This window comes from Sesamum indicum, linkage group LG5, assembly GCF_026168435.1.
Source record: "Sesamum indicum cultivar Baizhima isolate 11 linkage group LG5, ASM2616843v1, whole genome shotgun sequence".
Classification (NCBI taxonomy): domain Eukaryota; kingdom Viridiplantae; phylum Streptophyta; class Magnoliopsida; order Lamiales; family Pedaliaceae; genus Sesamum; species Sesamum indicum.
Window position 1 is genome coordinate 14320194 of NC_142661.1, and position 72089 is coordinate 14392282.

General features: G+C 32.8%; 4 protein-coding genes, 1 long non-coding RNA gene and 1 pseudogene across 28 annotated transcripts; 3 read left to right on the forward strand and 3 right to left on the reverse strand.

Annotated features, from left to right (window-relative positions):
• Positions 1-20119: 20119 nt before the first annotated feature.
• LOC148788162 (uncharacterized) lies at positions 20120-20780 on the reverse strand (annotated as a pseudogene).
• A 4644-nt stretch (positions 20781-25424) lies between these two features.
• LOC148788163 (serine/threonine-protein phosphatase 7 long form homolog) lies at positions 25425-26863 on the forward strand. Its single transcript, XM_088880374.1, has 4 exons — positions 25425-25769; positions 25958-26295; positions 26371-26458; positions 26549-26863. Exons 1-4 carry the CDS (start codon positions 25425-25427, stop codon positions 26861-26863), a joined length of 1086 nt encoding a protein of 361 aa, XP_088736500.1.
• Positions 26864-29188: 2325 nt separating this feature from the next.
• On the reverse strand, positions 29189-32319 carry LOC105162130 (serine/threonine-protein kinase PBL35). Its single transcript, XM_011080087.3, has 6 exons — positions 31998-32319; positions 31098-31423; positions 30878-31013; positions 30337-30470; positions 30139-30262; positions 29189-29834 (listed from the first exon to the last, which is right to left on the reverse strand). Exons 1-6 carry the CDS (start codon positions 32116-32118, stop codon positions 29377-29379), a joined length of 1299 nt encoding a protein of 432 aa, XP_011078389.1. The 5' UTR covers positions 32119-32319; the 3' UTR covers positions 29189-29376.
• Positions 32320-43678: 11359 nt separating this feature from the next.
• Positions 43679-44944, reverse strand: LOC105162129 (calmodulin-like protein 3). Its single transcript, XM_011080086.3, has one exon. It carries the CDS (start codon positions 44830-44832, stop codon positions 44161-44163), a length of 672 nt encoding a protein of 223 aa, XP_011078388.1. The 5' UTR covers positions 44833-44944; the 3' UTR covers positions 43679-44160.
• An 8865-nt stretch (positions 44945-53809) lies between these two features.
• Positions 53810-65524, forward strand: MEF9 (mitochondrial editing factor 9). 24 transcript variants are annotated; one of them, XM_088880551.1, is made up of 11 exons: positions 53811-54234; positions 54822-55112; positions 56589-58723; positions 58933-59038; positions 60776-60871; positions 61068-61459; positions 61545-61609; positions 62012-62408; positions 63009-63196; positions 63343-63504; positions 65189-65524. In XM_088880551.1, exons 2-3 carry the CDS (start codon positions 54965-54967, stop codon positions 58544-58546), a joined length of 2106 nt encoding a protein of 701 aa, XP_088736677.1. In that variant the 5' UTR covers positions 53811-54234; positions 54822-54964; the 3' UTR covers positions 58547-58723; positions 58933-59038; positions 60776-60871; positions 61068-61459; positions 61545-61609; positions 62012-62408; positions 63009-63196; positions 63343-63504; positions 65189-65524. The 24 variants fall into 24 exon arrangements, with proteins under 24 accessions (XP_088736699.1, XP_088736677.1, XP_088736682.1 ...); XM_088880556.1 differs by lacking the exon at positions 65189-65524 and having other exon boundaries at positions 61068-61176; positions 61255-61459; positions 63343-63665; XM_088880557.1 differs by lacking the exon at positions 65189-65524 and having other exon boundaries at positions 61068-61176; positions 61259-61459; positions 63343-63665.
• Positions 65525-69104: 3580 nt separating this feature from the next.
• LOC110012004 (uncharacterized) lies at positions 69105-70254 on the forward strand. The gene is made up of 2 exons (XR_002287146.2): positions 69105-69710; positions 69927-70254. It is a non-coding gene; the product is annotated as an uncharacterized LOC110012004 (long non-coding RNA).
• Positions 70255-72089: the final 1835 nt, after the last annotated feature.

The window sequence follows — 72089 nt, forward strand, 5'->3', positions numbered from 1 at the left end:
GTTTGTTTAGTTCAATAACTAGTGGTAACATAGTATGATTGTGAACAAGTTTTCGGTTATGTTGTGTGGAATGGACAATCTAGCTTAAATAAATTCTCGTAGGAATTTATTGGTTAGAATTGTGCCTTTCTAGTTCTTAATGCTGTCGGTAAATTAAATCTTGATAAAGTTATTAAGGTTGTTACTAATTAGGAGTTTAGTCAAAAGACGTTCCTTGACTATCGACAAGGTAAGAAAATGTGAGGTTGTTAGGTCGTACCAATGACCATAACTAATTTTTCTATCATGAATGGTTGTCATTCTTACATTTATAATCAATCGTGGAATTAAGTATGATCCTGTTTTTAACTGAAATGTTTTTCTCATATTCTATCGCTAAGTGTTTTCTTCTATTTAGTTTTAGATTTAGATTTTAAAACAATCACAATAGAGATCAAGGCTGTCAAATGCTATTTGGATAGGCTTTTTATGATTAAGGATCTAGACACTGCAAAATATTTTTCTTGGGCCTGGAATTGCGAGATTAGACAAAGGCCTTGTCCTTACTCAAACTAAGTACATTAAAGACATAGTTTTAGAAATTGATTGTAATCTTGTTGGAGACAAGTACAAATCTGTTTTCTCAGCTCCTTATCATGTTTCCTTTAAAGACTCGTTAATGTGTTCACTAAACCTCTTCTAGATCCAACTTTTCTTTCTCTTGTTTCCAAGTTGGAATTGGTTAACTTATTCCCAAGTCCCACGTGGAGGGGGTGAAGAAAATCAAGTGGCTAACATTCTTGGTCAATTGCTGAAGGAGAAAGAAGGAGCTCCTGCTACTGTTTTTTACGTTTTATTTACAAAAATGCATTTCTCCTTTTTACGTTTTTATTAGTATGACTAGCATTTTTCTTTTAATGCTTTTTTGACTCGTATATTTCCCACTTAAAGAAGCGTGTTCACACTTTCATGCTCAACACCTGTACCAACATTTTTCTTGGACTTAAGAAGAAGAACAGAGCTCCATGTTGCTATCATGATGATCTCTGATCAATCTCCCTGCACCTGCAGACCCCCGTCCTCTTTGGATCGGAGGCCTTGCTCGATTGAGTTGAGGCATCAAAATCAACAAGTTGCACTACAAAAACATTGAGTCGCTAGATTTAAATGATCACGGCTTAAAAGTAATAGTAGATCAATACTATTAACTACGATTATACAAAATCAAAACAAAAATTTAAATTCTTATCATTATTAAACAATATGTGCCGTGATTTTTAACCATAGCGAAAGCTTTTATCATGGTTTTGGTCATTGCTAATGTTTTGATCACACTTGTAGAAACAATGGCTAATGGTCATTGCGAAGCCGTGGTTGACTTTTATTTGTCGCGATTTTCTTCTTTTGGCTATAGTAATTAACCGTAGCGGAATCTAAATTTTTTTCTAGTGTTGTATGGTTTGGTTTGCACGAACACTACAAGAAATATAACATTTAACCATGACGATTTAATAAAAAGTTGTAGCAAATAGTCATTGACCACAGCCATGCAACAATTTTTTACCATAGTTTTTGCAAGGGTAGTTAAAGCATTTGTTATGGATAAAAGCCATGGCAAATAATTTTTTCATGATGAAAAAACTAATCTTTTGCATCGATTTTATTTAACCATAATTAATAACAGCTACATATCACTATTTTTTGCCGTAGTCATTAATATTATAGACAATAATAATTTTTTTCTTAATGGAATGCAGATATATATGTATATGTCTAGGGTGTTGTTCCTTTGACGTAAATTTGTTGATTTAAACTAAGTATTAAGCTAATTAAGCATGCAACATAAATCTTTTCGCATTCATTCATAAACAATTTTTTTTTTTTAAAAAAAATAATAATAATAGCAGTAGAAGTTGATAATTATTAAGGCAAGTGAGAGTTGGGCACGCGAACAAATCATGACCTGCACATTTTGTTAGAGACAAACAAAAGAAAAAAGGAATTTGATTTGAGGGTCACTTTTGGAATTCCAAAAATAGTCTTTGGGTTTCCAAAAATCATTAAAAAGAAAAGGTAGAGCAATCCAAGATGTGCTGTCGCCCCATGCCCACTACTCACCCCTTCTTTGCCGCCGCTGTCTCTGCTTATTTGCCTCTCCTCAGTTTCACACACACACATTCACACTTCCTCTGCGTATTTTTGTGTGCGCAAATTAAGGTAGAGAGAAGATTGTACAGCTTAATGGCTCTAGTTTTGGGAACTATACATTAATTTGTAGACAATCTCAATGCTGACATTCTGCATTTCTGTTTCCAATACAGTCATCTTTCTTTAGCATTTTTGCAGACTTACGGATTCAGTTTCGTTTACAGGGATAACTTCATTTTGGGAGGGAGTATAGTTTTCAGAGGTACTTCAGTTTACATGGGGAAACCATATGATAATTTTAGTTCGGGAAAAAGTATTATTTTAGTTTGCTAAATGTGCCTAATTTTAATTTTAGTCCGATAATTATGTTCATTTTTATTTAGATCCAGTAACTTACGAAATTACTTACATTTAGTCCTCTGACAGATTTTCGGACAATTTTATCCCTATGCAACTTCTGAAAGGCAGTTTTAGTCCATATGACTCATAGGGGTAAAATTGTCCAAAAATCTGTCAGATGACTAAAAGTAAGCAATTTCGTAAGTTATTGGACCTAAACAAAAATGGACATAGTTATCGGACTAAAATTAAAATTAGGCATACTTAACGGACTAAAATAATACTTTTTCCTTTTAGTTCTGTATAAATTTATTTTGATAATTTTAAAAATTTTACATATACTTTTTTGGCTATTTTAACATTTAGATCATTTTTATTCGTGATGTGCGTAATTTTTTAAATTATTATATAAATTACTATAATTGAATCGTAGAAGATCAAAATTGCTACCCTCGAACTTGTAGGACTAAAGTTGTATTTATTTTGTTTTTGGTTTATATGTCCACAACTCTATTCTGAACTCATATTGAGTAATTAGAAATTTATGAAATTGAAGAATGAAGACAAAAATACAATTAGATTTTATTATTTCTGTTATTGCATTTAATAAATTAATGGAACAATTACATTCCCCCACTTTCCTGAGATTTGGTGCAATGATATGTGGATTTTCTGTGGTTAGAAACTTACATCTTATAATATTTTTCAAGTTTGATGTCGTCTAATAAATAGATCCATCTTGGTCAAAATTTACTTAATTGGTTGATATTAATAAAAATAAAAGTGAATAAAAATTGATGTTTTTACCCTAAATTGACTTATTACGGTCTTATTATATGTTAAATAATTTTTTTTTTAATTAAACTACCATTATAACAGTGAAACTATAGCTCATCAAATGCATCAATGTGTGAAAATGTATAACGGTAATTTGATCATAAAGGATTTATTTGACAAACAATAAATTAGTAATAAGTCAATTGGGGTAAATAAAGATTTATATTCTATCTTTTTTTGTTAATATTAGCAAATTCGGTAATTTTTTACAAATAGAGGAACTTATTTAAGAAAAAATCTTATACATGTGTTCAAATTAAATGCAATAAAAGATACAATATAATTAATTTGTAATAGAAAATTCAGTTCCAAATGAAATATGTTATACATAAGTGGACTTGGCAAGATAATTATTAGCTAGTTTGTTAATTATAAAGGTTGGAATATTGCTAAAACGATTTATTTGTAGCGTTTTTAATTCACAAACAGTGAAATAAAACTAAGTCGCTAATTAAAACTGAATTTATCTATGCATGTCATATTTGAAATGTAGTATAAGATATTGCAGAGGAAATGATAACACGTGTATACATAAAATTTGTAGTTTATACACACTGATCGATCGTGTGTACAATATTTACTTATAATAATAGAAAAATTAGATGGTTAATAAGTTAGATGTGTATGAATAAAAAAATATTAATAAGTTAATTAATAAAGAAATATGCTTATTTGTGGAAGAAATAAATATAGTTAGTGGTGTTTTAGACAATATACATTTTGTCCACTATGACAGTTACCTATTGATAAATTTAAGGGTAATTACGACTACTTTTTTTTAGATTTGGCATAATTATAAATATTTTTTCATTGTTTGAAAAATTATAAATATCCCTATAATTTTAACATCCGTCTAACAACGAGCGTATTTCGTTAGGTTTTCATCTAATTTTTGTGGTGACTGACCAGAATGCCCTTTGAATTATAAATTATAATTTTTTTTAAAAAAATATTTTTATGAACTAATGTTCCCTATAGATATTTATTTTGCCCACCCTCAGTTTTTTATATACTTTTTTAAATATTTTTTTATTTTAAGAAAATCAATAAGGGTAAAATAGTAATGCCCACTTCACCGTTTACGAATTACATAATTATTTTTCATTTGAGGGGGTATTTAAAATTTTTCAAACAATATAAAAGTATTTGTAATTATGTCAAATCTCAGTTATAACTTACCCTAAATTTAATATAAGTTTACCCTATCACTATATTAATTTTATACTCAAAGTAAATGGGGTTAAGGTCTCTGACAAAATCACTCCTCTTTAAAGAAATAATATTTATATATAAAGCTTTCTCCATTTTTATTTCTTCTCTCTCCTTTCATATTTTTGTTTTCCTTCTCTGATCTCACATCACTCATTATTTAAGTTTTTGCATATTCTATTTTTTTCTAAGCTATATAATTATTTTACATAAATTTTCTTTTGGAATATCACAATCCAACAAATATATAAATATCAGAACATATATACTTAATCATATATACAAAATTCAATAAATATCCTTAACAATTACTACAAAAAAAAAAAAAAAAATTGGTTACTTTCTACATTAATTAATCACTGTTGTTCAAAGATCGTAGTAAAATTAAGAATGCTATCTATCACGTTCAGACAAAAATCGACGCAAAACTTAAATTTTAATCTCGGATAATCAACATTTACTGTAGTTTTACTTAAGGCTAAAGCATTTGCCACAATCTTATGTCGTAACAAATATTTTAGCTTTGCTTGAGAAACAACGAACAATACCCTTTTGTGCAATCGTATTAATTCGTATCTGTCATAATTTTTTACTTTGAACTATACTAAAAATCTGTATTTCTTCTAATGAATATATATTTTAAAAATTAAACACACACATGCACTGTGCACAGCAACTTATAATTACTATATATATATATATATATATAAATAGTTAGATTAATATTAAAAAGACATGTAACTAAATTATGAAGCCAAAGTGGATATATATATATATATGTTAGATGTGAGTTGTATGAATATATATGTGGCGAGTGGGTTAATGATGTGTCTAGTGCATGATAGACAGAAGACCTGCAAATGAGCCAATACGACAATTTCATTCCCTGACTGGTTTGATAATGTTGGAAGCATGGGTTTAAAAGGTTGTACTAAAATAATGAAGACAAAAGTACATTAGAAAAAGGGGTTTGTTTGGGATGAAGAATATCTGCTGATATGGTCTGAGGTGAGGTGCATCAGCAGCATGCGCAAAAGAAGGAAGAATTAAAGTGTTTGTTCTATTTTTTTATTTTTTTTTTTTAATTTTTTGGTGCATTTGAGTAGAAACTAAGCATGAGAACCCTAAAAGTGAGATTGGTTCCCCTTTGATATCATTGTCCTCACTTTCTTCTCCTTCACATCCCAATGCAAAACCCTACGTGCCCTTATATATATATTCCTCTTTCATTTCCTCTCTCTCCCTATCTCTCTCCCCCTATCTCTCTCTCTCTCTCTATCATCTCATGGTTCTCTCTTTTCTTTTTCTTACCTCAATTTATATTTTCTTGCCTGATTTTTCCATAATTAGTAAGAAATGTTATTTCTTAAATATTCGACATCGGCCATGCATCATGTATGATTATTACAAGTAAATAAACTTTTGACCAGATCATTAATCTGTTCAAATTATATTTTTGTTATTTGAATTTCTATTTTCCTTTTTTTTAAAAAAAAGAATTATTTGCTGAAATATATATATATATTTGAAGATGATGATATGCTAAGTCGACTGAATGCATGAAAGTTATCTTCTTGCACCATAAAAACTGTTTCATTAATTCCCACTTCTCTGCAATGATCAAACACATTTTCTTACCTCATAAATACGTACTATGATTCCATTTGTTCTTCCCACAAGCATCAAATGATGATTGTGTTTTCTTTTATTGTTCAATCTATGAGGCCGTTGTGTCGTTCTTGAGTGGTACGTACGAAGCCTATATATTATACAGTGATCCAATTCTTGAAATTAAGACATGTTCGGTGAGGAGAATTTCAAATTATTGTTTCGTTTTAGTGCATATATTCATCTTCTTCCCTTGTCTAAAAATGGTTAAGCTCTATAACTCATCTTCTCTTTTATGATTTGCGATATCAGTACCTGAGAATTTTTTCAGTAATTTTTTCCTAACAACAACGAACGAGATTGTGATAATCGCCTTCTATTCCAAGCTGTTTAATTCTTTTTTTGTTGAAAATTATTCAATGGTGTAATTTGTATTCACTTCGAAGTTGCCTTGCAGGTAGGTGGAATACTTTGCCAGCATCGTTGTGGCAAGAAAGCGATATTGGTGAGGTTCAATCCGAAGACGGATTTACACGTTTGGAGTTGGTAAAGTACGATCTCAGATTGAGCCGCGCCAATATCACTTTCTATCTCGATCCCCTTATTTAGGTTTTCCACACTCCATTTTTTTTTTAATTTTAAAAAATAAAATTATACATCAACCACAGACATTATCTGTTATATTTCGATCAGAATATACATCTCCCAAATCACAGATAAGGGAAAATGCAATTTTAATCCTTTAACTTAGGGTGGGTGGCATATTTGATCCTACACGAGTTGATTCTCACAATTTAGTTCTGTAATTTTAGAATATTTACAACTTTTTAGTCCTTGTTCCCTGGAATCTCCAATTTAGTTGGATCAAGTCACATGCAATTTTCCATCGAATTAAATCAGGAATTCTAGTAGAAAAGAACTAAAATTGTCAAAATTTTAAGATCACATCACTACATTGTAAAAAGCAACTCATGCAGGACTAGTAATGCCACCTCCTATGTATTACAGCACTAAAATTGCATTTTCCTTGTCCTGATAATCAGAATCCATTTTCAACACTCCCTATATGCAACAAAAGTTTATGTGAATCTAACCCTTTTCCAATTAGTACTGTGATATACACAAATCATTAATTTGTTGTACATGTTCTAGTTATATGCCTTTGTGCTTGTCTTTAAATGTTAGGTTTTGGAGCAGATCTTCAGGGGTTCATGAATACTGTAAGATTTCTTGACACCCTCTCAACTCCATAATCCATCTCTCCTTGGATTTATTTATTTTATACATCCAAAAAATGCTAGTGTAATTGTATATATGTTTAAAGAAAAAATGTTGTATAATTTCTCTAGTATGGAAGTTTGGAATATCAAATTCTCTAATTCTTATAATTGTCTAACTAAACGTATATAGAGACAGATAAATTAATGAACATGTTTGTATAAATAATCTTTATGATTAAAAAATGTTAGACCACCCTATTTATACGAATTTTACATATGCAATTCGAAATAAATGTAACTTATACCAATATGTTTTTATTACACAACTTGGACTTTCAAAGTTCATATAATTTATCAATCAATTTAGGAAAAATAAAAATTTAGTCCTGTAACTTATGGGAGTAGTATTTTTTATCCTGAACGAATTTATTTTAGTAATTTAGTCCTATGACTTTAAAATTTGATAATTTTCGTTCTGTTTCGATCAATTTGACTGAAAAATTGTATGTAACTGGCACATAACCTAATTAAATTACAATTTTAGTTTTATAATTTAGGAGAGGTTGGCATTTTAATTTAGTCCTATAATTTAGGGATGATGTGGTCAAGGTTTTTACAAAGGGATAAAATTGAGAATTTTACCTATGTCACAATTGCACACCAGTTGAAATGCGGTTTTCGAAAGGTCCTTTTATAAGAAAAATAGTCACAATCAATGAATAGTGCTTACCTTAGAAAATTAATATTTTGGTAGTTATAGTAATGTTGGAAGTTATATGGTATGGTGGGTTGCGGGCAAAATCGTGTTTTGGTACCATTAAAAAAGGTCAGTTTTGTTTTTGGTACCACAAATTTTACAAGTTCGGCTTTTGGTACCATTAAACCAAAAATTGAACATTTTTTGTACCAACTTAACAGTAGAGCCCATGTGCATCTTAACGACCGTTAACCCCACAATATTGGCGGGAAGAGTCACGTGAGGCTGAGAAAAAGGAGGGAAAAATAGTCTTCCAACATTCTTTTGTGTTTTGGTACCATTAAACTTAAAAATAAACTTTTTTGGTCCCATAAAGTCATGTGCGACGGAAAATAAGTAATACAACACATTTCAAAAGAAAAGATAAAATCCATAAACATGAAGCATGCATATTGGTTATAAATACACGATTTGAGCTCATTAAACCTGATTTGACAAAAAATTGACAAAACCCACTTGACAAAAGAGATGTATTGCAATGCACAATTATTCACTAATAACCTGCCAAAAAAACTTCAACCTATACAAAAAGTCTCTACTTTTTTGTCTACATCTTTCTCTTTCCTTTATCCTTAAGTTGTGCCTTCTAAGATGTCATTACACCGCGCAAGTTTGATAAAGTGATATATTTTTTACCATCCTGTATAATGATATCTCCAATAGGACCTGATTCAAGTTAAGGCTGATTAGATATGAAACAGAATTATGATAGCAAGATAAAATTTAATATGGAATTGTTTACCTTGTGTGGGACGAGAAACAAAACCAGGAGGGTGTCCTACCATAGGTGGTGGTGCTCTAATATTGACCCTTGCATGCATGAAACGTGGTGCTGGTACTAATACAGGGACATCAATTTGAACTTGTCCCTGTAATATGAAACAACAACATTAACATCAACACTAGAACAGAAACCACAACAAAGACACCAACACCAACACCAGTATAGAAACATAAACAACAACACCAACACCAACACCAGCATCGAAACATGAACAACAACACCAACACCAACACCAGCATCGAAACATGAACAACAACACTAACACCAACACCACACCAGCATAGAAACATGAACAACAACACTAACACCAACATCAGAATAGCATGAATAACAACATTAATAGTAACTACTTAATTATAAAAACTTAATAGCAACACTAGAATAGAAAAAATAAAACATCATAACTTTATATTAATAGTAAACAAATGAAAATAATGAAAACTTACAGAACCATCAGTTTCAGGTTGACTAACTACTTCAGGTTGGCTTACTGAGGGGCAATCTTCATTCACAATCACCTCATCTTGTTGTACAGGTGCTGTTACATGTTCAGTTGCTACAGCCTGCTCAAACCCATCATCGACTGGAAATTCTTCAGCAAATTTCTTCCACTTACAACCTTTTGTGGTGTGTCCTACTTGATGACAGAATTTGCATATCCTTTTTCCTCTTTGCCTTGGCAATTTGTCAATTATAGTTGCAGGTTTCTTGCCCTTCCGAACCTCGTCGGGTTCCAATCTTCTTGCCCTTGCAGGCCTCCCCTTTTTCCTCCCAAAATTTGGAGGCACAGGTGGAATGTAACCAGCTTTTTCCCACATTTCTAGTCCATCAAGAGGCATGATTGCTGGTGCATATACCTTGCAGAAAGTGTCAACATTATAACACTTGTGCACAAAGTCATCAGGATCCAGAACTTGTGCAGATATTGCACTCATTGCATGGTTGCATGGGATACCTGTCAAATCCCATGATCTACAAGAGCAAGTTTTTTCCTTCAAGTCAACTGTGTATCTTGCACCATCAAAACATTGTACCTCATAATGTATGTCGTCAGACTTCACTGGGATGCAATCAGCGGCTTTTTTCAGATTATTATCCACAATTTTTTTTATCCTTGGGCATAATTTCCTACCTTCCCACAACCTCTCAGCCCTATCCCTAAGTTGTTGCATTCTGGTTATTACATACTCTCTTATCCACTCCAACATTGTCAATATAGGCTTCTCTCTTGCCTCGAGGATACAACTGTTGAAGCACACAAGTTGTTAAGCAGAAAATCACACTTCGGGTACGTACTGAAATGACTCTTTGACCATTGTGAGGCTGGCTTGTCTTGCAACCACTCAAGGCATCTTACATCCAACTCAGCTATGTCTTGCATTGCTCTTTGAAATTGACTGACTGTAGTAGTCTTTGCTGCCTTCCATAAAGCCTTTTTGTACCCCAACCCCTTGAAGCCAGCAGTCTTCATGTTACCATGAAGATGTCTCACGCAAAATCTGTTTTCTACTCCAAGAAGAACCTTTTCAAATGCTAGTAAAATGCCCTTTTGTTTGTCTGAAATGAAGGTGTAGGCATCATCCCTTATAATGTTCAAATCTTCCTTTAATAATGTTAGAAACCATTCCCAATTTTCTTTGTTTTCACTCAGAACTACTGCATATGCAAGTGGGAATTGGTTATTATTCGGGTCAACACCTACTGATGTGAGTAGAACACCACCATGGGGCCCTTTAAATGACAGCTATCAACACCTATGAAAGGCTTACATCCACTCAAGAATCCATTCTTTACTGCTGCAAAACACACATAAAACCTTTTAAATTTTTTCTTTCCTATTGCATCAGCATCTTCTAGGTTCATGATTATTGTTGAGCCTGGATTCTTGTTTTTCAAAGCACCAGCATAATCCCACAGTCTTGCATATTGCTCAGCTCCATCCCCTTGTATTTCTTGTAGACATCTTCTTTTTGTCGCGTATGCTTGTCCCCTAGACACATTGCAGCGTAGCTGTCTGATTACATCTTGTCTGAAACCTTTCGCACTTCTATTGGGATCAGATCTGAATGCCTCCACATACTTTTGTGATAGCCAATTTATCCTCACATTCTTCACATTGAAACTGGACCCACAAATGTGCACATGATTGTACTCCCTGATCTGAAATCCCAATTCATCTCGTATCTTCACTGCATTAATATGCCATGAACACCCGTCGGCCTTACATCTTGCATAAATCCTCTTATTGTCATTTCTTGTTCTCACAAGATTTCTTCTAGTCATAATGGCATGAGAATGAATGGCCTCCCGAAATTCCTTTTTATTACTAAATTGCATTCCCAATGCAAATCTAGGATCAAATTTGTCATCATTACAGAAAAATGGCGCCTTCCCAACAACATCATCATCGCTGTTCTTTTGACTATCAAATTCATCTGGGCTATCACCATCGGTATGATCATCACTGTCAAACCGCATCTCATCTTCAAAGGTATCTTGCAATATACCAGATCATTCTGCATCCTTGTCTACATTCTCATCAAAGCACTCATCATCCTCATCATAATCAACACTTTCATCTCCATCGAACGAGTCATCTTCAAAATCAGCCACCCATTCTTCAGTTTCTCTCATATCTTCGTCATCCCTCTCACCATCCCCACTCTCTTCTATTATCACACCCTTCCCTTTGTCTCTATTATATTGAACAGGTTCTTCTTCAGTCACAGTATTTTTTCCCTTATCACCCTCAGTCACAGTATTTTTTTCTTATCACCCTCAATCACAGTTTTTTTTCCCTTATCACCCTCAGTCATAGTATTTATTCCCTCAGTCGCAATATTCTTACCCTTATCACCCCCATGAATTTCAGCAGCAACAATGGGGCTTCTAACTGCTTCAAGGTATACCCTAATCTCACCCCATGGCCATCTATAAGTTGAAAAAGGTCTGTTTCAAAGCATAATGTTCTAAACTTTTTTAATATATCGATTCTAAAGTATTTTTCCTACCCAAATAGCCCAACTGTTCACAACACTTGTCAAGTACTTGCATTGAAAAAGTGTCCTTATCAACAAAGTCAAACACACTTTCCATACCCCCTCTATACTCAGCTTCAAGATGGAATATCAATTTACCTCCATGATAAATCTGTAAGCTGATAAGAAATTTATATTTACCTGCAAATATAACAAATTGAAATATTTAAACATAAGATGACAAATTCCAAAGAAATACTTGCAAAACTGGAATGACTTGCAAAAACTTGAATGACTTGCAAAACTTACAATACATAGCTAATGAAGTTCCAATTAAACTAGAAAAAGGTTATCAATCATAGGATAGAGACAACAATAACAATTCACAACACTCATTACTGCACTCTGATTCATGATTTACTATTATGCTATAGAATGTAATTCTACAGAGTACATAACAGACAAAAGCATTTGCCATATGATAACTTATGATGGACAATCCAAAACAGCCAATGTTACAATTCTACTTAAGTGTTGATGCTTAAGGTTTATAATAAAGTATGAACTGAATTTCACCCAATTGAGAGCAAGGACATGTTCACATTGGATAACATCTCCAATTATATGCATGCATAAAAACACATAGAGAAAAGCAGAGTACTAAAAAGCATTCTGGGAGTCGTTATAAATTTCATTGGAGAAAAGCAGAGTACTAAAAAGCTTATTATCAGACCAACAGAACACAAGTTCAAGAAAAGATAGTAAACTGCTGAGTAATCTTCAAGGAATCTTTTACAAGATCTAATGCACTAACACTGTCCACTTGCATGTAATGAGCTCCCAAAACCACTAGCCGCAGTTTAAGTTAAATCATAATCATAAAGACATAAAAATTCGAATCAAATATCATGCTTCAGGAAACTGAGATAGATCTAACAAAACTCAAGTAATCAAACACTAACACCAAAATTACGCTTCAAGTAATCAAACACTAAAAAGCTGAGGCACATGAATTGCATAAAGAACTCAACTTTGCTCTGGAACGAGGAGATGTATACAACAAGAACTCAACTTTCACCAAGTACAAGCATTCGGCATAAAGAAATATCATTATAAAGAATTAACTTCAAGAATTTATAAACAATAATACAATTAACGAGAAGCAAAAAAGGCACATTACGTTTTAGACAAAGCATCAACAAGATTAGAAGAAGAAAAAAAACTCACCATAATCTGGTACACCATCTGACACCAATGAATCGGGTCGAAGGATGGGCGTCAACACCATGTCTTCAAATCAACCACGAACACCAGCCTCCTCGCTCTCAGATTCAAATTCTCAATTAAATATTTGGCTTAATTTTCGAATTTATCTTCAATTTTGAGGTTAGAGTTTTCAAAAGGGGGAAAGTTCTTCTTTGGAGGAATGAAAGAGGGTTCTGTACTTTTTTGCCCGTTTTTTTGGTCTTTAGAGGTCAACAAAATTGGCACGTGATTTGAAGGGATTTGACGGCCGTTAAGGCCCATGTGCCATGCACATGGTCTCTACTGTTAAGTTGGTACAAAAAATGTTCAATTTTTGATTTAATGGTACCAAAAGCCGAACTTGCAAAATTTGTGGTACCAAAAACAAAACCGAGCTTTTTTAATGGTACCAAAACACGATTTTGCCCGGTGGGTTGCATTTATTTAATGTGTGCCTCATACATATTAAATTACTTTTTTGCCTTACAAGTTAATATTTTTTACCCATATAAATCAAGAAAAGTTGGCATTTTTGGTCCTGCACGAATTTATTCATAGGACTAAAAATGCCACCCCCAAATTAAGGACTAAAATTATAATTTTTTTCATCAATTTAAAAGGTGTTAATTTTTACAGGACCAAAAATAAGAATTATGTAGCTAATGAGACCAAATGTGAAAAGCCCCTAAATTAGGGGATGAGAACTGTTATTTTCCCGTTTAAAAATATTAGACAATTTATATGTGCAGGTGTAGCAAATGTTAAATATGTGTTACTAATTATATATACTCTAAAATATGTATAAAAAATTTATATTATTATTTTAATTTACAAAAATATTAATTTTATGTATAATATGTATGTTTAAATAAAACACATGCAAATTTTTCCATATGTATAAATATATTTTATGTAAAATATATAACAAGAGTGTTTATTTTCAAATGCGATTTGTAAACCAGAGACAGGCTTATGACAAGAGTGTTTATTTTCAAATGCGATTTGATAGGACTTGGATTCAAACGATAGGTATTCAAGTATAACCAGTGTGTGTGTGTGTGTAAACTTTGGTATGAGGATCAACTGTTTGTTTTGACATATCAGGTAAAGCCAGTTTGCTATCTTCAAAATTTAAAACGAGGTAAAATGGGCATATAAATTGTGAAAAAGATGCAATCTCCTGCATCTTATGATATTCCATAGAACCAAAGAATTTTGAAGACCCTTACCAAGAAGAAGCATATTATTTATTTCAAGGTCATGTATTAAATTGAATCATCTTATAATCTTTTCATTTATGATCCACTTTTATCAAAGTTCAAGATTTATAGATGTGTTAATATATTATTTTCGTGATTCGAAGCATATTGAGGTAGATCCTTTCGTGGCACGAGACATATCGAAGTCCATTAATAACTTTATTACTAATAGAGATCTAAAGGGTTGGTATTCTGCTATCCATGCCACTTCGTTTGATGCTCTTTTGCCTACACCTGCAGTTATATTGATAAGAAATTAGGAAAAATAGCATTTTGGCCTCATAAGCTAGGCATGTTTCACTCGTGGTCCTATTCGTTACGGGATTAGTACTTTTAGTTTCGTAACTTAATTTTTATTATTTTTTCATACATCTCATGAAAATAAAAAATTGGATTTATTTCTTCTTCTTTTTTTCCATTTTAGATTAAATCAGTGAGTAGTCGAATAGAAAAGAAAGACTTATCTTCCTATGAGGACAAACATGATGCTTATTGTCTAGTTTTCTTCAAATGAAATCAAATTAAATAATGATGTCTAAATAGAATTTTTTTTCAATTTAAATTATAAATATATTTAATAAATATTTTTAATGATTCCTTGAAAGTGGAATCTTTGGTACTCCAAAAAGAAGGAAATCGTTTAATATATCCTATTGAGTTACTTGAAGATGCAGATTCAAAAAATTGTTTGTTTATATATTGCTATTTCTTTCTTATATCTAGATATTATTTATGTATGTTGAAGATGTTGTCTTGCTAAGACATTTTAAGAAAAATCGTCCCACATATCATATATAGAAGAAAAAGTCTAGATTACCATGTCTATGGATAGTTGCACCAGTGACAATTTATGATTTCATAATTTAATCAATTCCATACCAATTCCAAATTAATTATAGGAATGTTTTGGTAAAACTTCATTTGAAACGATGTTGTAGAAAGCAACATGCACTTGTAGAACACGGTCCCTTGTGGGTTTTTACATCCACCATTTTTAATTTATCTAGGCATGAGGGTGTTCTTGGCTCGATATTGTTTGTTCTGTTACACTTGAACCTCTCGTTTATTGTTAGGTTGTAAATAGTCCACAATAGAGCTCGAGTATCTGCAGGTTAATGACAATCAATCAATTGGAACAACTTCATAAATGTATCTTTTTTTTCGACAAAGGTAATTTTCATTAAGTAAAAAAGTATAATACAATACAACTTGCTTAATCTAAGCGGTTTTCTCGACAAGCCAAGGAATCCGCTATAAGCGGTAAAGCGCACAAGTGCTAATAGCAGTAGGTAATTCTACACTAAGAATCATCTGCTGCACATCTCAAACCATCAGCGCACCCACAGTGCGTGTATCTCTATGTACCCCATCAAATCGCCTAATGTTGCGCTCACGCCAGATATGGTACACACACGAGGCCAAAAGAGCGCGGTAGGCCGTAGAAACATAATGTTTGCTTCTCCATCTGCAAGCAGCCCATAACACATCAGTAGCCCAAACTCGGTTTGGCCAATCAAATCGAAGTGTGCGTCGAATCACCGTCAAGCAGCCACGCGAATAAGTACAGCGAAAAAAAAGATGATCATGTGTCTCATCAGCACCATCAGAACAAAATACGCGAGAACTATTAATATGAGCCAACCAAGGCTTATCCATAGTAGAGAGTCTACCAAGGATCGCCAGCCATAACACAAAAGTATGTCTAGGGGTTTTGAAGCGGCCCATCAATAGTGAAGACCAACCTACCTTGGGCCCTTCACCCTATTGTGAACGAATCATCATAGCAACTGTTAGTTGTGTATCTCTTGGCCGCCAAAGGATACGATCAGCCCCTCCATGGTTGGGTGGAAGAGAATGCAAGAGCTTTAGGGAGTGAGTGTCGGTGATAGAGGGCCAACACCATTGCCCATCTAAAAGGAAAACTGCAACCTTGTCCGTCTCCATGGTGTTTATAAGTCAAGGGCCCTGCGGAAACTGCTGGATGAGTGGACCAAGATCATGCCAAGGATCGTGCCATAGCGAAAAAGTAGTTCCATCCCCTATGAAATAATGAATAAAAAGCCGGAGAAGTGGCCGTAGCGAAGGAGTTTCCTCCAACCCCAAGAACCCCCTCGCTCAGGGGCCGTCCAGATAGTAACCTTTCTCAGGCGTGTATGATATATCCAATCAACCAAAATAGAAGCTCGTTGCCGTTACCGCGGATAATCTGCCACAATTTGAGTCCCATAAGTGCGCGGTTAAGCGTAGCAATATCTTGAATCCCTTGACCACCTTCATCAATAGGATGACATACGCAATCCCATACCACCTTTGCATACCCTCTAGCAGATGATCCCTTCCATAGGAAGGTGAGGTCATTTTTCTATTTCTCGAATGATGCCTTTAGGTAGAATAAAAGCGGACGCCCAATAGATACTAAAGGCAGTAAGAACAGATTTAATAATCTGTACTCGTCCTGCATAAGATAAAGTTGTGCCCTCCCATCCTTTAATGTGCTGATCCAGTTTTAACAGTAAGGGTCGGCAATTCAAAATAGTGAGTCGTAATGAGTAAGAGGAAGTCCCAAATACTTCATTGGTAGAAGTCCCTCTTGGAAGTGGAGTTGGTCACATAAATGTATCTTTTCAGCTATAGAAATGAAACAAATCCAATTCGAGCAAGTTTCCAGTTCAAAAGCAAAACTTGCTGAAATTGATCAAACTTTTTCGATTCAAAGTGTATTACTGGGGAATCAATTGTCCATAGGAATCTTTGAAAGAAAAAATTAAAAAAAAAAGGTATGTTGTTGCCATTTTGAAAAGATCAAGAAGCACCAAAGAAGTGTCAAAACCCAATAATTTAAAACAAGAATAAAGGACTAAGAACAAGGAAACACTATTTGAATTGTCTCGATAATCCCAATAATTGGATCAGACTAAAGAATCCAAATAGAATTTTAAACTAGACAAACAAAAGGGGTTAAAGACCACCTAATAAATGAAATTGACTAAAAAATTTTCCTTTAAGCTACTTGAGAGTTATCTAACTTGAGTTATGAGTATGAATGGTTTCTTTTTCATTTTCAGGAAAAAAAAGACTGAAATCATAGTCTAATTGATTTTATAGGCCCCATTTATCATTTAATTTATTCGAATTGCATACATAGACAAAACTTCAAATCAAATTATTTTTCTCGAGCCGTACGGTTCTAGGGGCTATTGTTCACCTATAGCACCATATAACATTCGGTCCACTTGATTCACTTTGGAAGACATGATTCTTTATTTTCTAATTCACTTTAATTTACAAAAATGTAGGAGGGATTAGACTGAATTTTTTTTAGGAAGTAGAGAAAACCCCTTTTTTTGCCCTAATTTTCTTTAACCTTTGTTTTTTTTCCCTCAATGGTAGTTATATTTCCCCCAATATTTTTTTAAAGTAAGAAATGGCGGCAATTTTCCACCAACACACAGAATCAAACGCCTTGTGCACGTGGCCATCTCCGTTAAAAAAACTAACAGAAAAGTGGATCGATACCAAAAATGTTAATTTTTGTAAGTTATAGGACAACAAGTGCTAATTCCATAATGAATTGGAACAAAAGTAAAATAGGACTAACTTACGGGATAAAAAATACTATTTCCCCTCACCTAATCAACTAACAACCAGAGGACTTTATTATCTACTCATCATGAACTTTCTCCTCATCAACAATAAAATGAACTTACTCCTTTACCAACTTTGGGCCATTGCATTATTGAAGACAATGCAAATTGGAGCGTTAATCTTCAATAGTGCAACGCCTCAAAGTTGGTAAAGGAGTAAATTCATTTAATTGTTGATGACAAGAAAACTCATGATGGGTAGCTTGTAAAGTTAATCCCTATTATTTTGCTCCAAGAGAAAAAACGAGTTACTTAATATCGGACATGGATTGGTCTTCTAATTGCTGAGAGGAGAGTAAATCACCAAAATTGCGCCTTTTTTATACTGTTTGACTTTCATTGTCAAGAATGACCAAGTATTGTTCACCTAAAAAAGAAGACATGTGAAGTAAATCAAGTTGCAACCTCCTGAAGCACAAATGGTAGATTTAATTCAATTCATGAAGAAAAAGAATAACTCAAATAAATCATAAGATAAACGAAATAAAAAGGGGAGAATTAATCTACTATTGTGCAAATAAATTGTGCTTTGAGAATGACAGGAGGCTATCGTTGGACCATCTACAAAGTTCTTGATAGGCGTCTCACTCAAGAAGAGTCTGATAGAATGCTGGCACAGATTAATGCTTGTGACTGTAGGGGATTTCAGGCCTATTTCCTCCTGCAATGTCCTATATAAGTTAATTACTTGCTCAGGAGTTACTAGTAAGATATAATCCCAGTCACTTGCCACCAAGATGTGTGGTTAAGATTGATATACATAAGGTATATGATTTGATTCAATGGCTATTCATCTTTGCAGTATTGTGCAAGCTCGGGTTCATGATAAGTTTATCAGCTGGATTAGGGAATATATCACCACAATGCGTTTCTCAGTATCTGTGCATGGTCAGCTGCAGGGTTTTTCTTCCTAAGGGGCTAGGATTGAGATATGGAGACTTAATTTCTTCTTATCTGTTTGCCCTTGTTATGGAAGTGCTTCATGCCTACCTTAGGAGGGTTGATTGTTCAGTTTATAACATTTTTATACCACGGGAAATGTGGATATTGGCTTGTTTATGATAGATTTTGTCGATGATGTTCGTCTATTTAGCACAGCTACAACAACATCATTGGTTATAGTTAAATAGGGGTTGGAGAAGTTGGCAATCGGTCGGGATTGCAAATTCATCTAGAAAAAGAGTTAGCTTATTCTATCAAAGAGCACATCAGATTGGGAGGTTGAATTGCATCAATTAATGGTTTGTCAATTAGGAAATCCGCCTATAAAATATTTAGGGGTGTTGTTATGATGTCTACACTTACATTGTCCAACTGTCAACCATTCATACAGAAGCTGAAAACTGAATACAATGTTGGAGCATGCATTATTTGCAATTGAGAATCATCATATTGACTTGGATAATCTGTCAAATTGAATAGGAACCGACATTGATTCTCAAATCAGGGGCGGTGCCCGTGGTTTGTGTCTTGAGTTGAATAATAATTTTCATCTCCTTCAACCTATGTCATGCCATGACTTTGTTGGGCTTCTTTGTGATCATTTCCATCTCCATCATTGTCGTCGTCGTCATCACCATCATCATTATCATCATCTTCAGCAGTTTCGTCATTACTATCATTCTGATTGTTTGAGGAGGGTAAAACATGTTTATCCTTTCCTGAGGATGAAACTTGTGTACTTTTGTCCTTGAACGGGACTTGTTTAGCTTTTTCTTTTGATGAAACATGTTTACCTTTCCCTTTTCATGACTGTTGAACAAACCAACGAGACAAAGGAAGTAAAGTATCATCATCTTCATTGTTCGGTACATTGTCCCTATGCCCTTCTTCATCTAACCAATCTAAATTATTTTCAAGTAGCAACAGCTTTTATCCCTCCCTTGTTCACTCCTCCAATATATCATTGTCATGAAAGATATGATTAAGATCAATTGGACTATAATAGTCATCATCTTTCCTTTGATACATCAAATTTCTGACTCTTAATCGCATATTGTAATGAGCATACACCAACTTATGCAACTTTTTGATTGTCCAACAATTACGCAGTTTAGTATGAATCAATGACCAAGTACTCCAATTTCTTTCACACCTAAATGATGCACATGTTTAACTCAAAACCTTAACTGTTATCTTTCGAAGATTGGGTGCTTCATCATCGTAATTATACCACCATTAAGCTAAAAATATTTATATTTAGAATCTTAGGTGTCACGTAAATTTTTAAACATTGTACATATAGAATAATTTAGAATCATTAATGTTTGGAAGAGGTCGTAGATACTGCTTGTCTCGCAAGTGGAGTTCTGAATTCTCCCAATTTATCAACAAATATACTTATCTACAATTAATAGAAGTATGCACATTCGGTAAGAAGAAAATATTTCCAATATATGCTGAAATATATAACACTTGTTACCTCATTCATTGCATTAGCTTGAATAATTAAATCCGATTTGAGTCTTTTAATCACTTTTTTGACTCCTCGTCTAACCTCCGTCGTTTGAAACACACAAATGTTTGAATATTGAAGAATTGGATTGAAGAAATAACCTAAAAGGAAAACAAAAAATAAATTTAATAAGATTTTACTCATATCATAAAATTAATAAACAAAGCTCAAAGTTACTTAGTGCATGCAAGTTCCATGCAATTGCCAATACCATCTGTCATCAATAATCTCCTAGTATATCTCCCACTTTCTAACACTTGCTCTTATGGCTATTTTTGCTCTATCCACTGCTTTATGGATGATACACAATGTGGACATTTTATCCTAGTCCACGGCCTTTAAGACTCTCACTAAAGGCTCCATAACTGCACAACATTCTCTTGCTTTTTTTCAAAAGCTTTCTATTAGTACTATCTCAAACACTTGGATGGCCTCAATTCTCCATCTTGTTGTGTTGTTGAAAGTCCTCCATTCATCACATGTAGCATTCTCATTTTGTAGTAGCTTAGGTAGACGATAATTAGTAGAGACCTCCCACCATCGCTATACAAAAACAACATTATATAGATTGTGGAGGATCGCTTGATGTGGGTCATGCCAAGTCAATGTCGTGATGGATCCCCTTTGCTGAGCTCAATTAAAAAATTCAATTGGAAAGATGAATAGACAAAAGAAAGTTGCTAATTTACCTTCTACACGAAAGTATTGTGCTGTCGACGGTAATAGCGGATCAAAAGCTTGACAATTTGATTAAACCAACTCCCAGCTAAAGTCATTGCAAAGTTGGTATGACTTTTGTGATTGAAGACAAGAAACTGAGACGAGATAAAATAACAAAGTCCAAGCAACAAACGTCTGAAAGAATTTAATCAATAATAAAATTGCCAGAAGCAAGCGAAAATTTTGAAAGAAAAGCTATGAAAGTCTAAAATTATATGCTATGAAGTATTATCGTGATGAATTGATTGAATTTAAAAAGGAACTAAATCCTCTTGTTAAATTGATATATGCTATAAAAGTTCTATAAAACATTAACACAAACACTTCATGGGCATGACAAAAACTTAAAGAACTAAATATATTCAAGTGATGGAGCATAATAGTTTCTTCCAATGGGGATATAGCATTTTTAGTCTCATAAGTTAGACTCATTTTATTTTTTATCCCATTCAGAATGTCATTAGCACTTTTAATCCCGTAACTTATAAAAATTTGTACTTTTGGTCCTCATCCAGTTTTCTGCTTACAATTTAACGATGTAAACCACGTGCCCAATATGTGGCAGTTAATTATTTTTGGCTGGAGAAAAAAATAGCGTGTTTTCCAACTTAAAACCATTTTTTGGAGGGAAATATAACTATATTTGAGTGAAAAATAAATCTTAAAGGAAATTAGGACAAAGAAAGGGAGATTTATCTCTTCTCTTAGAAAAAAATTAAATATCATCCTTCTCATATTGCTATAAGTTCAAGCCAAGTAAGCAGCACAAAGAATCAAAGAATTAAATACTATCATTCCACTAGTGAATCAAGTATGTCAAATGGAGCATTCATATGCTACTATTTGAAGAAGGGCTGATTTTTTCTTCAACCAAAAATACTTAATGGCCACGTGCATTATACCATTAAATTATAGACAGAAAAGTAGATGGGACCAAAAGCATTAATTTTTATAAGTTACGGGACTAAAAGTGTTATTTCTGTAATGAATGTGACAAAAAATGAAATGAGCCTGTCGTGACCAAAAATGTCATTTCTCCTTCTTATAATTACTTATCTCTATGACGGTTGGTCAACACCGAATTAAGCTTCTTATATAGGTGTTTATTGAGGTGTTTAAGTTCAAGTATAATTGTGATTCTAAATATGATCCAATAAGAACTTAGTTACCAAAAATGCCGAGAATATAATCATTATTTCATCTATCCCAATTATCCAAAAAATATTCTGTTTGTCCAAAGTTTGAGTTTCCGAAGGATTTTGAAACTTCAATGGTTCACAGTATGCAATATTTTTAGAATCAGATCGGAGATTGGACCAATCAAGTTATAAGGCAATAGGTCATTGGTCCGACCGATCTGATCGAATTAAAAAATCAGTTGATCAGAATGTTGCTATATGTCATATATATATATATATATATATATATGCACACACATAATATATCAATACATTATATATCAACTGATACATATAATTTATCATACATTTAAAATTCTATAAAAATGCAACAATTAAAAAATCATTAATAAAGCAACATTAATTAAAAGTCAACAGTAACAAAAAATTATTAATCAAAAGTACCAGCAAGAATAGAGCAACTCCGTCACTGCCAATGTTGCTCTACTTCTTTCAAGTTTCAATATTGTTGTTGAAACTTAAAAACAACAATAGCAATGCAGTTGTTGCTGGTGGAAAGACAGCAGCAACAACATAAAAAGGTATGGTCATGGTCGATTGGAGAATGGAGAAAAGGAAAAAACAATTATATATGATTTTAGAAAAAAGATGAAAAAGAAAGGAAGAAAAAGAGAAAATGAAGAAGAAAATTGAAGGATTGTGCCTATAATGGAGTTGAAGAAGCTTCTTGCTTTGATCCTCTTGTTCTTGGAGATCTGGATTTAATGTTGGATTAAGGAGAAGGATTTCAAGTTCAAGGAAAAAGAAGCATCTGCAAAAGAGAAAACCCTATGTTCCTCTCCTCTCTTACAATTTTTCAATCTAAAATTCCCTTCTTCTTTTTTTCAAAATTTGGGTTGACCAATTATCGAGCAGACCAACTCTGACCGAATTTGGCAGATTTATGATAATGAGTTTATAGCTATGAATCGGTCGGAACTCGTGACTATTCCCGGTCAAATCTACCAGTTTGAACCAATTTTGAAAACATTGATGATTTGTTTCTTTGCACATCAAGGCTTAGGGAAGAAGTGAAAGCTTTGCTCTGCCAAAGGAATTGTATCATGGTCCATCAAATGGACAATAGGGCCAACTTTGTTGTTTAACCAAAAAAAAAAAAAAGATGAGAGGAAAAATGGAACTGATTTCTCTTGAAAATAAAGATTCAACTAAAAATTTATTTGAATCCTGTTACAAGAATCATTTTCACATATTTCCAAAAATATTAATAAAAAAAAAAAAGCTTACCCATTATTCTCAATCCCTTGAATGATGAAATTTAGATTTTATATGAAGCAAATTCATAATTATGGTGGTCCATTCGAATTTTATTCATGTTGGCCACTCATTTACTTCAAAATTATATTTTCAAGTATATATATTTATGAAGCAGTCTCAACATTTATAGAAAAATTAATATTGTACTTAATTGAATGATGACAAATGTTAAATAAGATATTAGTTATCAATTATTATCATGTACTTTTTGGCCATAGCAAAATTTTGCATGGCTTTTGGTCCGTGGAAAATTGTGTTGCTAAACTTTGACTTTTCATATTATGCAACAACTTTTGCAATAATATATTTGTGGCAATTTCATTATAAAATTATTTTTCGTCTGCAACGGAAGTCGTTGCAGCATTACAACGCACTTTTTGCAAAGGCAATCATTGCAAATTTTCAACAAAATATTTTGCTACCATCCACTGCAAAATTATTTTTCGTTTGCAACAATGTTTACAACGGAAGTTATTTTTTTTACGACATCCCATTGCAAATTTTGCAATGAAAATATTTGGTATAATCTATTACAAAATCGTTTTTCATTTGATCCATTGAAAAATTATTTTTCATTTGCAGCAATATTTACAAAGAAAGTCGTTGCAAAATTGCAACGCATTTTTTACGACATCCCATTGCAAATTTTGCAATATATATTGCTACAATCTATTGCAAAATCGTTCTTCGCTTGCAACGATATTTGCAATGAAAGTTGTCGTAAAATTTTCATTTCATTTTCTTATTTAAAATTTTATAATTATGGTTTTACAAGAGTCTTTTTTTCATGATTTTGAAATTTAATATTTAATCATAGAATTATATTTGATATGATAATAATCTATAAAATTCAAGTATGACAATATTTAAGCAAAAAAATACATATAATAAAGATACTTCAATACCATCTTCAAAATAAAAGTGTAAATATTTTAACATATCCATATTTATAAAGAGGGATCATAATTATTTTCACAATCTTCTGGAGGTAGTTGGTCGATTAGATCGAGATGATGAATTGTTGTTATTGGAACTATCTTCTAATGCACATATTTTTTCTTCCAACGTAGTATCAAGTTTAACCTCCATTAACCTCATTAGTCTTTTTAGTCATTTTTTTTGTGCGCTTCATTGCCCGACACATGGTCTTAGTTTCATGAAGCAGCTTGTATACCAACTTTCATCCATCATGCTCCGACACTGGATTGAGAGTATTAGTGTTAGTCAAAATAGAACAAGTGAATGTCCTTGCCTCCGAGCCCATCCCCCAAACTTGGCCTTCTTTGCTCTTTCAATTTTCTCCAATCATAGTTGTTGGTCATTAACCGATTTGCTCAATCATGACTCGGGTAGACCTTGAAAACCGGGGATTTTATTTAAAAAATGCCAAAAAAAAGAAAATTTAGTAAAGTAAAGCCATTTTAAATGTGTTAGTAAAGTAAGCGGTTCTTCACTAAAATATAAAAAAAAAAAGTAGTCAAACCTGCAGCCTGCAATTGCAGGCTGCAGGCTGAGGCACCGCGCTTGGTAAGCGCGGTGCCTCAGTTACATATTCACGGGCACACTTCTACAGTGTGCCCGTGAATATGAACATTTGATTGCAGCTCACACTATTTAAGTGTGAGCTGCAATCCTCCTTCACCATGCATTCTCACATTTGCTCCTTCAACATTTCCTTCAAATTTGCTCGGCAATTCCTCCTTCTTCAACAATTCCTTCTCCTTCATCTTGTTCTTGTTTTTGCACAATTATTACATCTTTGTCTTTAAAAAAATTTAGAGCGAAAATGTCGAATTTTGGCCCTATTGATACCAGTGTTTTATACGGGCAATTAAATCATAGAACAGAAGATGTGTCCGAAAATCCGGATACAACTTTATCAGTACGACGTGGTGATATTGCTTTTTTTCGCGTCCTACAACTAGCACCACGTCATATTCGTGTTTTACAAGTACTCCAAAATATGGGGTTTCTTGGTGTTTTGCAATGTGGGCATGTTGAAATTGACACCCACTTGATCACTGCTTTGGTAGAGAGATGGCGCCCGGAGACACATACTTTCCATTTTTCGGTGGGTGAAGCTACTATAACACGCAAGATATCGCCATCATGTGGGCACTCCCGGTGGAAGGTAATCTTATTACTGGGATAGATACAAGGTGTAGTACCCAACAGTGGCAAAATTATTGTCATCAATGGTTGGGTTTCATGCCCAATGAAGATGCATTTAGATGGTCCAGAATAAAATTGTTAGTGTTATATGAACGTTTATTAGAAAATACAAGTGATGATGATAGCCCGTTTGAGGCTGTCTTACAGGAGGCACGTATATGTGCCATGTGCATTCTTGGTGGAGTGTTGTGTCCTGATGCTACGGGGAACACCGTGTCATTATTATATCTGCGGCATATGGAAAACATACACGAGCAGTATGTATCAAATTGGGGTTCTGCAGTGTTGGCATATCTCTACCGGGAGCTATGTACAGCATCACAACGAGGGAAAAATAATATTGGCGGTGCCATGCAATTATTAAAGATATGGGCATGGTCTCGCATCATAACACTTGCCCCCATTCCCTCGAGTGAATCTTCGACACTGATGCCGACCATTATAGACCCTGACAATGTTCTGCCTAATCCTCCATATGCTGCACGGTATGAATATTTTTATTTATTTATACAGTTATAAATAATTTTGATTTCACTTATTTTTCTTAATTTTGATTTTAGGTGGTCTTATCATATATCCCGTACTCATACGGCACACAACGCTCTTCGTATAATAAGGAATGTTTTGGATCGTATGCAATTTAATGAGGTATATTGTTATGATTTTTTTTTTTACGTTTAGTGTATTTCTGATGCATTTGTTCAAATATATTGACTGGCGCTATATTTTGTATTGTAGTTTATTTGGACTCCGTATGATGATATAACACTCGATCTTGATTCATTGCCCTTTTATGCAACGCGCACACCGTGGCATATACGTTGTCCATTGATCAATTATTCGATCGTGGAGATGCAGCACCCGAAGAGGGTTCTCCGTCAATTTGGCTTTGTGCAAAACATCCCCCCAAACCCATTAATCAGTGAGCGTCATTTACACACAATAGACAGGCGGGGACGTCAAGACATGAATTGGGCTACGTTTCACGCAGACTATATTGCGAAATGGAACGATGTGCAATCACTGAGGGTCACTGACCGTGGTGGCAATTAAAATATAGTTTTTCTGTGTCACCGCGGTTAGGCACCGCGGTGACACAGAAAGTTTATTTTTTTTTTAAAAAAAAAATCAGGCACCGCGGTCAGAGACCGCGGTGCCGCTTACTTTACTAACACATTTAAAATGGCTTTACTTTACTAAATTTTCTTTTTTTTGGCATTTTTTAAATAAAATCCCCTTGAAAACCAATGTTTCGATCATCAGTCAACTTTTTTGAAACTTTTCCCATACAATTAAGAATGATATTATTAGCAAATAACTTGATGACAATTTAAATTATTTACTTTGATTTTATTTTGAATAATATAAACTTACAATTACATTCTCAGCTCGCGGACTAGTCCAACTGCATTCTTTTATTTTCCAATTGCTCAATAAGTGCGGGAGGCAGAGGATTCTTCCTAATAAAGTTTTAAGAAAATAAATATTAAGTTTGTAAGAAAATCAATTATTATCTAAAAAACAAAAGTAAAAATTATATATACCTTACCAACTTTCATTTGTATTTAAAAAAAAAAAAAATCAAAACCACCCTTATAGACAATACATGCAGATGCAATGTTTGTTTAGTTGTTTGTTTCATTAACTTGTGATATAGCTAAAATTTCTCATCAATCCACTCTCTCTCTAGCCCCACACAAACTTCATTAGACATCCAAACAGCTCCCTCGTTGAACTTTCTACATCTACCCATCACCTTCCTGAGTCATTTTTCAATCCTAATATAATCCATGCCACGAAAAATTTTGTGGATAAAACTCTGTGGCAATCAGCTTGTTTTTTTTAGTGAGTGTACTCCAATCCTACCACAAAAAGAGTTCTTGTCCCAAAACAGTATATCAGACTAAACTATTGTTGGGAATTCATCCTCGCAGTGAGTTGACAAAGAAAAAAAATTATTACAGCGGAATACAAATCAATATAACAACGATTACATATAGTTAGAAAAACAACAATGATAAATAATTTTGGCTCAGGGCCAGATCCGATGGGGAAGCCCACAACCGCAAAAGCTGGCAACCCAACCACCAGTTGCTCAAATCCACCAACGAACGACAACCACCAAAGCTAAACCACGGCACCAAGTCACACACGGCCACCAAGGCACCATCGAATCACTCAGGTTTACCTATCTCTTTTATTTTTTCCTCACTTGTTTCTGTGTTCTTTTCTTCCTGAATGTACTGAATAAATAGGGAGAAGCCATTGATGGCGCAAAAAATTGAGAAAGAGGGAAGAATACGAGGAGGATTAATAAATTCAGCCAAGGGAAAAGAATAAGAAGGCGAAGGGTTTGAGTCATTTAAAAATGAAAACCAGATCGGGTTGGTGGGTCGGGTGAGACCTTTCAGGTGGTGGGTTGGGACTGTGGGCCTGGGCTGATTTTCCAACAGTTATATTTAAAATAAAATTTATTGAAAAGCAACCCTTATATATCCCAACATAAATTGGAATATCATAAATTTTATCTCAAATATAAATATTAATTAGGTTATGAGTACACGAATCCAATCCAATATCCTAAAATTTTCAGTTACCCATTAATACGTTAGAGAATAAGTGTTTAACCCACAACAACCTCTCAACAGCTATTGCTGGCCCCCAGAGTGCATGAGGAAGTTTATTCAGGGATTCTTTTAATTCAGCTGAACTTTGAAAAGTGGAGACAGCTGACTCATGTAAGTTGTATGACATATTTGCCTTTTAGTGGGATAGAAGTTGAAATTCTTTTACTGCACGACTCCTTACCTTTCTCTAAAATAGTTGTGGAGAATATATTGAACCCACTTTAGATTCTAGCTTGAATTTGACACTGATAAGAATCTTTAGCAGAAGGAATATGGGCTGAATACTGATTTACAGTTCCACTTAGATTCTGAGTCCCCTTCAAGCTGTGAAGCACAAACAAGAATTCCTATCTGAAAAAGATTTGCATACATTATCCAAATGAATGTTGCACTCAGTTGCTGATATCTGCAGTACAGGAAAAGCAAGCCATCCAGTGATAATTACTATTTTTTGAGTTCATATGTATTTATACACTATTATGTCTGACAATATTATTTGATACAATATTATTATCAGCTATTTCAAGAATTTACTGACAATAAAACTTTTCGCTTGTACTAAATATTTTACAGGTTTTAGAGCATCATGTGATGTATTATTTAGTATAGTCAGATAACACCACAATACACCGTGTCTTATGTAGGAAGAAGCCTACTGATATTATCATCAATATCACGAATTTGAACTACGTACAACAGCAAGAAGATGGAAAGCTTTTGATGCTGCTGTAAGGATCTCAAAGAAAGGATAGGAGTTAACCAGCCATCTTACGTCGTGCTCAGAAATTTTTCACACTAAAAGCATTCAGAAAACTCTTACACCACAAACACCGGCAGCTATTATATATAAACGCAACTTAACATATCTCCGGAGCTGGTATCTTCCAACTGTTATCACTTCAAGAAACGAGCAAGGTTAGAAGAAGGAAACAGCATTCCTTATTTACAATGGCTTTTACTGGATATTAGTGGGGAATCTCTTATACTCTTAGACTGGTTACTGTTGAGTTGATGCATGCCATCTGGTTTCTTCTTGCGCCTGCCTGCTTGAGAAAAACGGCTGTGGTGGTAAGATAGTATGGCGAGGTCATTGAGTTCTTGCAATGGTGTCAGAACTTTCACAACTTCATCCATGGATGGGCGGGATTTAGTATCCCGGCTCAGGCAATTGTGAGCTAATTGAGACACCTTCTGTACACCTTTGATTGAGTAATTCAGTTCCAGGCGAGGGTCGACAAGCTGATAAACCTTTCGCTTGTCGGATAAATATGGACGTGCCCACGTAACAAGATTTTGTTCTCCGCTGGGCCTTTTTTTGTCCATCGACCTTCTGCCGGTTAATATTTCCAAGAGCACAACCCCAAAGCTATAAACATCACTTTTTGAAGTCAAGTGTCCTGAGAGAAAAATAAGCCAATCCCTGTTGATTTGCTCCAATGGATCTTAAAGCTTATTGATAGAAAATGAACAGATTGACATATGACAAAGAACTGTTTGTCTGACTGAAAGAGTTCATGTATTGTAGCAGCAAGTTATCAACCGAGAGTTGAACAAAAGAAAAATGTACTTGGTATGCATCAAATGGATGCTCTGATCTTCTATGGTATAAAGTTTCCCTATGTCTAATAATATAAGGTCAATGCTATCAATCCAAGTAAAGATAGATACTGGCAGTTATATAATGAACATATAGTCATATACCTGTCATAACATATTCGGGTGCAGCATAGCCATATGTTCCAACAACCCTTGTAGAAACATGAGTTTTGTCTCCTTGTGGACCAGCTTTTGCCAAACCGAAATCAGAAAGCTTTGCATTATATTCCTGAAGAAGGAAGCGTTTCGTCAGAACTTTTCAGTTTGGAGCTATTGAATTCCTTGTTAACATTATTCACATACCGAATCAAGCAAAATGTTTGATGTCTTGAAGTCTCTGTAAATGACAGGTTCCGGACCACTATGGAGGAAGGCTAGGCCTTTGGCTGCTCCAAGTGCAATTTTGATCCTGTTTGACCATGGAAGAGGTATGGTCCCTTCAATAGTTTTAACAATATCAGCATTCAGTTTCATGAAACGAGTCTCCTAGATGGATAATATAATTTAAGCATTTCTCTGGACCAAGCAACTGGATAGTTTACTTCAGGAGCAAATTACACATTAAGGTTGAAGTTCACCTCATATAACACAACGGAACTACCAGCATACAGATAAATTTACAGAGGAAGTATACTAATATAAAAGCTTCTGGCATCAAATGTGTTAGTGAGGATATACAGATTTTCAACAAAAATGATGGGTTTGGTGAGATGCTAAGAGATCCTTGTCATGACTTTATGAAAGAAGTTTGTATTCTTTAGAAACAATGACTTCCGTCTAACGTGCAACTATGAGGAGTTCTAAAAACAATGATTTGAGGTAACTGAGCATACATATAACTTACTCCTAAATAGATGATTTTCGAGGCTTCCACGAGTCATGAATTCATAGACAAGTAACCTTTGATCATCTTCAATGCAATATCCAATAAGCTTAACGAGATTAGGATGATGAAGCTGTCCAAGAAAATCTACCTCTGCCTGCAGTAACAATATCATCAGTTATAATGTATCTTTTTGTAATTCAACATCATTCTAGCACCTACGATCAAATAACTAACTAACCACCCATTCTCTATGGCCTTGAAGACCATCGGGCTTCAAACTCTTGACTGCAACTGTTATTCCTGAACCGGGCTTCGCCGGTGCCGTCCCATTCTCCTCTATCCACCCTTTAAAAACATATCCGAAACCACCCTCCCCAAGAATGCTATCAGGCCTAAAATTTCCGGTGGCCGCTTTTAGCTCCTGAAAACTAAATTGGAGCAGTTGGTGTGGCGCTTTCTTCTCTAAGGGTAGTGGATCTGAATTGGGAACTTCAGATGAGTTTTGAGCTTCATCTGGAGCACACATTTCCCGGTTGCTGGCGTTAAGGTATCGAGTCTCAGTAGCTGCATCGACCAGCCAAAACGGTGAATAACTTGCTTTTTCTCATCAACAAATGTGATGGAAAAAGTTTTGCTCACAGGCCAAGAATGTGAAAACATCAGAGAAATATTAATTTACAAAAGAGAGATGTTAAAGAAGAACAAAATTGGTGAATATAAATAAAGTAAGCCAACAAAATGACTAAAGAGAGACAAACAATAAGATTAACTTCAGATTCAGCAAGCTACATACTAACATCTATTTCTGTTCCTATAAATGTTCATTTTCATTCCACTTGCTAAGCAAGAACTTCAGGGGTTCTGAATCAACAGTAAACACATTTCTTGGAACAGAGATGTTTCCCATCCAACTAAAAGGTGATCCATTTAACACAAGAAATTACAGGCAGCAAGAAGACACAAAATTAAACAAGTTAGACAGGACAAGATTGGGGAGTGGCTCAACAATTTCAACTTCATGAGGATTCACATCTTTGGATGAATCAAAACAGTAAAAAAGAGAAAAACAAAGAAATCAGCATAAGGGGTTTGGAAAGATCAATGCTTTATTAGACTAAAAGGGAAGAAATCAGTATACCAGCATCATAAACAAGACTGCTTCTGGGGATGCTATTGGCGGAGTTTCTTGAATCAGAGCTTTTGCAGGCGCCTCTTACACCGCGCCTGAGAACAGCCCAACACCCACACTTATTCTCCATTGCCTCTCTTGAAAGATCACACTTGTTTCATTTCATGGGCTCTCACTTTTGCTGAGAGAGCACATGAAAACAAAGAAAGCACACTTATTTACCATGCTTGAGGAAGCATATGAGTGAGAGTGGCAAGAAAGAGAGGAGGATAAAGAGCCAAAAATTCTCTCTCTCTCTCTCTGTGTTGTGTGTGAGAGAGAGAGACAAGGGAATTGTTTGTTATTGTTATTACTGTGGAAATTGAAGGCATCATCATCATGCATCACCATCATCACATTGTGTACAAAAAGAACTTTTTTGCCACCACCTTTTCTGTGGGGATTGCCACTCTCTCTCTCTCTCTCTCTCTCTCTCTCTCTCTCTCTCTCTCTCTCTCTCTCTCTCTCTCTCTCTCTCTCTCTCTCCTTCCTTGCCTTTCACTCTCAGTTATTGGAGAATTACTACAAAGGGCATCCACAAGATTGTTCTTCTCACTAACGCCCTGACTCATTGGAGAATTTCTAAAAGGAGCATCCACAAGATTGTTCAAGTGATGAACAGGGAAAATTATACCTTATTCATTTTATATTTTTTAAAAATAAAAAATAAAAAAACTTTATGCAACGGCCGTACCAACCATATAAAATTACTAATTAAATAAAAAAAATACTCTAACAAAAAGACAATGTAACCCCTGAACTTTTACAAAACGAGCAACACTAACGTACAATTTTATTTTATTTTATTATTATTATTATTTTATTGTTAGAATTTTGTGCTTATCAATAATTGTACCGGGAGTAAACACAATCAACCCTTTAACAAGGTGATGTTATTTTGTTAATGAAGCCTCGATGGAGTGGTTAGATTGGGCGTCATAGTTAAAAGATTCAGAGTTCAAGTTCTACGAATATGAGTTATAGTATATTCTTACCTTATGTTTTTAATTGCAATTTTGTCCTACAAGTATGGGAAGTGTCAATTTTGATCCTTTATCGAGAAAAGTAGCAATTTGAAGGCAATTCTGGTTGAAAATCTATAAGTAGAAATGATATTTTAATTGCGGGACCAAAATACTAAAACTAATTTCAACGGGACTAAGATTACCACTGTTTATACTTATAGGACTAAAATTATAATTTTTTTGGAATAAATTACCAATTAAATGTCCAAATTCATATCAAAATGGTTATTAGCTGCAGAACGATGCCAAAAGATTAGCTACAATTAATAATTATGGCAAATATTTTGGATGAAGATAACATGAAGAGTGTTTATTAACTATGGTTAAAATTAAAAGTTTTCACATTGATTTTATTAGACCACGACAAATTATATTAATTTACCATAACATTTTAATTTTAGAAATTTATAGTATAAGAAATAATTTATTTTCTTGCACTGCACTTGAACTCCTCATTGTAATTCCACTCTTTTTCATCAGAGAACACAGTTCCATGTTTTTCAAACTTTTCTAATAAAAAAATCTATAAATGCTTGCTAGCTATTTCAATATACACAATTTTAAATTTTTTTCTTATTTCTGATAATTTTCTTTTCCATTTTTTTTTTTTGGTTGTTACTTTTATGTTTCTTGAACTTGGGTGCAATGTTGAAAGGAAATTAAAAGAAACTTTTAAATTGAGTAAGTTTGATATTTGTTATAATTTTTTTCTATATTTTTTAAAATACAGCAATTTATCCCTCTTTAGAAGGGAGATAAATTATTTTATTTTAAAAAATACATGAAAATAAAAAAAAATTAATTATAAAAATAATTTATTTATTTATAATATCACAATGGATAAATTACATTGACGTTAAAAGGTTCCTTTGAAATTGGAACAAAAAGCAGTTTGTTAGTTTGATACAGTAGGGGATATTATTGCAGGGTTATGTCTCAACAGCATAATAATCATCAACTTCTCTTTTATTTGAATTTGATGTCATTTTCCATCATTAGGAACTCAGCTACCCTGCCCTCATACCAGACCTCAATTCCAATAAAGTCATTGCAAAAAACTTAGAGTAAAAATCTTTCAAAATTATTCATAAAATTAACTTGGATTATATTGTTTTGATCTCACTTTTTACATCATAATTATCTATGTTCAGTATATTCTTTAAATATATATTTGGTGTAAATTATAAAATAAAGTAAACCATAAAATGAGATATAATTTGTTTATTTAATATTAGAAAAAATAATATAATTAGTTGCGAAATATTAGGTGACAAATTTTTTAAATTTTTTCAGTAAATACATATTGTAAGTAACAATGATTTTATTTTTGTAACAAAATAATTATTACTGACAAGAATTGTGAAGTAAGTTGTCACTGTATATAAAAAATAATCGTGAACTCCCTAGGTTATGTACGGCTATAGCGTATGGTCAAAACATGTACAATAATTGTGAAATATACGTTCAAAAGCTTTGGCCTTAAATATTTCAAATCGATGATTCTTGACATAGGAATATCAATGATCCCGTGTAGACTTGCCTACACAAGAGTGAAAGAACCGAAAGAGATGCTCATAAGGAAGAGATCGTTTCCTGGACATTGGTGTTGAGATATTAGTGTGTCAGTGTGTGTGTGTTAGTGCTAGTTCGAAACAAGTACACTGACGTACTCCGTAGAAAAATTTCTAATGGGTTGAAAATGTTGAATTGAGAGTTTTTTGATAGATAGTGCGAGATTAGTCGTTTGACTTGAGACACCACAGTGGTCTTGTATTAGGTTCTTTATAGGTTATTGAGGTGATAATTAAGTGGATATTTTGGGTACAAGCCCGTTTAATCAAGAAAATGAAGGAACAACGCATAGTTATTAAGCAAAAAAGGTTTCGACTATTCGTGACGTGAAAATCGAGAGATAACTGAAGAAGGGATCTTATTTGCATGTTCACCAAAAATAAGTCTTAATAATATGTGCTAGATGCCAATAATGATTAATAGATTTCTGGAATAAAGAGGTTAATTTCGAAGATGATTAATTAATATGATTACTTAGTTTTAACAATTGTTGTCATAACTCAGTAGAGTTGTGAGCTCATGACTATTTTTCGGGTCGGACACTTACTCGGAGAAACTCATCTTCTAAGTCTCAATTAATGCAATGATTGAATTAATTAGATTACTTCTATCAAGGAACAATTTAATTAAAAGGTTAAAATAAATGGTGTAAGAAATTAATTAACTAATGCAATTAATTAGTTTTGATCTCAATTAATTTAATTAGATTAAATTGATACGTGTCTAATTAAATCAGACAAAGTTCAAAAAATTAATTAATTTGATCAATTAAATTGAACCTTATTTAACTTTTTGTGGGACAAAACTTAATTATGGAAACAAAAATTTTGTTGGGCTTCAAAATTAAATTAAATTTGATTAAACCCATTGTGTTTTTTCCAATGATTGTTATTTTTTTTTTGTTTTTTGTTTCTAATGTAGTCACATGAATGTAAATACATCTAACACAAGTATTTTCATGTTGAAATAATGAACAATTTCACCCAACAACCTTAGTTATTAAAATCTTGTCCCTATATAATTGTGTGGTCAAAACCAATATAAAGGTGGTCAAGAGTACATGATTGCAATCTTCTCCAGTAGAAAAAAGCATCCTTATTGGGGGGTGGGGTGAGGTGGGGTGGGATGTCATTTCATCAACCACCAGTAAACAAATTGTAATCTAATCAGGGCATAGGTGAGGAAAAGCAATGAAACATCCTATTAATATGTTTTTTTCTTACAACTTGACCAATGCTTTGATGGAAAGGAATGATACCATTTGCTCCCACTATGTTTTTGGGGTCCCACACACACACATACACACTTAAGAGGACTGGAAAACTTTGCTAGTACTGCAAAAGAGATACTGTTTCCTATTGTTTGAGTTGTGAAGTTATCCCATGTCAATATAAGTGGAGCATGGCATAGTCTCTTTTGGGGATATTTGTATTGTTTGCCCAGTATTTAAGGGTTTTTTTTCTTTTAATTTAGTCCCAATTATTATAATATTTTCACATTATATCCTATAAATTAGGATTTTTTTATACTTTTAGTTCTTGTGTGACTTTTTTCGTCAAATAATTAATAGAGAAGTCAAGGGTGTTTGTTTAAACACATGTTAGACTACTGGTTATGTGAATTCTCCGTTAGTTATTGAATGGAAAAGTTGAGTGAGGATAGAAAATGAGAGAATTTCTAACTTATGGGATGTAATGTGAGAAAATCATAACAAATGGGATTAAATTAAAAACAAACTATTTTATGGGACTAATAGTGAGATTTTCCGTCTGTTTAATATGTACTAATATAGAAAGAAAAGATATTTTTCATCCAAGAACGATGATTTATGGCACATTATATCAATTTTTTTTATTTTTGGGACCAGCCAAACAACCTAGTAACACGTTCATCCTGTAGTTGGAACATTGGATAAGCCGTGGCTTCAACATATTAGGGGCATTGGGGCAATTGTATCCTTTATGGAGAGGGTATACAAGATATGTGCTAGCACTTCTTTATTGCCCTATTTTGAGCAGCGTTTGAGATATTATCGGCTGGATGTGTGGTTTCAGTGGCCATATTCTGATTGGATACAGGGGTGGAACGAGCAACTCGACACTGACCGAAATCCCAATGGCTTAATGAAATTTACCAATCGCTTGTTGGTTCTTTGGTCTATCACTTACGAAATGAAACAAATATGCGTTAATTTTAGCACCAATTCAGCAGCCCATTCTTCCTTATGCAAATTGTAATTGAATAGGTTAGAAATAGATTTTTGAGCTTAAATCAAACACCATCTTTATAGGTCACAACCACTTATAGGATACAAAGAATAGCTTTGGGGTAGCAATGAGATATTTTCAAGCTCACTTTTTCACTCCACCAAGTTTATAATTCATTATTACATTCAAGTTCTTACAATATCTCAAGTTTTCCTTCATTTAATCGTTAAAACCGTCAATGATTTAAATATTAAAGTGTATCTTCTGTTTTGTAGGTTAGTCATTTTTAGATTTTACGAATTTATAAAAAATTCTCTAATTTTTGTGGTGTTGTTCGACTTTGGTACGTATCAATTATATATTTAATACACAATTATTTATTTAGAATTTTCAATATGATTTCATTTGAATAATTATTTTATATTAACTCTTTATAGATGTTTGTATTTTTAGATACAGTAAACCTAACAAAAGTATAAAAAATATATAAATAATGCATTTCCCAAAAATATTTGTTAGATGTATGTATATATATATATTATTTTATATGAATTAGAGTTAAATAAAATTATATTTTATATGTATTGGATATAGGCCTAATATGAATTGTTAATGAATTTTATATGAGTTCTTAATGCGCTCTATCCAAAAAATAAAATAAAAAAATAAATTAACAAGAACCCGCAATCCACTTCACTGTTTTTGCCCATTCTTGTCTTTCACCAAACACACACACATGTGCACTCATTCCTCTCTTTCTCCACACACAAAAAATCAGACGTATTCACTCCTCTCTTTCTCTACACACACACACACTCAACTCTCGATTTTCAGTCAAAAGCTTATAATGCTATTCTTATTATTTCAAATTATTTAGTAATTTAGTTTGTATTTTTATGTAATTTTTATTTCATATCACAACTTTTTGCTTCTCAATAAATATAGAGAATTTGGTCGCACAGCTGAATGTTCATTCAAGATGAGCATTCAAAATTTTGTGAATTATTTTGATGAAATGTAATATGTTGTTAGATAAAATGTAGTATTTTGAATTATTTATTTTTTCTTTTGTGATTTAGCAAATGAATCTTAATATACATGGTCATTAGTTTAGTCGTATTATATTACAAGTAGTTATTTTTTTCAATAATTCAAATATTGTTCTTTTTTCTTTACATTGTGTAAATTTTGAAACCTTTATATTCAAATTGATAAAACAATTTATGCTAACCTGATCCAACTTATTTACAACTCAATCCATTTTGGACCAATTTTTGACTCGATTGATTTCGACCCAACCCAACCCGCTCAATTGCGCCCGTCCTCACTCCAACTCCCTATAAAGAAGATGTATTGAACATCCTATGGATGATTAGGAGGCAACGCCCCTTCTTCCCAGCAAAAGGATTGTGATCTAGGACTTTGATTAGTGTCTTGATTTAGTTGGACATTGGATCAAATCTTAAGTTAAATATACATGTATTAATATATTAAATTAAATATATATAAAGAAAATAAATATTCTTTTTTTTGTTAAAGATTATGTTCAGACGAACATGGGGCGCGTGTGGTGCACTGTTAAGCCTAAAGTGTATTTTACTTTATTTTTGATAATACATATGGCTAAATTACTGTTTTATTTTTCTTAACACAGGGGATGAATTACTAATGGTGTAAAAAATTCGGTGGTCATTTTGTATAATTCCAATAGAATATAAATACAAATCTCTTTTATTTTTTCTCTTTTTCTCCCCATCTCAATGATGAATGGGTTATCTTAATAAAATACTACACTAGTTTGGTAAGTCAATCTTTTTCTTTTTTCTTTAGCTTCTTTCCTTTTTTGGTACCTTCTTTCGTGGAATGTCAATCTTTCCCTTTTTTATTAATTTCTTTCTTTCTTCAGCACTTTCCTTTTTTGGAATGTCAATCTTTCCCTTTTTCATTGATTTATTTCCTTCTTCAACACCTTCCTTTTCGTAAATGACGATCTTTTCATTTCTAGTTTGGTTTTTTCCTCCATCAACAACCCCCAATTCCTGAATATCGTTAGGGTATTTAGGAATTCAATCGGGTCATGGGCTTCTTTCGCAGGCATGTTCTATCTTAAGGTGCCGATACTAAAAATTCAGAAGCTAAGTATGAAGTAATTTCAAAATCAGTTAGCCCGATCGTTGCGAATAGATCCATTATAAATTTGGTTACAAGGCTTCGCCTCACCCGCTGAGAATCGAGATAATGTCTTTGATAGTAATTTGAAGTAATTTAATGTCTTTGATGGTTACAAGGTTTATATGATCAAGAACTTTGTCACTATCTTAGCGTTAACTTTATTTTGAGTTTTGAACTCTAATATTTTTTGTACTTTCACTGCATACTTTACCTTTGTATGACTAGTATGTTTATTTCTTGTATGAGTTCTCATATTTATTCCTTGGTTCCGAGCGTTTCATTATGACCCGTAAGAAAATTTGATTTTCATTTAGCTTTGGGGCGTTGCATTTTGCGCCTCAAGAAAGCTCTGATTTTGCTTCGGGGCGTTCTATTATGCGTTTCAAGGACTTTGATTATTGTTTTGCTTCGAGGTATTTTATTTTGCACCTAAATGAAGCTTTGATTATCATTTTGCTTCGGGGTGTTGCATTTTGTGCCTCAATGAAGTTTTGATTATTATTTTGCTTCGAGGTGTTCTATTATGCGCCCCAAGGAAGCTTTGTTTATCATTTTTCTTTGGGCCGCTCTATTTTGCACCTCAAGGAAAGTTGTTTGTGATTAGCTTCAGGGCGTTCTATTATGCGCCGCAAGAAAACTTGATTTTCATTTAGCTTCATGGCGTTGTATTTTGAGCTTCAAGGGAGCTTTGATTATCATTTTGCTTCGGGGCTTTCTATTTTGCGCCTTGAGGAAGCTTGTTTGTCATCGGCTTTGGGGCATTCTACTATGCGCCTTAAGAAACCTTGATTGTTGTTGGCTACGGGGCATTTTATTATGCACCTTATAAGGAAGCTTTTATGAATTTCAGTAAAAAGTTAAATTTATTATCACCTTTTTTAGGGGAATGTTTGTTCCGATGAACATTATACACAATATGTGTATTTTCTTTATTCTTTTTACTTTAAAATGTTATATTATCATACATAAAAAAAAATGTATTAGCTCAGGTCTAGAGCATCAAGCTAATTACACCAAGTGTTGCAGTTCGACCCTGTGAAAATGTAACTAACAAAAAGCTGGGAAAAGAGATAGGTCATGGCACATGGGGGGGACAATCAGAGTAATCTCCGTACCATCTCCCGCTCGAACCAAAAATAATTTTCTTTTATTATGTGTTATCTTGCAATGTTGGCGCACATCATAGCAAAGGTCTACCGCATCTCACCTCTCTATCACATCTCATTTTTCTTTTTCATCTTTTGATTACAAAATTATTCTCGCTCTCTCTTCCTATAAAAGGATTTCCTCGCCTTTCTTATCACTACTATATCAAAAAAATGAAACATGCAAGAACATTAAATAAAACCTCTTCCCTTAAAGGCCATTTCCTCAAGTTCCCCAATATTTCGTCCATGCAAGATACTTGAATCTTCAAGAAATCTACATATATCAAACTATTTTTGTTGTGATTTCTCATCGTATTTCTCAATCTTCAAAAAATTGTGGATGGTCATTTTGTATAATTCCAATAAAATATAAATACGGATCTTTTTTTTTTTTTTTCATTTTCCATTTTTTTATTTATTTATTTCTTTCTTCAACATCTTTCTTTTCGTAAACCACCAACTTTCTAGTCTGATTTTTCTCTCCAATTGCACTTTCCCCAGCGAACAAATACGCCATTGCAATGCACCTCAATTTGGCCCAACAAAACCAGTTGAATTGGCTTCCCAGCTGCTGTGTTTTGAAAGATGAGATATTGGGCATCAATTAAGTAACATATGATTTGGACAGTATATTAGTAAAGAATAAATATCAACCATTGATTTATATTATAGATTCAATAGTTGTGAAATAAAGGTAAAAAAAGAAAAAATCGACACATGCACAACACCATTTGCGTGAGGGGGTAAATCGCTATTCTATTTCTCGAAAAATAGTTATTTGCGTATTTTCCATATCACGGATAATTAGATTTCAAATTACGTTTGAGTAAAGTAAATTAATACTCTATGCGATAAGTCAATAGAGACTAAATATGATAATATTAAATTCAGCGAATTTTAACCGTCAAAATAATATGTTTGAGGACGAAGATAAACTCCAGAGGTACTAAATACGGTTAATTATACCAAACCTCATAATGAGAATGATGTGAATTAGTCGTTTAATTACATTCTTTTATAAATACTACATATATACATATTTATATTAATGAAATAAAACATATAATAAAATTTAAAATAAAAATCGGATCCCAGCGAATATCTTTATCTTTTAAGTGCTGCACGAATTTATGTGCCTTCGATAACACGTATTCTTGAAGATGATATTCTTCAGTGTAGCTTTCTTCTTTATTACAACACTTTATATTCTTTCTGGACTTTCTCACGGCTCATTTTCCTCCATTAATCTGTACTGATATAAAAAGAAAAGATATTTTTTACTTATAAATAACAGTTTATAAAATTATTATATCAATAATTTTGTTGTGTTGATAATATTTTTAAATTGTGTTCTTTTTTAAAAAAATATGACTTGTTAGTTTATATATGTTATTTTTAATTATAATATATTTTAAAACTTAAAAAAAATTATTATATGCACACAGAAACAATGTGGCACAACAACTGGCCTAAAATAAAGAGAAAGAGAAGAAAAAGCTGGTAATACATTGTCTAGCTGCTTAACTTCAATGTTATCCTAAACTTTTACGACATTTTCAATGCGAATCAATAAAATTTATCTATACGAATATATATATATATATATATATATATAAAAGTAGCTCTCATTCACAAACGACGATTACCTTTTTGTAAAGTCAAAAAACTCTTCAATTTATAAGATAATGAACTTATTCAACTGTCAAATTTTTAGATTAATTGATAAATTAGTTTTCTTTTCTATCTTTCTCTTTATGTTATATTGGTTTATATATTTTATTTATATTTATAATATAAAATATTATTTATTACTTACACATAAAAATGGCGTGCCACAATAGCTAATACTAATTATGAAATATAATAATTATCCCCCTAATTAGATCATTTTTAAAAATTAATTATAATTATTTTTTTCTTTTTATAAAAGTGGCTCTACGTCATTTTAACAACTCTACACCAATGCTTTTGTTGTGTGGATAAAAGTTATTTTTTTTCTTTCTTTTTTTCTTTTAAAAATATGATTTGTTGGTTTGTATATTTTAAAATATAAAAAATTATTTATTATATACATGCAAAAACGACGTGTAACGATAACTAATATGTTAATAATCCCAAGCCTGTTGGTATTTTTTTTCTTTTGTTTTTTAAACGAAAACCGTGCAATCATTCAATATTTATATATAAGCACAACAGTGTTGAGTACATAACCTTCGACGGCGAACGAGAAACCACAGGCTGGATTGAGTTATTAATCAAAGGGCACCAAAAATAATGCGAACAACTTAAGAAACTTCACACATGAAACAAAGAACTTGTCGAGATGATTGGAGAGGATGAACGTACGTTCAAGATATGTATATTAATTTTTACGTGATTAAATTTTAATTTTTTAAGACAATAGATCAGTCATTGAGATCCAAATCAGCATACAAAGCACATGCTTAATCATTATTATAAGGTTTGTAGGTGGAAAATTTTTGTTCGAATCAAATTTGGTCGAGTCAAATCAATCACAAAGCAAGTTTATCACACTTGGTGTCTGACGGGTCATTTTTTTAAACTGTACATAGGACGTGTATTGCACTTTTCATATAATTGGTTCAAGTGTGGTTGAGTCCACGGGTGCCACCACTTCTAAAACAACTACATTCAATAACATATATATATATATATATATATATATATACAGTAAAACTTCTATAAATTAATAAATTTTCTAAAATAATAAAATCTTCCGGTCCCGACTTGGGGCTTTGTAAAAAATATCAAATTCGATAAGATAAGAAAATAATAATTTTTTGAAAAATTCCTTTATAAATATTAGGTCCCATTAAAACTCTAAATTAATAATTCATAAATATTACAATTATAAATATTATGATAATTTACTAAAATATGAAGTCTGTAATGCTTCACGCATTTGATCATTCATGGATGATTTTGTGATGTCTTTTAGATGAAAAGACATGGTTGGGTGTTATAAATTATTTTATTATCATTTCGAGATTTATGTAGTATATGTTTCATTCATCATGCATGAATATATTTAATTGATTATAATAGTTATTTAAGTGCAACGAATTAATGTAAACATGTATATTTAAGTAATTCCAATGAATTGATACATGTGTCTATGAATATAATAGTTAATTGTATACAATGAATTGATATTATACAGGAGTATATTTAATTAGCTATAAAAAGTTGATTGATGCATGAATATAATCAATGAAACATATATGAATTCATCTATTTTCACTACATATGTACTAAATTTGTTGAATTTAAAAAGTCTCTCTTTTAATTAATAAAATATTAATTTATCGATAAATTAATATCTCTCTAAATTAATAAAATTTCATGGTCCCAAGGTTATTAATTTATAGAGGTTTTACTGTATATGTATAATTTTATAAAAGTATTAATTTATAATATTGAAGAGACCATAAATTCATGTAAGATTCTTTCCGAAATTATTATCTTATTAATTTATTAAAATAATTAATTTTGATTTTGAGCTCAAATTAAAACAAAAAAAGATTATTATTTTAATTTATCAAGTATTAATTTACAAAGATTGTAAGTAGGAGGAATTTTTAAATAAGAGTCAACACCTAGGCCACTGCAACTTGCAGCGCTAATTAACAGACTTAGTCTGAAACACAGCGCTAATTCCAAGTCTTGGAATCCAGAACCCACACCAACAGCAAATCAGAGAAGAAATTTTAGCTTTGGTTTGATATCTCCTATGCTACAGCTATCGATGAAATCATTCTAAGTAGTTCAGGTCTGAAGCTATGGCAGATCTCTCCACAGGAGCTGTACATGGCTATGATGAACTGAAAAATAATGTGTGTTTCAACTGTGGGAATTATTGCTAAATCATCATCTTCTTCTGATCAAACTAAAAGAAACTACCTAAATCTTGAATGATGGGGATCACATAGATCTGATTTGAATGCAAAGGAGAGATGAAGATTTGAGTACCGAAAACTGAAGAGATTTGTCAAGAAACTGGAATGATTCTGCCGAGGCCGGCTCTCATCATCTTCTTGAACTCATCAAAATTGACCATCCCATCTCCATCCATGTCCACTTTCCTGATCATCTCCTTGCAATCTTCCAACTTCTTCCCCTCTGTGAATCCCAGAGAGGAAAGCACCAATCCCAGCTCCTCAACTGTTATAAGCCCGTCTTTGTTCCCATCAAACACATCAAACGCCTCCTTCAAATCCCCATCTCCGCCGGCCCCCTCTTCAGCTTCTCCACGCCCCTCGTCGCCGCCAGATATCGAGTCGAATAGCTCGCAGAACTCGTCGAAATCAATCAGCCCATCTCCATTTGAGTCCACTTTCTCCACCATATCAGCCACGTCTCTCTCCCCTGCCGAAATCCCAATGTTCTTCAGCGATTCCCTCAGCTCCTCCCTCGTTATGTACCCGTCGTTGTTCTTGTCGAACGTCGCGAAAACGCCTCGGAGTTCGATCCCCCCCCTCCTGCTGCTGCTAGTCTTAGCGTTATTGGAGCTGGTTTTGGCAGCATCCTGTGAAGGGGTTCTGGGCCGATGATTGAAGGATTTGACGCATCGTGAGAGGAATTTCTTAGTCGGAGGGATGGTGGAGACTGTGCAGATGAGGCCAAATATGAAGAGAAAACAGTATAACAGTATGGCAATCATCTCTCTCTTCTTCTGCTGTGCCACTGAAATGACACGAAACAACAAATTTCTGCGCTGGGGTTCGGTTAAAAGGAAGAATGGACTTTCTGCATTGAAGAAGAAGTTAACGCGTGGGGCGGGGGTGGGTTGATGGGTTCTTTAGGTTGATCCCACAAACCGCGTGAAACTGTCATAACTGCAAAAGAAAATAACTTTGTTTCTAGAGAGAGAAACAATGAATAACATGTAAATTCTTTAGACACAGAATAGTGCAGTCATGAATCATGATTGTGATGCTTCTCTGTTGCAAACCATTTAATACATTTTTCAATCTTTTCCATCAATTTATTATTATATTGATTCTTTGAAACTTTGATGTTGATGGAATTTCATAAGTTTTTGGGTCAATTATTGTCGTCATATGAAAACATATAAATACTTTTTAAATAAAAAATGATTATATAGTCCTTAAACGATCTTGCTGAATATTTTAAAAAATTAAAAAAATATTCAGAAAATTATAAAAAAAATTAAGAATGAGCAAAATAAATATTTATAAAAATATATAAAATTATAATTCATATTGCAATAGGACATTTCAGTCAGTTTACATATAAAAATTATATGGAAGCCTAATGGAGGCTAACAAAATAAGTTCGTTATTACACGAACGTTAAAATCAAAAGGGTGTTTGTAAATTTTCAAACGATAAATAAATATTTATAATTATGTCAAATTGCAGGGAATGTGATTGTAACTTACCTTAATTTTAACCCTATTCATATTTCAATAGACTATTTAGTTATTTTGATTGGTTGTAACTCCCGCTATGTCATGTTCGGGATTTCGTATTTTGTCACGAACATATCAAATATTTAAACCATCTGTGTGAGCGCTAATTTGAGTAGAGTTTTTCATGTTCCACTGTGAATATATCAGGCACTTAAACGACCAGAAAAAGCAGCAATAGTGTATTGCCGTCAAAAGTTGAGTTAAATTTCATACAAACTGGTACTCGTATCCGCAGGTGAAAGAGCACATGATTGTCAAATACTTTTGATATATGCGTGGAATGGATTCAAAATTGGGACATGTAATTGATCAAATTGTACAAGACCAAGTAAGTTTGGAACCGCTCGACCGCCATCCAATTATTTACTTTTTAGATTATTTATTCTTGCATACAATAAGATAGTAAAATCAATTAATCTATTTTACTTAAAAAAACGATGGATTCAAAATTGAGTACTGAATGAGTAGAATAATTTTTTTCTTAATTTTGATAATAAAATTAAGTTATTATCTATTTAGTTTTTTAGATAAGTGTGAGTAATTACATATTCATTTTTAAATATATTTTCTTTAAAAAGTATGGCAAAATATATGTATTAATCTTTTTCCCTAAAAGTGTTTAAATTTTGCTTAAGCATATATAGTATATATATATATATATATATATATTAATTTATTACTCCACTTTTGATTTAAACTTTTTTACTTATTAAAAATTTATTTTAATTAGAAAATAATTTGGTGATAATTTAATATGCAAAATATATACTAAGATATATTGAGAAAAATATAATTATTGCAGGGAGGTAAAAATTGCTTCATTTTTTAAAATATAAAGGGATAAATCACTATTTATTTTTTTTAGAAGGGTAATTTGCTCATTTTCAATATCACAAAAAGGATAAATTGCATTAAACCCATGAAAGTAACATCCACGCCTCAAGTCGATTTTCATTTCTTCGATTCAAATTTTAATTTTTCGCTTACATATCTAATATTAAACCTTCAAATATATATATATATATATAATACTTCACAAAAAATATATTATTATCTTGAAACTAATTATATCATCCATAACATTCTAACAGGCACAAGCCTCAAAATATTTCTTCAGCCGCCGGGGTTAGGTATGACTTCTTGTGCACTATAAGTCCAGAAAAGAAAAGACCAAAATTTAAGGATTGCAACCAATTTGAAAGCGGATTCAGTGGATACATAGATTCAATTTTTTTGGGTCAACGGATCGAAATACCATTTTGAATTATAAATTGTAATTTCACATATTCTTTAGAATTTTTTAAAATATTTTTATGGAATAATATGTCCTGATGGATTATTTAATTTACTCACACTCAAACTTTGTTATATTTTTTTTAACCTAAAAAAAACAGTAAGAATAAAGTAGTAGTCTCCGTTGTCGTAATTGAAACGATCAATTGCTAATTTTGTGACAATAATTTAATTTAAAAGTTGAATGCCAATGCAATGGTAATCCATAGATTAGATTGAGAAGAAGAACAAAAGACTTTGTTGCCTCACGTTGCAAAATGATGGGTTTGCTGTGTGCTTTGATAAAGATATAAGGAGATTGGGGTGGGGTGTTAGAAATAACTCTAACTTACCCCGCATTGAACGTCCATTGTAGACATGAACTTCTTATGTTAAATTTAAAATTCAATTGGAGTTTGAAGTGTTATTGAATATTAGAGTGAACATAGGAAAACCCCGTCCATAGGCCATTGCCCGCCTACCCAATGCGGACGAACTTTCAAATATTATGGCTGCTTTAATGGCTGTCAAAAATGTCCGAGGCTTATTGACAGTTATTGGTTGGTATTTATGGCTGCTTTAATGGCTGGGAGTCCTATATATAGGGCAAATCCCCGAGCATTCTTAAACCACACTTTATACACTTCAGAATAGCATAGCACAAAAAAATAATTGTTACTTTCTTTCCTAGTTTTCGGATTTGCTTAGGTTTTTCGGCGACCGAGTATCGTTCAAGGTGAGATTCAGTATAGTGCAAAAGCTAAAACTCTTACACCATCCTATTTTGAAGGAAGTGGTGCAATACTTGGTATACTATTTTTATGGGACGTCTAATTTCTTCAAGGCAAAAAAAAATTATTTTTGTGATTTGATTGATGTTAGAACAATAATTTTTATAATGCAGTTGTTATCCAGGTAAATTCCCCTTTTCAATTTGTGTAAACAACATATCTAATCGTATTTTGTGATTTGTGTTCCAACATTATTTGTTCGCGAACTGGTTTCACAAAATTGCTTAATTCTGTTAATTTTTGATCTTTCAATACGCATCCCAATTGTTACTTCTAAATCCATCTCACTGTCTGGAGGATTACTTATTTATTTCATTTAATGTGGATATTTATAATTTTTTAAATAATAAAAAAATATTTAAAATTATATCAAATTTTAAAAAAGAACAACTGTAATTTACCCATGTATATATAAATTATTTTTTTGGCTCAAGAAATTCTTAGCCCTTTTCATGTCTTTTTCTTTTTTGTTTATTTTCTAATATATGAATTGGCACTGAAACATTCATGCAATTGCTTTACTGTTAGGGACAATACGACCAAATACTATTTAACTACAATTATGCAACAACTGCTCATTATTGTTTTTGTAAGTAAGAAAAAATATTAACCATTGTTAAAAATCATAATAAATATTTTAATCATAGCTAAAATTATGACAAAAGTTAATAAACGAACAAAATGCATCCCGCCCACTGTGTTATTCAAAAGCGGCAAAACACCCCTTATGGTGAAAAAAATTCTCAATTTATCCCCTATGTTTTTCTTTTTTTTTTTTTTTTTTTGAGAAAAGCGAAATATCCCTTAGGGATGGTGTATGCATCACGTGCCCTAGGTATGATTTTAATTAAATTTTATTTATAAAATAATATTTATACTCCTAAACATGAACTGTTAGATTTGATTTATATATATCGACGATTTAGATTTAATAAATAAATCAATAATTTAAATCTTTTTTATTTAGATCAATGATTCATATTGATATATAAAATCAAAGGCTCATATTTATGTAAAGTAGATCGATGATTCAGAGTTACACAAATTATAAAAATAACTTATAAATTATATTCACATACATATATATACACAATATATTGATATAATATTAATAAGAAAGTAAAAAATATAAAAAAATATTTTTTTTATAATAAATATTATAAATTATACGTACATATATAATATATACGTATAATATCAATTAAAAAATATCCAAAAAATTAGAAGGGGAAGGGGGCGGCGATGAAGGTGAAAGGGCGAAGGCAGCGGGGGTAGGGGAGGGGGAGGGAAGGCGCAAGCGGAGGAGTGGGGAAGGGGCAGTGAGTTGGGGGAGGGGAAGGGGCGGCGGGGGAAGGCCAGGGAAAGGGGAGAGATAGCAGCGCGAGAGGGGATGGGGCAATTTGCTGGGAGAGGGGAATGCGCACCGGTAGGAGGGGCAGGTGGCTGGGGGGTGGGGGAGGGGGCGAGGGAGCTATACATACATATATATACTATATCATAACTATATATGTATTGTACATATATTTTCAAAAATATATTTTAGGAATATTTGTATGAAAATTGAATGTGGAGCATTCATTGTTAAAGATAAGATATCAATTATTGATTTAAGTAAGATTTTATATGAACAGTAGATTATTACGAATGTTGTATGAACTATAAATTTGTGTCAGATGACATCCAATGATTATAAAATAACGATACAAATAAAAAAAATATAAAAAATAACGCATGCATTACACCACTCACATGCGGGGGGTATTTTGCTCTTTTTTAAAAAACTCATGGGGTAAAGTGAGAATTTGTTTTCACAAAGAGGGTTTTGCCACTTTTGTAATAATAGAAGGGGAGAAATTACATTTTGCCCATTAATTAATAAATCGGGTCAAATTTTATTTTATTTTATTTTTGCCGTTGTTTGACTATGGTATATAATATTATTATTTTAACTTTTAAGTTAAACATAGTCATTTATAATATAGAAAATAATTATTTTTTATAGAGTTATGTATAAAGAATAGTACTTAAAATAAAAGATTATGTAGTCTCTTGTTAATGATTATTTTATTGTTTTCTATTTAACTTGAAGATTTATGACCTCTTAAACTAAAATAAAGGGAAATAGAGATGCACACAATAATATATAGCATACAAATGTTTTACTTGAAGTCAATATTTACCAATTAAAGAATGACTACGGATTGTTTGTGTAAATTGTGTGGTTTCTTGCCGCAATGAGTTTATTATCATTTATTTTATTGTTTTTAGTAAAAAAATATATTAATTAAATTAATACATTATTTAATGTATTGATAATCATATAATTATTGGTTAGAAAAAAAATGATAGTTTTTTCAATCAGATAAAATCGTAATAAGTGATTGATTTCAATGTGCGGCACATAATAAATTTGTGGCACATGCACCGATGATAGTTGATATGTCCAATCATCATCCAATCGTGTTCATTCAATCGAATGAATGTCAATCACTGAAGTGGTGTATTTTTTCGGTTGAATGATGTGTCTATTACGATAAAATGGTATGTCGTGTGAAATGATGTGTCCATTTGATATAAAAAAATCATAACCTTTTACAAACATGGTTTTTAATTAGACATGTCTATTCAATATGACATTTCCAACTTCTATAAATAGGCCCCGGTATTCACTTCATTTTCATCAATTTGAAGAGTATTTTAGAACATTTGAAAGTATTTTTGCAAGATCAACATTTTGTCATTTACGAAGAGAGTTCCAACATATTCTTTTCCATTGTTTCTCGAGATTTGAAGTATTGCTTTGACTAGTGCAATAACACAATATAAAATTGAAGAATTTTTGGAGGATCCTAAAATTAGTTGAGAACTAACAGAAGAATGTTGTTAGAAAATGAATGAGAGGGGGAATTCACTCACCGGAATGCCCCTCAGAGAGCTACTCAAGTCGTCAGGAGAGCCAGGGTTATTTAGAAACCATATAGCTGGCGATAGGCAAGAAGAGCATTCATGTGATGAAAGATGGGTTTTACGAAATAGGGATTAGCACGTCGATATTAAGTCAGTAATTATCTTAATGAAAAAAATAAAGTAAGAATACTAAGATATATTTTAGATAATTAAAAATATTTTAAATAATTGTAATAATTAAATATTTTAGCTAATTAAAAATGATTATAATAATAATTATTGTAATTAAATATACATTTTAATTAATTTAAAATGATTTTAAATTTAACAATTAACAAGTATAAAATTATTTTAATTTACATATAATTTAATTTAATATTAAATAAATTAAAATATAATTTACTTTTTTAATTTAAATTATAAAAAAAACAAAAACAAAAAAGGGCATTTTAGTAAAAAAAAAACCTAAGAAAAAGGTCAAAAACAGTTAAAAAACACTCCCACATACACAAAGGGCGCGTGTAATGCACCTTCTGTTAATTACTAATAGAATGGGGGATTTGTTGCTGAGTTTTACAAAATACAGAGGGGTTTTTAGCCTATTTTTAAAATAAAAAGGTGGTTTTAGCCGACTTTTTAAAGCACTGGGGTTTTTATGCATTTTGTCCCAATTATACACTAATCATCAATATCAGATAACTATGTTAATCAACACATACTATTAAAATAGAATAACATCTCAAATATCGGTGGTGTTCGAACCCAAGATCATAGAATCATGAGGCCTCAATTTCGGCAATTGAATTAAACCTCATCGGACAGTGACTGTTATTTTATTAAAAAATAAGTATATTGAAATTATTTAGTCAAACACACAAATTTTACTGCCCTTGATAAAAAGTTTAGATAAACAATGTAAATCTATTAAAAGTGCAATTTAGATCAAATGAGTAACAGGGAGTATCCTTTCCCAGGGAAACTCGTCTTCCGCTGGTGGAGCTCCGGTCGTGGACAACTGCCTCAATTGGTGGCGTGCCGCTTTATCGCCTGCTGTAGGGGTGACAGACGAGTTGAGTCGGCTCGTGACAACTACTTTTGCACTGTCTATTGGTACAGGGATTGATAGAAAAAGAAAAAGTAACTATCTTACAGGCTCTAGAAACTATTTTAAAATTTTCAAAAAAAGAATGGAAACTAGCTCGGGATATCTTTATGAGAAGGTAGCTCTTGATATGCTTTTACCTGGGGATTCAACATTGTGATATGCCCATGCCTCGTAACAAAATGAAAGGAAGAGAGAGAAAGGTTGGAGAAAAGGATAAAGGGATATAGTTTTCACAAAAATAGAATTCCTCGATCGTGGATAACTGCTTCAATTGGTGGCGCATCATTTTACCGCTTGCTGTAGGGGTGACAGACGAGTCAAGTCGGCTCTCGATGAGCTCGACTCGAGCTCAATGTCCTCTGTTTATAAGCTCGCAAGCCAGCTCAGGAGCTTTTTTAATTTTATTTAATTTTTTTATATAGTTTTTTATTTTAAAAATGTCTATATTTTTAATTTCATATTCAATACTTTATCAATTTTATACTCAAAATGTATGGCAAAAAAAAATATATATATTTTAATGATTAATCAATACCATACATTTTAATTTTAGATGATAACAAACTACAGTACTTTATTCATACATTTAATCGTATACAAAAACAAGCTTAATCAATAATTTAGTAAGTTTTAATATTTTTTTAAAAATAATTATTTAATATGATACATATAAATTTTATGTTATATTTTAATATCTATTTATAATCTCTTATACTTTTTTAAATTGACAAGTCCTAACAATTAACTTATAAGTTTTTATTTATATTCGTGAGTTTTATATTTATATCAAGATACATAGTGTGCAATCTATTTTATTACTTATAAATTTATGTTAAAATTTGGTGATTCTCGTCAAAATTAATCTAAATGATCATCATCATCATGATCATCATATAATAATAATAATAATAATAATAATAATAATATATTTTTTGGGGGAAAAGCTAGCTTTAAAATGACTATTAGGGAGTGTTTGCATAAATTTTTGCTTTTAGAAAAGTGATTTTTATAGAAAAATTTAAAAGTTATAATAGAATCAGAAGTCAGTAGTGCTTGTAAAAAAAGTGAAAAGCAAATAAAAGCTAAATTGGATAGTGTTTTGGAGAAAAATTACTTTTAAAATAATAATTGATGAAAGATTGTTTTGTCCATATGTGTTAAAAGATACTATTTTTTTTCCTTATTATTTCACTTGTTATTTGTCATTAATAATTATTTTTTCACAAAAAATAATAAATTTTATTTTGATTAGTATTTCATATTTATGTTTTTAAAAATATTAAAAAAAATATGTTTAATAAAATAATGCTTCCACTAAGTAATATAATTGTTGATTCATACACAATAATTAAACTTACATAATTGCAAAAAATAATTATTTTATTAATTAATTAAATAATAATATGCGAACGAAATAATATAATTAGATGATATAACACATCAAATATAAAAAATTTTAAAATATTAAACATATGAAAGTGTAAATTTAATCGTTGTTAAAATTTAAATTATTCGAAAACTTCGATATCAAGTTTAAAAATACAATTTTAAAAATAAATAAAAAATAAAAAAACTGATTAAGATTATTATAATAAGGGTAAAACAGTCAAAAATAAAGTTGAATTTATTACAAAAAAATCAAAACAACTAAAAACACCCCCAATGTACTTTTAATTTTTGTTCAAAAGCACTTTTCTTAACATTTTTAAAAGCAAAAACTGACATTCCATACACTTTAAAAGTGATTTTAGAAAGTGAAAAGTTGAAAAGCGCTTTTTTGAAATGCTAGCAAACACTCCCTAAACAATCAAGCATTTGAAGCACAACAAATTTTGAAACCAAAATGCCAATGCATGTCGTCTAAATGAAATTGTATGCCATATAAGTCCCGTTTACTTTGAGGATGGAATTAGATGAGTGACAAAATTGTCCTTTACTAAATAGATGAGTAAATGTACTTGCAAACCCACTTTTCAACAACTTGAGGATGATAATGATTACTTTTTATATAAGTGAAATAATAATTAATATCGAATTTTCATTTTATACAATGCTCCAATTCTATAAAATAAACATCTTAGTAAACTATACTAAAATTTTAATATTGGTTAATATATCAAAATAAAGGTGGTCTTGTGGTATACGGCCAACTTCAAAAGTAATAATCCCAAACAAAATTTGCCCAGTGATTTCTCCCTTTCAATCGTTTGTCTTCACAGAGACGAATCAATCAGTCTTGTGCCTCTTGAACTTCTTGATACGCTTTTTAACAATCATTTTGCTGAGCAATGGGACAGCCATGGCGTCTGGTGGCGTCGAGCAGCGGCTAGGGCTCCTCCTTCGTGGTGGCACAATGCTCTGCTAGGAGGATCTCACTCCTCATTTCTTTCTCGTTTTCTCACTCTATTTTCTTTTCTTTCTCCCCAGTTTCGAAATCTAAATCCTAAAAGGCTAAAATCCTAGCCCCGAACGAACGATTGCAAGCCCCAGTCCATCTACCACGGGCAACGAGGAAGGCGATTGCTGTTGTGTCGGCCAAGCAAGAAGCTTGAACAGGTTTGCCATTACATCTCAGACTCTTGGTCTCACCTTCGGCTTGTGTGTGTGTGGGCGGCGCCTATGAAGAGAACATGGTTCTTTACTTTTTGTGTTGTTGTTCTAGTCATTTTATACTTGTTAATATTTTTGTTCTACAATCAGCACTAATTCATATTAGTAATTCTCCAAAATTCTCCAATTGCATTTCGAGCTAATCTGGGAAAACCCTTTTGGGTGTTCTCAAGAATAAAAATAAAATCTACAAGCAGCACCTTTTTTTTTTTTGGGTTTTGAAAGTTTATCATTGTTAAATCTTTTTTTATTGGAGATATATGTAAATCTTGAATGCTCAAATATTATTCTGAGACTGTTGGGTGTACGGTGGGCTTGAACTAAACAATTTGCTGAGCTCGGGCTTATTATATGTGATTCGAGCTCAAGCTCGCACCACAAGAGCTTGAGCCATGAAAAATGAAATCGAGCTCGAGCCAACCAAAATTGGTCGAGCTCGGCTTCAGCTCGACTTGTCTACACCCCTAGCCTGCTGTTAAGAATCTCAATTTTGATAGTGTACGCATCAATTGACTTCAAAATCTCATATACAGGATCCCTACCCTAACTGCCACCTGAATCAAAAGAAGAAGAGTAGCAACGAACACTAACAGTTTGAGTTCTGTGAGGTTTGTAGGCAAAACCACAGCCAGAGCAGCCGCTGTAACTGCTTCCCTCACCCAAAAAATCACTCTCCATGTCCCTCACTCGCCTCCAATCTAAGCTCTCTGATGTCACATTCTACCTCAAAGCTCCAATGCTTCTCCTCCCTGAGCACATGCACCAAATCGCCTTTGGTGTCCGTTTAATTGCGATGTTCTCGAGCTCGACAACCACTTCGCTTGGTCAGTAACTTATAAATTTTGTGTACTTCATTGTTTTGAATATCAGAAATTGATAACTTGCCGTTCCTGTTACTTTCTTTTGTTATATTTTTGAGGTCCTCAGCGACAGTGCCCTTGAGCATTTTAGATGAAATTCTAGTATGCCCTTAGGCATGATATGTATTTGTCATCAAAGTTAGAACAATGGCAAAGAGTGATTTTATTTGCTGATTATGCAAAGGCAAGCAATTATTTTTTGTTTCTTTCTTTTTTGTTTCATATTTGATAGCATGCACTTTTTATAAATGTAAATGGCTACCTGTGATAATGTTTAATATGTCTTTTTTGTCCAATTTGATACGCAGTTTAAGGTATATTATATTATATATATATATTTTATTGGAGACAATATTTACATTTTAAATGACATTTAAATTTGTCATATATTCATGCCTCTCTCATCACCAGTAATGTTGTCAATGGATCTATGTGTCGTGTGGCTAAATATCTCGAGTACGGTATGTTTTCTGTTTATGCTCTAACCTCTTTCTCTGCGTATTAGCTGAGCTTGGGGACTTTAACCAGCCGTTGCACACACTTCAACATCAAGTTGGTTAGTTTATGTTTGGGCCCTTTAACAAGGACAAAACAGGAAAAGAAAATCGTAGTCCCATGTGGGCAGCTGGATTATAAATCCATAATTCATTGGGTTGGATTCCGGGCTGGGACATTATCATGTATTGAACCAAATATAGGATTAGACTTGATCGGTAAGCCAATCAAATTCAAGCTTAATGCTTCAAAGCAAACAAGTTATAGTAATATAAATGCCTCGTTTAGTTATGATGTAAGCTTTAAGCTTTCAGAATTCAATTGAAGTTGGTTCTCAACTGTAGGTACACTTGTATCCACTTCAATAATACATGCCCATGTTTGCTTTGAAGGATTGTGGGTGATGTGATTCACAATCAAGCTCACTCCACTGATTGGTTAGAACGTTTGCAGACTATGTTGGGTGATTCTGTATCCAATCGGGGGGCTTGCGATCTATAATCCTTGGTTGATGGCCCAGATGGATTGTGCAATTAAAATAACCCTGAGCCCTGTCCTTTACAGTTTCATATTTAAAATAATGAGTTATTTTTTCTTTTTGTTAGAGAAGTTCATGTTCAAACACTGAACCAAAGACATGATTATCATGTGCAAAAGGGATACCAGACATTTCAAAGGTCCAACTAAACAGAAAATAGTGGATCTTGGATGCATAATAAATCATTTTTTTTTGATCTATCATACATAATCCATTCCCATTCTTACATACCGTGGCCTATATATCAGTGGATTCATAATTCTTCAAAATTACCCAACCCAAATTGCAGAGATTAAATAAAAGCAGAAAATGGAGGATTCTCTCTGATTTTATGAGTGCCCTGATGTGATTATAGTGTAAAAATTGTTTTATAAACTTTGCCATATTTATGCTATTACATTTTTCAGGTATGCCACTGCATTGGCCGGGGCTCTGGACTGCACAACCATGGCAATTTCATGCTAATTTGGTGTTCTCAACACTACAAACTAGGTTGTCTCAAGGACCTCGAGAACTCCATTTTGCTAACAAAAAGATCACAGAATTAATTCGAGGTGGACGACTTGAAGATGCGAGAACATTGTTTGATAAATTGTTCCATAGGAACACTATCACTTGGAATTCAATGCTTAGTGGGTACATTCAACATCGCCAGATTGCAAAAGCCCGGAGATTTTTTGATGAAATTCCTGAGAAGGATGTGGTGTCGTGGAATTTAATGATTTCAGGTTATGTGTCATGTCGTGGGATGAGGTATCTAGATGAGGGTAGGAACCTGTTTGATAAGATGCCTGAAAGGACTTTTGTTTCTTGGAACACTATGATTAGTGGGTACGCCAAGAATGGAAGGATGGAAGATGCTTTGAGGCTGTTTAATAGTATGCCAGAGAAGAATGTGGTTTCTTGGAATGCAATGATAACGGGTTACCTGAAAGATGGTGATGTAAAGAGAGCTTCAGAGCTTTTTAAAAGAATGCCGAGACGAGATGCAGCATCGCTCAGTGCCCTTGTGTCTGGCTTGATTCAGAATGATGATTTGGATGAGGCTGAAAAGGTCTTATTTGAATATGGGACAATGGGCAATAGGAAAGAGGACTTAATACATGCTTATAATACTTTGATTGCTGGGTATGGTCAGAAAGGAAGGGTTGAAGATGCTCGGCGCCTTTTCAATCAGATACCCGTACGCAGTGATAGTGGAAGTGGGGGAAGCACAAGGTTTGAAAGAAATGTGATCTCATGGAATTCAATGATTATGTCATATGTGAAAGCTGGGGATATGGCATCTGCAAGGGAGTTGTTTAATCAGATGGAGGTCCGAGACACTATTTCTTGGAATACAATGATTAGTGGCTATGTTCATGTGTCAGATATGGAAACGGCTACTGAACTCTTCTCTAAAATGGGAACTCCAGATGCCTTATCATGGAATTCAATAGTGTTTGGGTTTGCACAGGCAGGAAAGATGGAACTTGCACTCCAGTATTTTGAAAGAATGCCTCAAAAGAATCGGGTTTCTTGGAATACTATAATAGCTGGATATGAAAAAAATGCAGGTTTTAAAGAAGCTGTCAAACATTTTGTTCAAATGCAAGCAGAAGGAGAGAAGCCAGACCGACATACTCTGTCTTCACTTCTTAGCATTTGTGCTGAATCCGTTGCTCAGCACCTGGGCATGCAAATTCATCAATTGGTCACCAAACTAGTGTTACCTGATATACCTTTAAGTAATTCTCTCATAACCATGTATGCTAGATGTGGGGCGATATCCGAAGCAAAGACTGTCTTCAATGAGATGAACCTTCAAAAGGATGTAATCTCTTGGAATGCCATGATAGGAGGATATGCATCTCATGGTTTTGCAAAAGAGGCATTAGAACTTTTTGAATCGATGAAGTGGTCTAAAGTGACACCAACTTATATCACATTCATATCAGTTTTGAGTGCTTGTGCTCACGGTGGTCTGGTGGAAGAAGGCAGGTCATATTTTAGATCCATGATTTCCGATTTTGGAATTGAACCAAGAGCTGAACATTTTGCTTCCCTTGTGGATGTTGTTGGTAGACATGGACAGGTTGAGGAGGCCATGGATATTATCAGTCGTATGCCAATTGAGCCAGACAAGGCTGTCTGGGGGGCGTTACTGGGCGCTTGCAGGGTGCACCATAATGTGGAGTTGGCTAAAGTTGCAGCTGAAGCATTAATGAGGCTTGAGCCAGAGAGCTCAGGCCCTTATATCTTGCTTTACAATATGTATGCTGATGCTGGCAGATGGAATGATGCTGACGAAATCAGGATGATTATGGAGAATAACAACATTAAAAAGGAACGAGGTTATAGCAGGGTGGATTCCACTTGCTTGTAATGCTTGTGCTGCATTTTGGAATGGAGTCTAAGAACCAGATGATTTAAATATTCCCATGCTTGCAGTTATATGTTTCTTACGGCTGTGAAGAGTGTTTTACTGGTTTATAGCTGGTGTTTTGAACTGGAGGTAGAAACTTGATTCCACCAAGAGCAGGCTTTCAAGGAGCCATATGAGGTAATTGATTGTGATAAGTCAATTCCAAGAGTTAATGCTAATGCACATGGCTAAAACTCATCAATTTTCTTATATGTTTTAATTTATTATAATGTATATAGTAGGATTGTAGTTATTACAGTTCTTCTACCACCTGCCTTGCCTATTTTTCTATTCCTGCATATTTTGTGTGAAACATGGTTCTTGATGGGCAATTGACTTGAACGTAGATGGAGATTGAGGAAGGATTACCTAATTTCCCTCCGAGCCTAAACGACTGTTTTGTTTTGAAAAGGTTGGCACCACAACAAGCTAAAAAGCTCAAACTGGAAGAAGGTTCACTCTTTACCCACATTAATTGTCTAGTAGTCTTGAAAATGTTGTGTTTGCATTGATGCTTCAAGAAACAAGTTTGTGAGGTTTGTAAGTCTGGTTCCATGAATTCTGTAAATATAAATATTTATAAGAAATTTGTGAAATTGTGTAATCTAAATACAGTTAAATTCTCAATTTGAAAAAAAAAGTCACGCGAATGAAAAAGATAATCTTGTATCCAAAACTACTTAGATGAATTTGAAACTTGATAATTTATGCTAAAAAATGTTATAAATAAAGATTGATAAGAAAATTAGGAAAACATATCCTTGGAATGTACAGACATTGAGCTTTTTAAAGTATTTCCATACTTTTAAACACTGATCCATCCTAATTGATATATTCTTGAGCTCAACAGCCACTTCGCTTGGTCAGTAAATAAATGTACTTCATTCTTTTGACTATCAGAAAATGATATAGTTGTTGCTGTTCCTGTTACTACCCTTTGTTACATTTTTTAGGTCCTCGGCGGCCGACATGTTTGGCATTTCTTAGGTGGATTAACCTAATGTAATTTCGAATATAGCAACTTCATAATGTTGTGTATATACAGTATGGTACTCCACTCGTGCATATATTGCTAACATATAGAATTCTGATTGATATGTCTGGAGTTTAACACAAATTATTTAAAGTAATAATATCAGGAAATTGAGCATCATGAAACACGAAACACAACATCTCTAACATGAAATATGGATATGAGTTTATATTGTTGATTATATGAAAGCACACATCTGATGTTAGGAAACTGTAGGTAGTTTTATTTTAGGGTTAGTTACATTTTGCCGTCCAAATTATGACCGTTTTTACACTTTGGTATCTAAACTTTTTTTTATGTCAACTTAGCATCTCAACTATAAGAAATTCTGCACTTTGCTATTTTTTCACAAGTTTTTTGTGAAAAAAGCATTACATGTAGTGTCCATGTGCTATTTAAGGGTTATATGATGTGATATTTTTCACATATGTACAGTATGCAATATTTTTCGTCAAAAAAATCAACAGAAAAATGGTCATATATGGTAAAGTGCAAATTTCGCAAAGTTGAGATGGTAAGTTGACACAAAAAAAAGTTTAGATGCCAAAGTGTAAAAACGGTTATAGTTCGGATGGCAAAATATAATTTACCCTTTATTTTATGCTCCTAACATACATCTGTACCCATAGCCTTGCAAACTTTCACCCCCCCCCCCCCTCTTTTGTGGGGATAAAATTATATCAATTAATATTTTTTCTTGCTTATTGTCATTTGGCTTAAGAAAATCACTTCTATCTTGTTAGAAACTATATCCAGCCTTGTTAGAAACTATATCCAGCCTTGTTAGAAACTATACATCTGTACCCAGCCTTGTTAGAAACTATATCCAGAACAGTACCATGTACCTTTCTACTATGCTATCAGCGGCTTTCGATAATGGGGGAAATGTTGCTAATTGAATGAAATGAGGGAAGTCAAAACAATATCCATAATGATAGCTGATTTCGGCCAGCGCTGCTAGGCAGCTGGGTTTTGTGGGTACTTTTTCGGGTTCATTTGCCTCCTTATGCAGATATCAATCTTACAAGAACTTTTTATCTGAAATTGGACTTCCCTTCGTGAATTCTCTGATTAAATCGATGGCTATCCTTCTCTCGACTAATAACACACCTGTTTGGTTGCTCTGTGCTAACTGTTGGTCGTAAACTTGATCACAGATGCAGACTCACTTACTCTCCAGAACCTGGAAGTTTTTGTGTCCAGGCATCCAAGTGTTCTTTGGGACATGCATTTTAAGAAGTATGATTATGCAGGTTATATTCTAGATTTTAAACTATTCTATTACCGTAAAGAGCTGGGTATATAGATATATTAATGTAAGCTCTTTTGGCTATCTCCATACTTGATCCTATTTAGTTAATTGTTTTACTATTCTTCTATTGCTTCAAATCTTTATATGTTATGGCACCTGTACAACTCTGTAGCAATATTGTGGTCCCTTTGGTTCAGTGCTTGCAGCGGGGGAAAATTGCAAGTCATTGAAGACTGAAGCTGCTAAAGTCGGATCAGTTGGACCTGTTGTTGGACCATTGAATAATATCTATACTGAACTGAATGGGTAACTATGTTAATAGCTTTAAACCAAATCATGTCGATATCCTTAATTTCTCCATTACAAATGGTGTTGTACCTTTAGATAGCTATACGACCGAGAGAGCACAGGTACCCAGTTCAGTATTATCTTCGGTCTCAGAGGCTGGTCCTTCTTTCCCTATTTATCTGTAGGGGGCCATACAAGTGAGCAATGCCGAGTAAAGTGAGAGATGCAGAGTACTTGAAGAGCTCAACAAGTTTTCTTTGGTTATTTATTCTCTAACTTATAGATTAGTCTGTGTATTCAGGTATAGTTCCATGTATCACATTTACATGTTTTCAGCAGGATTGCAGATGGTCTTGCTAATCTATATTTCCTGATGTGCCTACCAGGTGACATTGATAATCACCATGCTCCAATCCACTTGCCAGGGAATGCTCATCTTATCAGTGGTTCTGTAAGTTTATTCTTGGGCATGACTATTAGGCCATAATCGTTGTTCCTTATTTAGATGGATTCCTGTTGTTATGCTTATTAGCATGGGTTATCCTTTGTTGCGTCTAAAATTTCTCAAGCAGGTTTATCCAGGACTAAGAATAGTTAACAGGGAACATATCTCTGGGTACTTTGTTACTTTCCTGGTGTTTTTCAAATTTCTTGTATTTATTTACCTCAAAGTCTCGTGCTTCCTGTTTCTATGTCTGATTGATATCACTTGATACCATTGCCTTTCTGTGAGATATATATATATATATATATATATTCAATGCCTTGTTTATGTCTTGCTATCTTAATGTAGTATTACAGGATTTTAAATCTCCTATTATTAATTATTTACCTCTGTTCTTTTTTCATACAGGTTTAGATGTCGCAAATTTCTTCTACATCTCGAGAAGCCGTCTAAGGAAATGTTCAGACTGGAGCACCTCCACCTTGGTTTGATGAAGCAAAAGGAAATGAGCCTCATCGTGCATGGAGTCCAAAACTGAGGGATCGTGTTTCCTCTAAAGCAGGGAAGTTCTCAAGGTTGAAACCAAAACGTGTTGGAGCTGCTTGGGTAGAGTGAAAAGAACTTGAACAAACATATTAGTACCAATATTTTATGCTATTTGTCTCCCTACTTTTGGTAGAATTTGGCAGTGTAGCACAAGAAAAGAATCTAGAAAGAATTCCAGATGGAAAATAAATCACCCCGGAAAGCTTATAATCAATCAGAGATGTTCAGGTCGTTACAGCCTTACATCAGCAAAAGAATGGTAAGATTTGCATTTCTTTTGCTGTCTCTCTTTATTTCTTTCATTACGCACATACCTGACGCTAAGTACTTGATATTTTTTATTTTTCTCCAGTATATACATCTCTATCCCGTTTGGAAATTCTGCACCATCTGCGTATGCATGCGCTTTACTGAACTCTGACATTGTGTCTATTCTCTTGTAAATGGCGCGTGTGCATGGAAATTTTATTTGCAATCTTTGTTTCGCAAAACCAGCCCAAAAATGAAGCCGGTTTCGATATAACCACACTAATACCAAACACTCTTTACATTTTCCAATAGATGTTTTAACACCTTTTCAAACCCAACCTCATTTTTCCCAAATCTTACAGAGATACCTAAAACAACTCTTAGCTTTACATGGTTTTAGATTGGATACCGTTAAATCACAAGATTGGTTGCTGTTTCATAAATTTCTGGGCTTACATGACCATCTTTTTGCTGCAGCATAGTTAGGCAAGTGAATGATATTTTTCACCAAGTAGTCTAACATCAAGCATTTGGGCAATAGAATGACAGATTTAACCTCTCTATCTGTATCTTGTTGAGCTACTTTATGCAGTATTATTCTTTTAGACAGGCAGATGAAGTAGATAAGAGCAACATTGGAAGGAGCTGCACCACAGAATACGTCCTGAAGTTCAATGTTGGAGCTCAATAAGCATGAGATTGTCGAAACCAGTCCAATGTTTCCTTGTTCATAGACCTGTATTATGTTTATGGGTCATTTTTTCATGAACCACGCATCAGTGGCGCTTAAGATATCAGGTGAAGATGATTTCCATCAATTAATATTGAAAGAGCGAAGTTTGTATTTGGGTAGAACGATTTAAATATGAGGGAATTAAAAGAATTTGAAATATATTACATTCGATCTATATAAAGATTTTACAGTTTACAATGAATGATTGCAGTTAAAAAGCTGTGGCACTTGAGGTAGGAGAAACTTCACTTTCAGCAGGAGGTTGCAGTGTTGGAGAAGTAGAGAAGGGTTATAACTGGCAGCTTTTAGCAGCATTTGGGTACAAGTGAATAATTATGCCAAATAGAGTTGGGCAGCTGCACAAGCTTAAAAGGTTTGTGGTCCCTAATTAACTTTTACTTTGTGCATATTGCAAACAAATCATGTTACTCTACACTTTTCGATTGATGTTCTCTGTCTATTGTGTCTTGTCCATTTTTTGAGATATTTGTTTTCAAATTCTATAATTATGGTATTATATGAACTTTAAATTTATATATTTTCATATTATATATCAGAATAAATGAAATCGAATCTAGACCATTAATCGAAGAGATGAGATTTAGACCGTAAATCTAAATGTTAGAGGGATGAATAATCAATTCAGGGATTTCCCCTTTGATCTCAGTCACACTCGTTTGTTTCTACCTCTTTCCGCTTTGATCATCAGGATGCAGATGCAGTGGCCTCATACCCTTTGGCCCTTCCTCTCCGACTTTTGATATCATCAGGATAAGTAATTAACACGTGAATTTATACCATTAAATTTCTAACAAAAGTTAAAAGGAACAAATAAATTGAAAATCTTTTGAAGATACCCTCTAGCTCTAAGTTAGAAAGAAAAAGGGTTTAATGCAACTTATTCTCCTGTGATATTAAAGATGAGTAAATTATCCCTCTATAAAAAATAAATAGCAATTTATCCTCCTATATTTTAAAAAATGAATCAATTTACTCCCTGCTTAAGGAGGTAAATTAATTAGGGAGGTAAATTGATTCAATTTTAAAAATATAGGAAGGTAAATTGCTACATTTTAAAAAATACAGGAGGATAAATTACTATTTTATTTTTCATAAGGAGTTATTTGCGTATTTTTCAAAACACATGTATCTAAATTGCAATTTACCCGCAAGAAAAATGCAATTTTCCCAGTTTCTTATTAACATTCTTTATATGTTTTCATCAAATCAAATAAAAGCTTTCATGAACATAGTAGATTGGAATTTCATTTATAATATATGAAAGCTTTTTATTTATTTATTTATTTTTTTTTTGAGAAATCACAGTCACCTTTTTTTAAGTTTGTTATAATTACAAATATCTTTTTATTATTATTTAAAATATTATAAATACTTTCATGATTTTAACATTCGTCCCACATCGAGCTCATTATGTTAGCATCCATTAGATTTTTATCCAATTTTTATGGTAAACTGACCATGCAAAATGTCCTTTTATATTATAAATTGTAAGAGTTTAATGCAATTTACTCCCCTTGTGATATTGCAAACGAACAAATTACACCCTATGAAAAAAATAGTAATTTATCCCCTGTATTTTTTTAAAATAAAGCAATTTACCCTCATAAACGCTTAATTTTAAAAAACATAGGGGATAAACTTAAAAAATACAGGGATTAAATTGTTAACTTTTTTTCATAGGGAGGTAATTTGCATATTTACAATATCACAGGGGATTAAATTGTATTTTTCTAAATTATAATATATATATATATATTTTTAAAAATTTTTAAAAATATTTTTATGAACTAATATGCTTTATAAATTATTTACTTTACTCATCTGCTAATTCTACAATTTTTAAAATACATATATAAAATTTAAATTTAACAAAATTAAAGTAGTTATTGTCACCTTATCGTCCAAAAACTATAAAATTATTTTTCATTTGAAACGAATATGCATAATTTTTTAAATAATAAATAAAATATTTATATATCAATTTTCAAAATAAATTCTCATAATATATTTATTCACAGTAAGTAAAGTGTTTTTAGGTGAGATAAGATAAGGAAAAGAAGACACTGAAAGCGCGCCGGCGAGGGTGAAGTACAGCACACGTGAATATGGCGACACAAACTCTCTACACTGCGCCTCTGTTAAAAAGCGACGCATCAGATCCGTGACGTCATGTGACCCTCTTAACGCAGTTTACCTTTTTACTGATAAGGAATACCCAATCAGTTATAAATTAACTACCAATAAAGGGACAACACTTTCCTACTCCAAGTTGCCGTCAGAAAATTGCGCCCCCACCCCCCGTCCTTTTTTTAAAAAAATATGTTGTAATTATATTTATTTTTTTTATGATTTAAAAATTTTATTTAGTATTATCGACGTTTTGGTGAAGTAGTATATATTTTGGGAAAATAATGTCCCACCCCAACCTCCTTCCATCCGCATAGAGGGGGGCGACGACAACTGTGGTCGTCTAAAGCAAATTTGGGCGATTGCGATTGCAGTCGTCTAGAGAAGATTTGGGTGATGCAGGGGAGATATGGGAGATGGTCGTCATTGCCGTTCAAATTTAATAAATTTAAATTTTAAGGGCAAAGCTGAAGTCCTGTGTACAGGTTTGGGGTTGTGATTCTTGAGCAGATTACCCAACATTCATGTAGGATGCCACGTGTTTAAGTAGAATTCAGTTGATAGACGAAACCTTAATCCCCAATTAATTGTCCGGCTAATTTTCGGTCATTTTTGATCCCACGAACTAATATTGCTACTGAACTAAAATTTACGGGATGAAAATTATCAGTTCGATACTTACAGGACTAATTATGTCACTTCCCTTACATACAGAACCAATTTTCAATTGTACCTTCTAATGAAAAAAATTAGGGTAATTTAATTATATTAATATTTTCTGAAGTCAGACCACAGTATAAGAACACCCCAAGTCTTTTATAAATTACAAATTCACAGAAAATTGCAAGAAAAAATTAGTCGTAAAAATGTAAAACAAGTACCAATAATTAGTCATCCGGACACAAGACACATACTCAATCTTCTTCTTTTATTTATTTGTATCCACACGCATAATTTTATCCGGACAAAGCGAGACACTATAAGAAAATTATTCAATAATTATACAAAAAAATCAACGTCAACCTAATTACTATGTGAAATTCTCGTTGCTAATCCACATTATTTAATTCAAATCGTAAGAGCGTTGAGGCATCAATCGAAATATTGTGAGTTTGAATTCAAAAAATATGAGTAATTAATCTATTTTTGTATTAGTTAAGTTTTTGTTTATTTGTTTCTTTTAATCATATCAATTGCATTGAAAATATTGAAATATTTTCTGTTTGAATACCCACTTCTCATGCATTTATATTAATAAAAAAGAATCAATTGTCCAAAAATATTAATAGTAGTGGGCTATATGTATCTTATTTAATTAGCAAAGATAATATATATTAGTGGGTATGATGCAGAAAAAACCATAAAAATATATGTATATATGTAAACCCTCCTCCTCCCATACCTTTCATGCCAAATAATATTGGTGGGAGATAATGGGCACATGGTGACATGTGATTGGGGATGTGATCATTATATCTTTTGGTCTGTCTACGTGAATTTGTGCCCACATCATCAATTATGCATCGTTAAATCCCAAATGATATAATAGTTAAATTTAATGTTGCCTATTAAAATTTTGTACGTACATCAAGTATGAGTTGTCAGAGGACAAATGATAGCATCACAAATTGATGATGTTGGTATGAATTTGTACCCACATCAATTATGAGTCGTCAAATGATAAATGAGATCATCACAAATTTGATGTTGTCCATATATATGAATTTGTACCCACATTAGCTATGAGCAGTTAAATCACAATTGATTTGACGATTCACAACTCATACGGGTCTAAATTCACATGGAAGGCATCCAATTTTTGTAGATGTCTTCAAATTTTAATTTCTATGTTATATATGTTGTGAAAAATTATTTGTTTAGTCCTTTAAGTTTGCCTGCTATTAATTATAGTTCTTTAAATTTACTCGTTTTAGTTTTAGTACGATAACTTTTAAAATTGCTTAATTTCAATTCTTCACCCAATTTCGGACAATTTTACCTGCCTTACGCAGCTCTTCAAGAGCAACTTTAGTCCGTATACATTCATTCATTTTGCATCTTATAGCTAATGTTCTCCTAAAATGGTATAAGAGTCTAGATTTATTGAAAAAAATATTTATTTATATAACACTTAAAACATTAAAGCGGACTATTACCCTTTATCATCAAAAGGGTAAAAGAGTCGTAAATTAAGTTAAAAAACTAAATCTAATATTATAAAAAATAAAGGACCAATTTGTTGTTACTATTATTAAAGACCTTTATTGGGAGTCAATTAAAGTGGAAAAAAGAAGAAAACTTTCTTTTTCTTTTATTTATATAACTATTTCTTTTAGGCCTTCTCTTTTCGTATTTTGTATTTATTTTAATTCTTTTCCATTTTCTTTCTGTGTTTTTTTCTTTTTCCCTTTTTTTCCCATCTTTTTATCAAAATTAATTTCACCCCCACCACATACCCAAACCCACCAAAACCCTCCTTCTGTGTATCAGATTTAATATTATAAATCATATTGCATCTAATACTTTCATTTATTATATACACCTTCTACGTATTATATAATTTTTTTAAATAAAAATAAAATTACATAATGCATAATGTGTAAATAATTTAATAAATTTAAAATAAAAAATTCAATCCGCCCAATTGACCCTCAAAAAACACCGCAACAATATATAATTAGGGACAATTACATTTATACGAAATGACCTATGGTTTAATTATATAAATCACCGTACCTTTTGTATAATTATATAAATTACTCCTAACAGTAAAAAAATAGGATAGTTTGTTAATAATATTAATTTTTTTGGGGTGTATAATTCTTCAAAAAATATGACTCATTCGTGTAAATGATGTTGACGTTTTTAATGGGTGTATATATTCAAAAGACATAAATAATTTATATAAATAAATCATAAATGAGAGAATATAAATATAATTATATATTCCTAATAATTAGCTAGCACTCCATAACCCTAAAAGGTCTGTCTGGCTAAAAAGTATACAAACTGATTCGTATGTACAATTAACTACAGCTAATTATCAAACCCTAATCATCCCAAGTTCGTAAGAATGGGCACCAAATTAGTACCAAGAACAATTCCTTACTAATCTTCTGCTCCGATGTAGATCGTGGAGAAATGGACTAACCATAATCAAACACGATTTAAAAATTATGATAAATCAATATTATCACATTACAGTTAAAAAAAATCAATATGAAAAATTAAAATTTTGACTACAGTGATAAATACTATCCATGATTTTAGCTACAACAAAACATTTGCTATTTTTTTAGTTGTAACTAATATTTTGACCTCACTTTCAGAACAACGATTTATAGGCGCCATTACATGATAGCCGTACTCAAATTAGTATTTAACACTTTTCACTTTACCGTATATTGTAATTCACCATAACCCAATGATAATATTTCTTCTGTTGATCAAGAAAGACGTAGCTATACCTATATATACATGTATGTAAATCCACAATTTGAACCATGAAATTTTGGTGAAATAACATTTTTCTTTTCATAACTTAAGGACGACACTTTTGATCCCGTAACTTGCAAAAAGTTGTATTTTTGGTCCTGTATAACACCTTTTTTTTAGACATTTAATAAAAAAGATCACATACTTAACACGTGCATTTAAGTGCCTAGTTTGAAAATTTAACGGCTATATAGTCTTTTCTATTAAATATCTAACGAGATAACGTAATGAAACAAAAAATGACAATTTAATAATCAGTGGGATCTAAAGTATAAAAACCCTAACACACTTACCAAAATTAAAATGCTATTTTCCTATATGCAAGTGTGATGCGTATGTACCCCACAGGCACTTGCAAAGTAAAGCGGCTAACATGTGGGCAAAAATTGGTCTTGTGTGTGATGTGAACCCTACTTTGTTTCCTCCCCTTCTTCTATAAAGCTGCTTTAATTTCTCACACACTACACACACATGCTCAAGTGGTCCATCACAGTAGTTTTCATATTCATTTTCTTCCTCCACTCCCATCCCTCCTTACAAATTCATCACTCATCACTCTCTCAATCAATTAATTCATCGTACGTACTGCTAACTCATGATCAAGATGATTGTCGTTTTCATATCATAATAAACAAGTCCATTCATGCTTTTCCACAGCTTTCTTGAACTTCCTTCTGCTTCAATTCTTGATCCATTTTACGTGATCAAGAACACGGATAGGGTCCATTATGTGATCAGGATCGATCCCATTTTTGCCTGATCACGAGCATGGCTCTCGATCGGAGCTTATAACTAAGTTCAGGAAAGCTGTGGGAGAACATGATGTTTCCGGGCTTTTTCTCCATCGCCGACGGGCGGGCAGGGGGGCAAAAAATTGCCCGGAGGGTTCTTCTCTTCAGGCATTCAAATGCAGCTAATGTTTAGCTTTATTCCATGGTAAATTCTGATATTTTATCTGCATAATTTAACTCTATGATCTTCATTGCAAGTCATGGTGAATGTTGTCATCATATGAAGGTAAATTGTTCCAACCATTGTTTATGTTGAGAATTTGCTATTGCAATTCAGAAATGATCATTTTTTTTTTCTTTTTGTTTTTACGGCTAACTGTTGGAGGTTTTACTCTGCTGTATTCCAATTCTTTTGGTGTAGATGTTATGATTTCAGAACTTTCGGATCGGAGTGGTGAAAACTCAGAGGTTTTGCAGAGAAGATTCTCTGCCCTTGTTTCCCTTTTTGTCATCAATAATTGATCATAGTTCATCTTGTTTGCCCTTTTGTTTTTGTCCAAAGTGGTGAGTTTCATGCCACCCTCCTATAACCGGAACATTTTAGATTTGATCGAAGTTAATTATATGATAAGTATAATATATTTAATGTATGGTTCGTATATAATTTAAGAAAAACGACAAATCACATGACAAGTGTGATACATTTTTTATGGATTTGTTGGTTCGGCCAACCTTGATTTGAGTAAGAATTTTTCAGCCTATTACAACCAAGATATATAAATAAATTTCGCAAAATTGTAATTTAGTCATGTATGTCAAGGAGGGTGGCGACCGTCGTCCTTTAAGTAACACATACACTAGTAATTTTAATCCTATAATTTATAAATTTATGACATTTTTAGTCGTTTTGCCGATAACTCACACAAGCAATTGGAAATTCTAGAAAAGTTAAGGATGTTTTTGCCAATTGGACGGCAATTGTGGACATGGCAAATTTCACAGCATTAGCCCTAATGTTCTGGAGGGAAATTAATTACACCCCTTTTGCATTTTTTGTCATATAATATAGCAAAATTTCCCTTGAAAATGTCTAGATCTAATGCCACGTCCATAATTGGTATCCAATTGGCAAAAAACTCTAATTTTTCTAAAATTCTCCATTGTCGGCGGATTTCCAATTGAATTATAAAATCATATATTGTTGCTAGTATGTTGCTTGTAGGAAGAGATTGGCAACACTTCTAATATACATTACTAAAATTATAATCTTGCCAATAAATTTTAGTAACTTTTTCAGCACAAATAGGTACCTGTCAGATATAGGTTTAATTATATTTTGAGATAATTATACTCCCATCTCCTGAAATTTAATATAACTATACGTAGGTCCCTTTGAAAAATTACATATAGCATTTGTGAGGTTTGTTTCCATCTAATAAATAAGTTCGCCTATTGGTAAAAATTTACTGAATTTTCGGATATTAACAAACAAAAATTGAATTGAAATTGATATTTATCCTTGATTTTACAGGTCAAATTAATAACTTTTTTCGAACTAAGTTACACTTATAACGGTGAAAATATACCTCCTCATATGCATTAGTACGTGAAGATGTACGAGGGTAATCTGATTACAAAAGATTTATTTGATCTGCAATAAGTAAGTAATAAGTCAATTGAGGTGTAAATATAGATTTTTTTGTTTTATGGTTAATATCAGCAATTTCGATGAATTTTGACTAATGGAGAGGGAAGGAAAGTTTATGGTGCTAGATGTAATTTTTCAAACTACAGAGGGTGTATATATAATTCCACCAAACATCATGGGATGACAGTTTAATTATCCCTTATATTTTTAATCCTATAATTATAGCCATTAGACATTTTGTCTTGTAATTTGTTAGGGTTGTAAAATAGTCATCCACCTTGTCTAATTTTAAGATTTTAGGACAATCTTATCCAGAATTTTCAAAGTTGGCCGGAAAAAGTGGCATCATCATCTCAGCCAACTTTAAAATTTCCAACCACTAATTTTATCCTGAAATCTCAAATTGTAAACACATATACAACTAAATTGCTACCCTAATAAATTACGGGACCAAAATATCAAAACACCATAATTACATGGCCTAAAATGCATTTAAGCCACCATACATCCATATATATGTTTATATAAATACAAATTACATGTATGTAGCTAGATGCACACACATGCATTGAAACTCATGATGTGTGTATATCCCACTTTTTCATCACCATGACCACTCTCTCCCTGCAGCCATTAATTGATTGACCCTCAATTTCCTCATAATCATTATCTACCAATTCATCTCTCTCAACACCCTCACCCTCTGAAGCACCATAGCCACCTTCACCCTCACCCTCTACAGCACCATGACCACCCTCAACCATTAATTCAGCAATTTTCAGCCCTTTTGCAACTTCAGGTATATCCCCCACCCCCCACCCCCCCCAATCACTTCAGCCCCCAAAAAAAGTAAAGGGCCCCTCATCTACTCAACCATTTCAGTTTCTGCAAGTCCTTCATCCCCTTCAACCATTTCAATTTCTACAGGCCCCTCAC

Excerpts from the sequence above, each read along its gene's own strand:
- LOC105162130 (XM_011080087.3), bottom strand. The coding sequence starts at position 32,118 with ATGGAGAATAAGTGTGGGTGTTGGGCTGTTCTCAGGCGCGGTGTAAGA. Across the intron at positions 31,424-31,997 it reads CAGTCTTGTTTATGATGCTG|CTACTGAGACTCGATACCTT; the intron begins GTATACTGATTT and ends TGGTCGATGCAG. Across the intron at positions 31,014-31,097 it reads AAGGCCATAGAGAATGGGTG|GCAGAGGTAGATTTTCTTGG; the intron begins GTTAGTTAGTTA and ends TTGTTACTGCAG.
- MEF9 (XM_088880551.1), top strand. The coding sequence starts at position 54,965 with ATGTCCCTCACTCGCCTCCAATCTAAGCTCTCTGATGTCACATTCTAC. Across the intron at positions 55,113-56,588 it reads CTCGACAACCACTTCGCTTG|GTATGCCACTGCATTGGCCG; the intron begins GTCAGTAACTTA and ends TACATTTTTCAG.
- LOC148788163 (XM_088880374.1), top strand. The coding sequence starts at position 25,425 with ATGTCGAATTTTGGCCCTATTGATACCAGTGTTTTATACGGGCAATTA. Across the intron at positions 26,296-26,370 it reads AATCCTCCATATGCTGCACG|GTGGTCTTATCATATATCCC; the intron begins GTATGAATATTT and ends TTTTGATTTTAG. Across the intron at positions 26,459-26,548 it reads ATCGTATGCAATTTAATGAG|TTTATTTGGACTCCGTATGA; the intron begins GTATATTGTTAT and ends TTTGTATTGTAG.
- LOC105162129 (XM_011080086.3), bottom strand. The coding sequence starts at position 44,832 with ATGATTGCCATACTGTTATACTGTTTTCTCTTCATATTTGGCCTCATC.